The 71,164-nt window shown below is 50.9% G+C and overlaps 2 protein-coding genes across 3 annotated transcripts; both read left to right on the top strand.

The window, feature by feature from the left end:
• The first annotated feature begins 43,171 nt into the window (after nt 1-43,171).
• On the top strand, nt 43,172-50,407 carry LOC120381853 (zinc finger protein 3-like). Of its 2 annotated transcripts, XM_039500015.1 has the most exons (3): nt 43,172-43,345; nt 47,872-47,979; nt 49,643-50,407. In XM_039500015.1, exons 2-3 carry the CDS (start codon nt 47,952-47,954, stop codon nt 50,335-50,337), a joined length of 723 nt encoding a protein of 240 aa, XP_039355949.1. In that variant the 5' UTR covers nt 43,172-43,345; nt 47,872-47,951; the 3' UTR covers nt 50,338-50,407. The 2 variants fall into 2 exon arrangements, with proteins under 2 accessions (XP_039355949.1, XP_039355950.1); XM_039500016.1 differs by lacking the exon at nt 47,872-47,979.
• On the top strand, nt 50,338-51,111 carry LOC120381715 (zinc finger protein 3-like). The gene is made up of 2 exons (XM_039499837.1): nt 50,338-50,342; nt 50,577-51,111. Exons 1-2 carry the CDS (start codon nt 50,338-50,340, stop codon nt 51,109-51,111), a joined length of 540 nt encoding a protein of 179 aa, XP_039355771.1.
• Nucleotides 51,112-71,164: the final 20,053 nt, after the last annotated feature.

Genomic DNA, 71,164 nt, shown 5'->3' with positions numbered 1-71,164 from the left:
GAAGTTTTACTCCCAAGGTTCTTTGGACAGGTCTACACTACAAAATTAGATCGGTGTAACTACATTACTCAGGGGTGTGAAAAATTTACCTCCCTAAGCAATGCAGTTATATCAGCCTAACCCCGGTGCAGATAGCGCTGTGCCAACAGGAGGGCTTCTCCCATCAGCATAGCTTGGGGAGGGGCTTGGTTAGTGAAGATGAAGAGAATAGGTGGCCCATGGCTCTTGCATTTGGGGAGGCTGGGTGTGAGCGCTGGAAGCTCCCTGGAAGTGGGGGGCCCATTGGTGCCCAGACCATGGCACTGCCCCCCCACCCTTCTCCTCTCTCTGAGGCCCCCCCTGTGCTCCCCCCTTGCTCCTATTTGGCCACTTCCCACCCCCGCTCTTCCTCTTTGGCTGAGGACGGCTGAGCCACCTTTTGCTCGCTCCCCTCCTCCCCCAAGGCCTTCCTGCCTCCTGCTCGTGCCTCTCCACCCCCTACCACAAGGTCTGCCCACCAGCCGCCACCACTCTGACCCATCCCTGCAACCCACCCTGCCCACCACCCACACCTCTCTGCCTCTCCCCTGAGACCTGCCCTGCCCACTGCCCCCACCTCCGAGACCTGCTCTGCCCACCGCTCAAAACTCTCTGCCCCTCCCCTGAGACCCACCCTGTCCACGTCTTTCTTCGGTCATCTGTTGTTATTCCATGAAGCATCAAGTATGGAATAAAAAGCTGAGTTTACTCCAGGCTCAGGAAAGAAAGGAGCCACCAACCCCCCGGCATTGCTGCTTTAGTTAAAGTGTTTAGTTAAAACAGCTATTGAATGTCCTCCCTATGCCCCTTGTGTCCCCAGAGCACATCCATGCTAGCAGTTCGTGGATGGCAACAGAGAGCAGTGCACTGTGGGTAACTATCCCACTGTGCAACTGGCTGCAGGGTGTTTTGGGAAGGGTTTGCAATGCCTCACGGACTGGTACAGCATCACATGATGCAGGTTTCTCTATCCCACCGTTCCACGGGCATCTTACTAGATTACCAGCTGCTTTTCAACTGCAGTGTGCGTGGCGGGATAGAGACTGTTTGTATGTGGGGAGAGACAGTGTGTGTGTCTTGGGGAAGAGTGAGTGTGTTGAGCTAGGTAGGAGCGGATCATTATTATCCCTACTTGAAAGAGGAAGCTGAGGCTGAGAAAGGACAATTGACTTGTCTTAGGTTACACAGCCAGTCAGTGGCAGAGTTGGGAATAGGACCCAAGAGCCCTGATTTTCAAACTAACCATCGGATCTTGAATTTCAGACATTGAATGATCTGAATAAAGTGCTCTCAGATGAGCTCCAGACCAACAGTGCACAGGAATTATTCAGCAAGTATTTGAGGAGAACTGCAATGTTAGAGAGAATCATGAACTGCACAGAGACCATTAATGCAGAGAAGCAGCAAAATCCATCAAACATAGAACTGGTTCTGACTTATTTCCTTGGTCTTAAAAGAGAACAACAAGGATCTGAGTCTCCTCCCTGTCAATAACCCCCTGCTCAGCCAATCAGGGTAGAGACTGAGGACAGGAGGCTGAGGGTTCTCACCAGAGAGCCCAAAGGATGGCCCAGGTAACCGGTGGGGATTAGTGCCCGAGCACTAGTTCAGCCCCACATTTTTGGGTGGACCTCCCACAGTGGGAGCTGCAGAGCACTGCCCCGCAACACACACACACACGCACACACACACACCCCTCCTGGTGTTGGGAGGGGAACAGGAGAAAGGACAAAAGAAGCAAGAAATGAAGAGAAAGGAGGAAGGGATGGATGGAGAAAAAGGGGAAACAAAAAGGACAAACCCTAATGTCCCCAGTGATTCTGAGGGACAAAATCCCAGGTGCGCAATAAACTTCTGCCTCCTTAAGCTCGTGTTTTCCAGCCTAGAATTCAACTGTCACCAGATGGATCAGACTGAACAGGTTTCAAACCTCCAGGAGGCTCTTACCTTCTAAACAGGGACGGCTGTTTTCTAGTAAAATCACTAAAAGGGAAGGAGAAAACTCGAAAGAGGTTCCTCCTGGCGCTCACGTCCGTGAACCCGAATACTCCCTCAGTCCTCAAAGAGAGACCTGGAGAAGGAGACTTGCTGAAGCAAAGCCACAGGGGTCTCTGAGGTTCCCCTGGCCCCTCGCCCCTGTCCTGCCTGGCTGATGTCAGCATCTCTCTGTGAGGTCACCACCTCCCCACCACCTTTGACCAATAGTCTGAGGTCCTGCAAAAGGCCTTTGTGATGTCACTGCCGCACCCCTCCCTTGCTGGGCTAATGTCCTGCCCCTGGCCAGGCACTTTGGAGGGTTGAGCTACTCCCTGTGGATCACCCCACTCAAGGAGCGTTCGTTCTAGGCAGCAAGCCGGCTAGACAGGAAAACATCAGATGCTGCTCTCAATGCTACACTCAGTTTTTCAGAAATTAGTCGACTTTATGGCCAGAAGAGACCATTAGAGCATCTAATCTGACCCCCTGCATATCACAGGCCTCCTGTATGACACAAGAGCTACTTTGGGGGCAAACACATTCCAGAAAGGCATCTAGTCTTCATGAAATGACATCAGGAGATGGAGAATCCATCACTTTCCTTGGTAGCTTGTTCCTGTGGTCAATCATCCTCGCTGTTGAATCTTTGTGCCTTAGTTGTAATATGAATTTGTCTCTTTTCACCTTCCAGACATTGGGTCTTGTTAGGCCTTTCTCTGCTCAATTCAAGGGCCCTTTAATACCCAATCTTTTCTCTCCATTAAGGCACTTCAACACTTCAATGAAGTCACCTTTCAATCTTCTTTTGATAAGCTGGACAGGTTGAGCTCTTTCAATAGCTCACTAGAAGGCATTTTTCTCCAGCCCTCAGGACATTTGGTGGCTCTTTGCTGCCCCAGCTCCATTTTCACAACATCTTTTTCAAATGAGGACACCAAAACTGGAGGCTATTCCAGTATCAGTCTCACTGATGCCATGTCACCTCCTGTGACGTTACTGACATAATCTGTAACTGTATAGATCACCATTGTGACCGCTGTTCTATATTTGCAGACAATATTGTAGAAAGGTTGTCGTGTAAGGGGTCTATGGAGAGGTTCTGATTGGCTGATTATAATGATGCCATCTCTAGATGTGTATCATTTTTGTAGTTGACGTTATAAGTATTGGCTCTATTCTGTCCAGATTTCAAACTTGTGCTCTGCTTCCAGGAAACACCCCAGACAAGTTGGTGTCAGTTCTGCCTAGCCTGTTTTATCATCATAGAATCATAGAATCTAAGATCAGAAGGGATCATCATGATCATCTAGTCTGACCTCCCACAAGATGCAGGCCACAAAAGCTGACCCACCCACTCCTGAAATAATTCTCTCCCTTGACTCAGCTGTTGAAGTCCCCAAATCCTGATTTAAAGACTTCAAGTAGCAGATAATCCTTCAGCAAGCGACCCCTGTCCCATGCTGCGGAGGAAGGCGAAAAACCTCCAGGGCCACTGCCAATCTACCCTGGAGGAAAATTCCTTCCCGACCCCAAATGTGGCGATCAGCTGAACCCCGAGCATGCGGGTAAGACTCTCCAACCAGACACTCGGGAAAAAGACTTTCAATATCCCAACATTGACCCTCGGTACTAATTACCAGTGGTGGCACGTTATTGACCTATTGACTAAATCACGTTATCCTATCAAACCATTCCCTCCATAAACTTATCAAGCTTAATCTTAAAGCCAGAGAGGTCCTTCGCCCCCACTGTTTCCCTTGGTAGGCTGTTCCAGAATTTCACTCCCCTGATGGTTAGAAACCTTCATCTAATTTCAAGCCTAAACTTCCCGATGTTAGGCCTGAATAAAGATGTAGCACAAAACCAGTTGTGCCAACCTGACAAAAATCAGGCTAGCAGAGGTTTCTGGGAAAATCCAGAGTGAAATACTGAAAAGCAGTATTGTCTTACAAAGCCCTGGGAAACCGTGAGATCAGTGAACGGGCTGGGACCAGCTGTGTTATATTGAGAGACAAACTGTCTCAAGCACTGATAAGGAACACAAGCATCTCACAGTTCTGACTAACTCCCTGGTTTAGTGTTCGGTGTGTTTTTAACTCCCTCACATTCCTAACCTTTGGCGCTTGTTGAGATATTAACAATTCAATATTGTAGAGACTAGGCATGCGTATATATTAGAAGGTGTCTAATTTCTAGTTGTTAGACAAAGAGGGTGGATTGCTCTAGTGAATGATCTATGACGTAATAAAACTGTCTATATAAGCTAATACTAAGCTGTAAAGGGGGGGCTGGTTCTTTTCGGATACGAGCTGTTCTTTACTGATACGTGCACTTATCAATAAAGAACTTTTTATTGGACCTTGCTGGTGTTGCCTGGTCTCTCTGCGGTCAGACAACGAACTTCGCTGTTGGGGTTCGAGTCCCCGACATCTTTGGCGACTCCGCCGGGACTTTGTCTGACTCTCCGGCGGGGGATCAGACTCTGAGGCAACGCAGCGCGCATCCTCTGATTTAGAGGAGCCTTGCCTGGTAATCTGATCTCTGCGTCGGCGATAAGGCGAGTTCTGTGAACCAGCTGAAGCTCGTAGAAATCCAGCAACATCCACCTACCCGTTGAGTAGGGTTAAGGTTGCCTGGGTTAGAGTCCCAGTGCAGATTGTCGGGGTTCGAGTCCCTGACAACTTAGGTCTGGGTTAGAGTCCCAGTCCAGGTTTGCACAGGATCCAAGTAGTCTGGGTTAGAGTCCCAGCCTGGGTTTGAGTCCCAGTCCAGGTGTTCAAGTCCCCTGGAGAGGTAAGTGAGCGCTCGACGCGGGAGGTGGGGGTTAGAGTCCCTTTACCTTGACGCGGGGAAGAGGGGTTAGAGTCCCCTTACAAAATGGAACAAGTTGGCAGTAAGTGTCTGGGGGACGCCCCATTGTCTCTAATACTTAAAGATTGAAAGAAGATTTCTGGAACCAGGTAGCTTTTGGAGCTGTATGTTTAAAGCTGTATGGACAGCTCTTGTAAAAATCCCCCAGCATATGCCCCAGAGCCACACTGGGAGCAAGACTGTCCGTGGGGACGTCTGTCTCTCTTGGGCTCACGCCATCTGAATTTATTGACTGTGCAGCAAGATAAGATGCATCGTGGTAATAGGAAATAATGGCCTATGGTGTGTGTGTGTGTGTGTGTGTGGAAAATGGGGGAGAGACACTCTAAATATTCCACCTCACCCCCTAAGGGTACCCCAGCATGTTACATGTACGTACATTATGGTCTTAAAACCTGCAGGTATTTAGAGAATTGGAATCTTTACACGCGTGAAAATCTATCTAAACAATGCCCATTAGAAGGTACCTTTAATCTAGATAAGATCATATATCTCAAAGGAGCTTTTAATCACCAAAGAAAAGCCTCTGACACAGTGTGAGCAATTTGTCTAGGAACGGGTTAATTTGAAATTCAGCCTGACCTGGTGAAACTGGAGAAGCCACAGGCTGGAATCTGAACTGGACTCTCTGAAAGAGACACTGCAGGAGATTCCAGGGTGTAAAAAACAGCTCTCCCAAGAGCGGAAGCTTGTTGGAAATTCTGGACAAGCTGTATACAGGATAATCTCCCGTCTGCCTATTCCCCTTCTCTGAACGTTATACAGACGTGGCCAGTTTGGACATGTGTGAGTATTAAAGTGGCTTAAGGGTTGAAGTATTCATGTTCTTCCTGAGTAATGTGGGAACGTTCCCAACACTCTTCATTGTTGTTTTATTATTTTTAATTAAGCTTTAAAATTTGATTATATGGTGTGTTTCCCCCAACGTCCTGCAGTACATAAATTGGTAACAGATTTGTCACAGTTTGGTAAGCAATGCAGAATAGGGGAGCCCTATAGAATTTACACCATCTATCTGTTTTACCTTTGTTATTTTTGTGTTTCTTTTGTTTGGTACTGTTAGTATTATATGTTGAGGATTGCATGATTAAAGGTGAGCCTACTCTCAGCTGCAGTAAGTCTGAGAACTGGAGAGGGGTTTAGCATTTTTCTCTCCACCCTGGTTGACCGGAAGGGTGGCAGGTGGATCTACCCCCAGTCGTAGCAGGACTGGGCAATAGAGTAGTTGGAGAAAAGGGACAAGATGTGTACTTGATAACTAGAATTGAGCAATTAAGGGCATAGATCATGAACCAGGCGGCAACTCCAACCTGCGCCAGGGCAAGTTGCAGGCCTTGAGACAGGATTTCCAGTTACAAAAGGAAGCCCTGGCTAAGCAAGAACCAGTCCTTCAGGGACTTGTTAAAATTTAACCATTTGTGCTCAGCATATGTTGTAACAGCAGTGTGTTTGCTACAAGAGGAAATTAAATAGTTCAACGCCAGTGGGCCATGTGTTTTGCCCAGGTGGCAAGCCTCACAGGGGAGGACTCGAGTAGTTTGGTGAGTAGAAATGTTTTAGGGAAAGGACCAGAAGGGTGGGGGCTACTTAAAAAGCCCACCCTCCTAGCTAATACGTTGGTACCCATGGAAAGAAACGGTTCAGCAAAAAAAAAAAAAAGGATCGGGCCCAGGCGGCCAGGCAACAGACAGACGAATTGTTAAACAGGTTGAAAACTTTTCGGGTGTAGTGAAAGAACAGAGTAAGTAAGTATACGCATAGGGGTTCATATACTCAGAAGAATATTTGGAATGGTGATCTGAGTTGGTAAGTGGTTGTTGAAAGGACAAGCAAGTGATTTAAGGCACAGTGAAAAGTTAACTCTATAGTTGCTGGAGGGAACAGCAGTTGAATTTTGTAAATGTACTAAAGTAAAAAGTTCTTGGTGTCTTTGAAATGTTTGTAAATAAATTCAGGCAAAGAAATTATTAGATTGCAATCATTTGGCTATGAACAATTTTGTTAAATTAGCTGAAGAATGTATCCAGTGCTATGTAATTAAAATTGTATTAGGCTCTAAGAGCACTGTGAGTGATGATGTTTTCTTTCAGTGTTTACAAGCAGGAGTTACAAGTAAAAAGTGAGCCAGCAAGCATCTGTATTAATGCAAATTATCTAACTAATAAGATAGGAGCCACTAAAACAGGGGCTGCCTATACAACACATACAAGACAATATGGGGTAATTCCCTTGTTTTGCCTAAAATCAACAAGAGTATTTGTATATTTTTAGTAATGATTGCCTGCCCAAAAGGGGTAGACTTCTGTTTCTGTCTTTCAGATAATCAGAGAAAACTGATGCCGGCTGAACAGCATCCAACGTACCATGATTTGCTGGCACAGTAAAAATTGTGTTTTGTGTTCTATGTTCTGTCTTGTGGTGTTTGTCTGTGGCCAAATTGACGTGTTTAATATTTTTATGGGATGGTCTGATTTAAAATCAAGCAGCAGTGTTGGATTAAAATGCAGATATTTGTTTTGTTCAACTTAGAATACAAAGTGTTTGGATGCATCAGAAAAATGTGATATACTAAAGTCTTGAACATTTTCTTAAGTAAGAGAAAGATACTACATTGGCCAAAACTTTTAATTGACACTTGTTATTGAAATTTGCATATTAACAGTCTTTGAAAGCAAGGACATGGAAAGTTAACCCACTCCCCATATTGTACGAGGGATCCTTCTGGCTACCTCAGACTTCTAGCCAGAGGGCTGGGGATGGTGGACAGCTATTGGACTACAGTTTGTATTAAATGAACTCATCAAAGTGGGTGTGCTTGTCTTGGTTTGTTGTTCTCAAGCTCTGTAATAACATTATTTTAGTAAAATGGTATATGTGGCATATATTAGATAAGACTAATGTACTGTATAACAGCAATGTGTATGTGTTCATTGTTAACACCAGGTGTATACATAAAACGTGAAAGTTTTTTTTGTAGGTTAAAAAAAAATAGCTGAGAAGGGAAGCGAAAAAAAACAACAAAACACAAGTTGACTGAAAAAAAAAAAACTAGATAACATGCTCAGTTTCAAGCTGAGACACTGACTTTGTTCAAGCACACTCCTCACAGCTAAGACTTGGCTAACCCCCAAAAGGAACAAGGGGGGGACTTAAATTTGCCCATGCACCTATGAAATTTGTAAACTCTGCAAAGATACTAATGCAATGTGTTAGGTTTCTTTTCTCACAGGTAAAGAAGAAACAACCCAAAGATCCTAGCAGCCTGCCCCTCCTTGGAACCAGGAGACTGGGTCTACATAAAGATCCATCAACGAAAGACTGCCTTGGCTCCATGCTGGAAAGGCCCGTATTTAGTCCTGCTGACTACCAACACCACTGTGAAGTGCCAAAGACTGACTGTTTGGACCCAGGATTCTCTCTGCAAAAAGACCCCTCCACCTCACAAGAATTCTCCTACTGATGATAAGCCTATTCTTTTTTTCTAGTTCTATTGTGCTTCTGAACAGCATGGCAAAAGGACAAGGTAACGTGCTGGTTGAACCTCTCCCTTGTCCACGGACAAATCTATTGTGCCTTTGAATTTTTCTAAAAGAAGCAAAACCATTACAGGGTGATGTACTGATAATCTCTTCCCTGTAGAATGCTAAACTACATCTGTTTTGGGAAAGAAGAAAAAAACACTCACTCCACTGACATTGCCAAAGTCCAGGAATTCCTGACTAAAAGGACATTGAGAACTGACCCTGGTGAAGAAACAAAGAATTGTACACTGGCAGGAAGAAATTTATGGGACCCATGATTGGGAATGTGGTATTAATTGACTTTTGGGGTTTATTCTACAGGCTGCGCCCTGTGTTTTGGATAAATCCTTCAGCATGTATTGCCCTCCCTCATTGCATTTTCAATAACATTGTCCTTATCCAGTTTTCAGATCGCTTTTACATACCCAGATTGCTCACAAGGGGCTGCCATTAGATTAGTATAACAGCGAGCCTGGGCTATTTCCTCTGGAACAAAGAGGGACCTAAAAGCCAAGAAAATAATAAGAAATTGGGCCAACTAGAAAAGGCCACTAGACTTATTCTTGAAACTCAGTTATCTTAAGTACAGGCTGGAGTTGGTAGTTACATGTCATTTCAGCCCTTAGTTCTGTGACCCAGACGTTACTGACAGAGATGGTACTGAATATCACTGAGGATGGGAAGGTATTGCAGTGGGATCTAGTATGTTTAAATTGATCCTGAGCACTGGACTTGGCCCACTGCCCTTACAGACACGTCAGGAGTACCATCTGATCTGTGGTCATGCAGACATACTTGGACACTTTCTGGATGAAAGTGTGGATATTCATAGTGCTCCTTCCAAGCATTTGGACCGGTTAGGGTGGGTGTGGGCTCCCACATACCAGATCCTGCCGGGTCCATGGGGAGGATGCATGTGGAACTGAATTATTTACCGAGACATTTGGGATATTAGACCACTTGGTATACCTAACTGATTTATAGTCAGTGCCCCAGACCAATGAACTGTTACCCCTGAAGGCGATTTGTAGCTTCATCTGCAACTGGAGAAACCGTAACCCGGTTGTGCCCTGCCAAGCAGTAATTTGTTGTCCCAAGAGTCCCGTTGGTCCTCTAGGGACAAAGGGGGGATTGTTAGGCCTGAATAAAGATGTAGCACAAAACCAGTTGTGCCAACCTGACAAAAATCAGGCTAGCAGAGGTTTCTGGGAAAATCCAGAGTGAAATACTGAAAAGCAGTATTGTCTTACAAAGCCCTGGGAAACCGTGAGATCAGTGAACGGGCTGGGACCAGCTGTGTTATATTGAGAGACAAACTGTCTCAAGCACTGATAAGGAACACAAGCATCTCACAGTTCTGACTAACTCCCTGGTTTAGTGTTCGGTGTGTTTTTAACTCCCTCACATTCCTAACCTTTGGCGCTTGTTGAGATATTAACAATTCAATATTGTAGAGACTAGGCATGCGTATATATTAGAAGGTGTCTAATTTCTAGTTGTTAGACAAAGAGGGTGGATTGCTCTAGTGAATGATCTATGACGTAATAAAACTGTCTATATAAGCTAATACTAAGCTGTAAAGGGGGGGCTGGTTCTTTTCGGATACGAGCTGTTCTTTACTGATACGTGCACTTATCAATAAAGAACTTTTTATTGGACCTTGCTGGTGTTGCCTGGTCTCTCTGCGGTCAGACAACGAACTTCGCTGTTGGGGTTCGAGTCCCCGACACCGACTGCCAATTTATATCCATTTGTTCTCGTGTCCACATTAGTACTGAGCTGAAATAATTCCTCTCCCTCCCTGGTATTTATCCCTCTGATATATTTAAAGAGTGCAATCATATCTCCTCTCAACCTTCTTTTGGTTAAGGAAAACAAACCGAGCTCCTCAAGTCTCCTTTCATACGACAGGCTTTCCATTCCTCGGATCATTCTAGTGGCCCTTCTTTGTACCCGTTCCAGTTTGAATTCATCCTTCTTAAACATGGGAGACCAAAACTGCACACAGTACTCCAAATGAGGTCTCACCAATGCCTTGTATAACGGGACTAGCACCTCCTTATCTCTACTAGAAATACCTCGCCTAATGCATCCCAAGACCACATTAGCTTTTTTAACGGCCACATCACATTGCCGACTCATAGTCATCCTGCGATCAACCAGGACTCCGAGGTCCTTCTCCTCTTCCGTTACTTCCAACTGGTGTGTCCCCAGCTTATAACTAAAATTCCTGTTAGTCATCCCTAAATGCATGACCTTACACTTCTCACTATTGAATTTCATGTTATTACTAATACTCCAGTTTACAAGGTCATCCAAATCTCCCTGGAGGATATCCCGATCCTTCTCCGAATTTGCAATACCTCCCAACTTCGTGTCATCCGCAAACTTTATCAGCCCACTCCTACTTTTGGTTCCAAGGTCAGTGATAAATAGATTGAATAAGATCAGACCCAAAACCGAACCTTGAGGAACTTCACTGGTAACCTCCCTCCAACCCAACAGATCACCTTTCAATACGACCCACTGCAGTCTCCCCTTTAACCAGTTCCTTATCCATCTCTGGATTTTCATTTCGATCCCCATCTTTTCCAATTTAACCAGTAATTCTTCATGTGGTACCATATCAAACGCCTTACTGAAATCAAGATATATTAGATCCACCGCATTTCCCTTGTCTAAAAAGTCTGTTACTGTCTCAAAGAAGGAGATCAGGTTGGTTTGGCACAATCTACCTTTCGTAAAACCATGTTGTAATTTGTCCCAATCGCCATTGACCTCAAGGTCCGTAACTACTCTCTCCTTTAATATTTTTTCCATGACTTTACATACTACAGATGTTAAACTAACAGGCCTGTAGTTACCCGGGTCACTTTTTTTCCCCTTCTTGAAAATAGGAACTATATTAGCTAATCTCCAGTCAAACGGTACAACCCCCGAGTTTAGAGATTCATTAAAAATTATCGCTAACGGGCTTGCAATTTCACTCGCCAATTCCTTTAATATTCTAGGATGAAGATTATCCGGGCCGCCTGATTTACTACCATTAAGCTATTCAAGTTTGGCTTCTACCTCGGATACTGTAATTTCCAACCCCGCACCCTCATTCCCATCAGTCACTCTGCCACTATTCCTAAGCCCTTCATTAGCCTCATTAAAGACCGAGGCAAAATATTTGTTTAGATATTGTGCCATGCCTAGCTTATCCTTAATCTCCACCCCGTTTACAGTTTTAAGCTGTCCCACTTCTTCTTTCTTGGTTTTCTTCCTATTTATATGGCTAAAAAACCTTTTACTATTGGTTTTAATTCCCTTCGCAAGGTCCATCTCTACCCGGCTTTTGGCCTTTCTCACTGCATCCCTACACCCTCTGACCTCAATAAGGTAGGTTTCCTTGCTGATCCCTCCCATCTTCCACTCCTTGTACGCTTTCTGTTTTTTCTTAATCACCCCTCTGAGACGCTTTCTCATCCAGCTCGGTCTAAAACTGCTACTTACGAACCGTTTTCCCTTTCTCGGGATACAGGCCTCTGACAGCTCCTGCAACTTCAACCTGAAATAATCCCAGGCGTCTTCCGCATTGGTGAACAAACATCCTAATTTTTGCTGTTTGGCTCCTCTCATCTTTTTTACCCAATTTGGTAGGGACACAGTACCACCAGTATGTCCTATTGGTCTAGTATCCATCTCCCCCCCTCTTCCTTATGCCTAACCCCCCCTCTCTGACTATTTTTGTTCTTGTCCTGTTGTCCTCCCTCTCAATGTATAAATTTGGCGTGGAGAGTACCTGGACCTCTCCCAACCGTCTCCCCCCCAATTTCTAGTTTAAAGCTCTTTTAATCAGTTGAGCCAGCCTCCCTCCTAGAATTCTATTTCCCTCCCTACTCAGGTGGAGCCCATCCCGTGAGAACAGTTCTCTGTCCCCGAAAGCCTCCCAGTGCCCATACATCCCAAAGCCCTCCTTGTAACACCACTCCCTCAGCCAACTATTTATCATCACAATCCTGTCACCCCTTTGACGCCCTTCCCTAGGGACAGGTAGAATCTCACTGAAGATCACCTGAGCCTCAGTTTCCTTGAGTGTCTTACCCAACCTGGCATAGTCTCCCTTGATTCTCTCCAGCGAGAATCTAGCCGTGTCGTTCGTTCCCACATGAAGGATGATCAACGGGTTCTTACCTGCTCCTTTTAGGATCGTTTTCAACCTCAGGTCCACATCCCGTATTTTAGCGCCCGGTAGACAGCACACCCTTCTGTTCTCCGGATCGGCCCTGATCACAGGCCTGTCCAACCTTCTCAGTATGGAATCCGCAATCACATAGACCTGCCTTTGCCTGGGGACAGTGCGGTCCGCTATCCTATCCTCCGTCCCCCCGGTTCAAGCTCCTTCCATTCCTATCATCACTTGTGGTTCCCTTAAGCCATCCTGCATCCTCCCGGGCCCAAAGCTGGTGCTGCCTCCATCGACTCCTCCCCTCTTCTATCGGACTATCTGCTCTTCTCTTTTCCTCGCCCTCCCACCGTCAGCTACCACCTGCTGTACCACTTCCTCATTCCCAAACCTTCAAACCTGTTCCTTAGCTCTCTTTCTCCTTCACTGGCTCTCCTTTTCCTCTGCCTGCTTCTCATGGTCACATGCTTCCACCGCCCATATTCCTCGTCTGGCAGTCCCCCCTCACTGGCCTTAGCCCCTGCTTCCCCCTGTACCCCTGGGCATTCCCCTTTTGCCACTGCTTGCCTTTGCTCCATCAGCTGCTCAAACCCCCTTCTAAACTCTACCAGGGTTTCTACCTGCAACTCTAGACCTACGATCTTTTCTTCCAGCAGCTCTATTAGGCGGCACATTAGGGTTTGTCCTTTTTGTTTCACCTTTTCCTCCCTCCCTCCCTCCTTTCTCTTCGTCTCTTGCTTCTTTTGTTCTTTCTCCTGTTCCCCTCCCAACATTAGGAGAGGTAGGTGTGTGTGTGTGTGTGTGTGTGTGTGTGTGTGTGTGTGTGTGTGTGTGTGTGTGTGTGTGTGTGTGTGTGTGTGTGTGTGTGTGTGTGTGTGTGGCGGGGGAGGGCTCTGCAGCTCCCAGTGTGGGAGGTCCACCCAAAAAAGTGGGGCTGAACTAATGCTCGGGCAGTGATCCCCACCAGTGACCTGGGCCATCCTTTGGGCTCTCTGGTGAGAACCCTCAGCCTCCCGTCCTCAGTCTCTACCCTGATTGGCTGAGCAGGGGGTTATTGACAGGGAGGAGACTCAGGTCCTTGTTGTTCTCTTTTAAGACCAAGGAAATAAGTCAGAACCAGTTCTATGTTTGATGAATTTTGCTGCTTCTCTGCATTAATGGTCTCTGAGCAGTTCATGATTCTCTCTAACATTGCAGTTCTCCTCAAATACTTGCTGAATAATTCCTGTGCACTGTTGGTCTGGAGCTCATCTGAGAGCACTTTACTCAGGTCATTCAATGTCTGAAATTCAAGATCTGACGGTTAGTTTGAAAATCGGGGCTCTTGGGTCCTATTCCCAACTTTGCCCATGCCTGGCCGTGTGACCTCAGACAAGTCAATTCTCCTTTCTCAGACTTAGCTTCTCCCTCTTTCGAGTAGGGATAATAATGATCCCAGTGATGAGCTGCCAAATTTTTAACAACGGGTTCCCTCCTCCCTCCAAAATTTTAACAACGGGTTCCCTCCTTTCCCCCCCCCCTCCGGGGGGAGGGTCATGCCCCATCCAACCCCTCATGTTCCTTGACACACACACTCCGAGACCCCTGACCAATCCCCCCCTTCCCTGTCCCCTGACTGCCCCTTGCCGCCCCACCCAACCCCTCCTCTCATTCTCAATGGCCCCCCAGAACCCCTACCCCATACAATTACCCCTTCTCTCTGTCCCTGAGTGCCCCCCCCACCACATCCCACCCTGCTCTTGCCTGACTGCTCCCGGGACCCTTGCCCCATTCAATCCCCTGTTCCTGCCCTCTGACCCCACCCCAAACTCCCCTACCCTCTCTCCAACACCCCTTCCCTGCCCCCTTACCATGCTGCCTGGACGTGGCTGGGCCGGGACCGGAGTCGCGCAGCCGGAGCGGGAGGATGCGGCGGGAGCCCAGCGGCCCGAGCCAGGTGGCGGGCCGGGTGGAGCCAGGGAGGGCTGCGGCCAGAGCTGGAGCCGGGCAGCCGGGGCCCGGCCCCCGGGCAAAACAGCAGGGGCGGCTGGAGCCACGGGGCCAGGCCGGGCTGGAGGTGGGGGGCCGTGTCCAGAGCCGGGCATCCCGGTAGGTGGGGGCACGGCAGGGCCGGGGGGTGCGGCCGGAGCCGGGCGGCCGGGAGGGGTTCGGGGGTCGGGACGGGGCCGTGCCGCGCCGCAGCCAGTGAGGGTCGGGCAGGGACCCGGGACGGGGCGGGCAGGGTCGCGCCGGGAACGCGGGCCGGGAACGCGGGGGCGCGGCCAGGGAGGGTCGGGCGGGACCTGGGAGGGTGCGGCCGAGCCGGACGGCCGGGAGGGGTTCGGGGGAGTCGGGAGGTTGTGGCCGGGCCGGGGACGCGCCGCGGCCGCAGCCGGTGAGGGTCGGGCGGGGACCCGGGACGGGGCCGGGCAGGGTCGCGGCCGGGAACGCTGGGGAACGCGGCCAGGAGGGTCGGGCGGGACCCGGGCCGGGCAGGGTTGTGGCCGGGAACGCGGGGACGGGACGCGCCAGGAGGGTCGGGCGGGGACCCGGGCGGGGCTGGGCAGGGTCGCGGCCGAACGCGGGCCGGGAACGCGCCAGGAGGGTCGGGCGGGACCCGGGCCGGGGCCGGGGCCGGGCAGGGTCGCGGCCGGGGAGGCGGGAACGGGCCGCGGCCAGGGACTGGCCGGGGCACACGCCCCCCCGCCCCAGTTTCCTACCTCAGCGTTGTCTTCCTGGGCTGGGGAAGCCTGCTTGCTTCTCAGCCCTCCCAGGCTTCCCGCGCGAACAGCTGATTCGCGGGAAGCCGTGGGGGAGGAGAAGCAAGGAGGAGCTTCATGGCAGGAGGTGGAGGCAGAATTCGCAACGCTTCGCGTGAACCGTTTGCTAAAATTAGACGCTGGACAGAGAACTTTAGCATCCGGTTCGCTGTCCGGCGTCTAATTTTAGCAAACGGTTCGCGTGAACCGTTGCGAACCGTCTGCAGCTCACCCCGGAATGATCCGCTCCTACCTACCTCAACACACTCACTCTTCCCCAACACACACACACTGTCTCTCCCCACACACACACACAGTCTCCACACTGCAGTTGAAAAGCAGCTGGCAATCTAGTAGGATGCCCATGGAACAACGGGATCGAGAAACCTGCATCACTGAAAGTGCAGCCATGGAGACACCACACACCAGCCTTGCCTAGCTGGCAAGAATCAAACCTCCACAGAAACACCCTGTGGCTTCTAACCCAGCTCCCTAAGGCCTCAGCTGTAGAGAAATCTCTGTATTAACTACCTCTATAAATCTTTATGACGTTGCATTGTGTTATTTTGTATTAAATATCTTTCTGTATTAAGTATCTTTATGACATTGCATCTTGCATGATGTGACTTGGCATTGGGCCTCTCTATTTTCATACAACGTTGTATTAGATCCCTATATAGAAAATTGGTAGAAAACTTTGTATCAAATGCTATAGCCCCTAAGGATAGTATAGTTACAGTAAAAGAAACATGTGCCTGTTTGCTAGAAGTAGAATAAGATCTTCCCCCCACTCTGTACCCAATTGCCCTCTTGACTGAATGAGGTGTGAATGAGTGAGGCTTGGAAGACACCCACCTCCAGACAGCGACAACAGTTGCAGAGGGAATGGGAGCCAGAGCAGAGGACAATACAACTCGTCAAGTGGGCCCCACAAAGAAGCACAGACACACTGACGGCCTCAGGGATTAGAAGCCAGCACCTTCTTTAGAAAACACCCTCTGTGAGCAGCACTGGGACAACACCCAGAGAAAAGCAGCACAAAGACCAGCGGACGCAGACCCAGATTTTGAATCTGGTCTAGATTTGCATAAGAGGGAAGCTGCTATAAATGTGAGGTGTCTTGCAGAAGGACCCCGGGTCTCGTCTTGTCACCATCGGAGCATCGATCCGGATCGGCAGAAGCTCGGCTCCACCCCTCCCCCATCTAACTCACCTGGCCAGTGCAGTTAAGGGGAGCAACTAGTTGGTAACAACAGCAAGACAGAGTGTGTTTGTGTCTGTGTATGTGTGTGTGTGTGTGAATGCATGACTGTGAGATATCTCATATGCATATTGTAGAGTATTAATTGATACCTGTATTACTAATGTGGTGTTTTGCCTTAATCCCCCTGAAAAGATCCTGTATAGTACTTTGAGTACAACATTTTGGTGGAGAATTGCGAAAGGGGGCAAGGTACCATGAGCATTTATTAAGTAAAGAAACAAACTTTGATATTGAGTATTGAAAAGTGATCGATCATTAAGGTGTGCACACCCCCGGTGGTAGGAGGCCGGGTATAGAGAGGAGGAGAAGTAGCTTTCTCGCTCCCCCGGTCGTAGAGTGCCAGCAGTAGAAAAGAAGGGAGAAGAATTAAATGTCTTGCTCCAGGCGAAGAGGAGAAGCATTGCTGTTTTAGTCCCAATAAGCGGTTGGGTATACTATGAGGTATTAATAAAGAGGATAAGCATCGCTGTTGTAATCCCAATAGGAGGTTGGGTATACTAGAAAATGTTTAAAGGTAAGCAGTCTTTTAAGAAGGCTCCCAGAGAGGGGACTGAAAAATTGGCGTTTGTAAAAGATGTTACCCCTTTTGAACAAATTTTGCAAAAATTTGGACACAGCCCTTGGTCTGATCAAGTGTTAGCTGATGTCCATACGATTTCGGACCTAGAGGATAGATTGGCCCAATATATCCTCATATGTAAACCCCCAAATGCAGCAGACAGAGATGCTGCAGGGATCTGGCTGCTGTGGGAGGCTTGTAATGACAGCTACCTCCGCCTAGCAGCCTGTAAAGAGGAGAAAATATCTCTAAAAGAAAAACTATCCCAACTGGAAAAAGGGGTAGAAAATTGGAAAGTAATGGCACATTGGGAAAAAGAGGCTTGGGACCCCCGGGAAACATGGGAAGAAAATATGTGAAACAACCACTGTAAGCTGCTCTTTTAGGAATTAGGGGTTATAGTGCTTAATATTTATGTTTGTTTTTTGTTGTTGTTTTTTTTTGTCGTGGTTGGTTGTTCACAACTGTTGGGAAAATGTCAACACAAAACAAAAAACTGCATCAAGATTTACAAGCCTCTGCTGCAAAAGCAGAGAAATAAAAATGTATGTAGTACCCAAACCCAGTTAAGTGCCGTTAAGGTTGAGTACAGAGAGTTAAAACAGCACTCTCACATCTTACAGCAGCAGTAACATCAGAAAACCCAAAACATTTAAGACCCCAGAAGGGGCAGATTTTTGGGACCCCTCTGGAGAGTGGGAAGGGGGAATATTTGGGTAGATTCCTCCTCCCAGGGCCAGAATGCCATGGCAAAGTGGCTGGGAATTTTAAAATGAATTTTTTTTTGCACCACTTAATTAGCATTTGTGCAGCCCCAAGTACCAAACACACAGTGGCAGAGACTAAGCAGGGTCTACCGTGTGGAAGCACTGTACTAATTTATTTCTAAGCTTCTATCTTTCAGGCTCTAAAACCAGAACATCAGAAGAGCTGGTACCAGCTGAAAAGTTATAAAATACCATGGTTATAGTGTCGCGACAAAGTCTGTGTTCAGTGTTGCATGTTCTCTCTGTTGCATGTTCTGTGTCTGTCTCTAGTGGTGTCCTGTGCTAGCATTGGGTCCAGGAAAAAAAATATATATATATACTATACTAGACACAGCAAATGTCTTTTCCTCTCTCTACTTCCCCCATGTCCATCCAACTTATCAATCACCAGTTGTGTCCAAAAGACTTTGGTCCCCAGTGCACCAGGTTTATTTTTTGTTAGGTTCTCTAATAGTCATTTTGTTGTTCATTTTTGTTATTAATACATTTGTATTGTTAGTTACATTTGCTTGTATTGTTAAGTCCACATTTTCCTCTACGCACTCTGGTTCTGCTTCCCCAAGTCCTAAAGGGTAGTTCTTGGGCCCCCATAACCTGTAAGACCTTGGCCCATAATTGTAGGGCCCCATCTTTCAGGTCCCCAAAAACCTCTTAAGTCTTAAGGAAGTCCTGACCTCAGGAACTTTTATTGTGTGATGGCTATTGCAGCATCAAACTTGGGCCTCGTCTTATGTTGTATTGTATTCCCAATTATAACTATAATTGTTTGGGTTTGTGTTTAGGTTCTATCTGGTGTTTAGTCAGTTGTAATGGTTTTAGTTATAGTCACCTGGTTATAATTGTTTGGTTTGTTTACAACAGATCACCTGTGCCCTACCATAACAACCAAATTAGTGAACTAACAAAATCCACTCGAGAGAAAATCCAAACCAGAAGTTTGGCTATCCTCCATGAGGGAGGAGAAATACTCAGGGTGGCTGAACAGGCAAAACAGTTAAGTATCCACCACTGGTACAATGTGTTTAAAGGTTGGTCACCCACCTGGCCAGCAGTCCTAAATATAATTTTCCATCCCATCATTGTTCTATTAGTAACCCTAACGGTTCTGTTAGTTCTAATGCTCTGCAGGTGCTGCTGGATAAAACAGATGTATTCCAAATTAAAACCACATTCTGAAATCATGACCCAATACAGAGCTTTGAAACAGAGATTTTACATGGTGACCACTCAAGAATTGTTCTTGAGAGGTCAAAAGGGGGACAATGTAGAGAAATCTGTATTAACTATCTCTGTAAATCTTTATGACGTTGCATTGTGTTATTTTGTATTAAGTATCTTTATGACATGACATCTTGCATGATGTTATTTTGTATTTCATATGACTTGGCATTGGGCCTCTCTGTTTTCATACAACTTTGTATTAGATCCCTATATAGAAAATTGGTAGAAAACTTTGTATCAAATGTTATAGCCCCTAAGGATAGTATAGTTACAGTAAAAGAAACACGTGCCTGTTTGCTAGAAGTAGAATAAGATCTTCCCCCCACTCTGTAATCAATTGCCCTATTGACTGAATGAGGTGTGAATGAGTGAGGCTTGGAAGACACCCACCTCCAGACAGCAACAACAGTTGCAGAGGGAATGGGAGCCAGAGCAAAGGACAATACAACTTGTCAAGTGGGCCCCACAAAGAAGCGCAGACATATTGACGGCCTCAGGGGTTAGAAGCCAGCACCTTCTTTAGAAAACACCCTCTGTGAGCAGCACTGGGACAACACCCAGAGAAAAGCAGCACAAAGACCAACAGACACAGACCAACGGACACAGACCCAGATTTTGAATCTGGTCTAGATTTGCATAAGAGGGAAGCTGCTATAAATGTGAGTTGTCTTGCAGGAGGACCCCGGGTCTCGTCTTGTCACCATCGGAGCATCGATCCGGATCGGCAGAAGCCCGGCTCCACCCCTCCCCCATCTAACTCACCTGGCCAGTGCAGTTAAGGGGAGCAACTAGTTGGTAACAACAGCAAGACGGAGTGTGTTTGTGTCTGTGTGTGTGTGTGTGTGTGTGTGTGAATGCATGACTGTGAGATATCTCATATGCATATCATAGAGTATTAATTGATACCTGTATTACTAATAAATGTGGCGTTTTGCCTTAATCCCCCTGAAAAGATCCTGTATGGTACTTTGAGTACAACATCTTCATGTCAGCGGCACTGCTATGGGTACCCGCATGGCCCCACAATATGCCAACATTTTTATGGCTGACTTAGAACAACGCTTCCTCAGCTCTCGTCTCCTACTCTACTTGCGCTACGCTGCTGACATCTTCATCATCTGGACCCATGGAAAAGAAAACCCTTGAGGAATTCCACCATGATTTCAACAATTTCCATCCCACCATCAACCTCAGCCTGGCTCAGTCCACACAAGCGGTCCATTTCCTAGACACGACTGTGCTAATAAGCGATGGTCACATAAACACCACCCTATACCGGAAACCCACTGACCGCTATACTTACCTACATGCCTCCATGCTTCCATCCCGGACACACCACACGATCCATTGTCTACAGCCAAGCTCTAAGATACAACCGCATTTGCTCCAACCCCTCAGACAGAGACAGACACCTACAGGATCTCTATCAAGCATTCTTAAAACTACACTACCCACCTGCTGAAGTGAAGAAGCAGATTGACAGAGCCAGAAGAGTACCCAGAAGTCACCTACTCCAGGACAGGCCCAACACAGGAAATAACAGAACGCCACTAGCCATCACCTACAGCCCCCAACTAAAACCTCTCCAGCACATCATCAAAGATCTACAACCTATCCTGAAAGATGATCCCTCACTCTCACAGATCTAGGGGGACAGACCTGTCCTCACTTACAAACAGCCCCCCCCAACCTGAAACAAATACTCACCAGCAACCACACAACAAAAACTCTAACCCAGGAACCTATCCTTGCAACAAACCCCGATGCCAACTCTGTCCACATATCTATTCAAGTGACACCGTCATGGGCTCATACACCTGCACATCTACCAATGTGATATATGCCATCATGTGCCAGCAATGCCCCTCTGCCATGTACATTGGCCAAACTGGACAGTCTCTACACAAAAGAATTAATGGACACAAATCTGACATCAGGAATCATAACACTCAAAAACCAGTAGGAGAACACTTCAACCTCTCTGGTCACTCAATAACAGACCTGAGAGTGGCAATTTGCAACAGAAAAGCTTCAAAAACAGACTCCAATGAGAAACTGCTGAACTTGAATTAATATGCAAACTAGATACCATTAATTTAGGCTTAAATAGAGAATGGGAATGGCTGAGTCATTACACACATTGAATCTATTTCCCCCATGTTAAGTATCCTCACACCTTGTCAAACTGTCTTAAATGGGCCATCTTGATTATCACTACAAGAGCTTATTTTTTTCCCTCCTGCTGACAACAGTTCATCTTAATTAATTAGCCTCTTAGAGTTGGTTGGACAACTCCCACCTTTTCATGTTCTCTGTATGTGTATATATCTCCTCACTGTAAGTTCCATTCTATGCAGCCGATGAAGTGGGCTCCCGAAAGCTTCTGCTCAAATACATTTGTTAGTCTCTAAGGTGCCACAAGTCCTCCTGTTCTTTTTGCGCATACAGACTAACACGGCTGCTGCATGCCAATTTAGTGACTGTTTGGAAATTTGAATTGAAATTGAAACATTAATACCCACTTTAAAAGCAGATACAGTGTGTGATAAAATACGTGTATCTGAAAGTAGAATAGATTTGAAAAGTGTGAACACAGACTAGCTTCCTTACACAGCTGTTGTGTTTTATGACAATATCAGTGCATTCATTCCGGTGATGTTGGCCAACCTAATACCGTATTGTCCCGAGTATAGGCCGCACTTTTTCCCCCTAATTTAAGTCTTTAAATTAGGGGTGCGGCCTATAATCGGGATCTTGAAAAAAATAAATAAAAAATACTTCAAATCCCAGCCGCGGCTGGGAATCAGAGCGCTCTGGGCTGCCCGCCACAGCGGCGAGCCCAGAGCGCTTTAAATCCCAGCCGCGGCGGGGAATCAGAGCGCTCTGGGCTGCCCGCAGCGGCGGGGAGCCCAGAGCCCTTTAAATCTCAGCCGCGGCGGGGAATCAGAGCGCTCTGGGCTGCCCGCCACAGCGGCGAGCCCAGAGCCCTTTAAATCCCAGCCGCGGCGGGGAATCAGAGGGCTCTGGTCTGCCCGCCCGGCGGGGAGCCCAGAGCCCTGTAGATCCCAGCCGCGCCGGGAATCAGAGCGCTCTGGGCTGCCCCAGCCGTGTCCCTGCCTCCCCGCCGCCCGGCCCGACCCGGCCGCTCCCCGCCGCCCCAGCCCGGCCCCGCGTACCGCCTCCGCCGCCCTGGCCTCGCGCCGCCCGGCTCCAGCCCCGGCCACGTCCCCGCCGCCTGGCTCCGGCCCCGGCCCCGGCGGCGTCCCCGCCCCACCCCACCCCACCCCGGCCCCAGGCCCGCGTACCTGCCTCCGCCGGCCACGTCCCCGCCTCCCCTGCCGCCCGGCTCCACCCCGTCCGCGTCCCCGCCTCCCCCGCCGCCCGGCTCCAGCCCCGTGTACCTGCCTCCGCCGGCCCGGCCTCAGGGCCGCCCGGGGGGGGGCAAAGGGGGCAATTTGCCCCCGGCCCCACGAGAGTTTTTCGGGGCCTCCGGAGCAGTGTCCTTCACTCGCTCTGGGGGGCCCGGAAAACTCTTGCGGGGCCGGGCGCAGGAGCTTCTTCTGCTCCTGGTCTTCGCCTGCGGGGGGGGGGGGTCCTTCCGCTCCGGGGTGGAAGGATCCCCCCACTGGCGAGTTACCTCCCAAGCAGGACCCGCTGCCGAAGTGCAGCCCGGTCTTCGGCGGTAGTTCGGCGGCGGGGGGCCCTTCCGTTCCAGGACCCGCCGCCGAAGTGCCCCGAAGACCCGTGGCGGGCCTCCGCCACCGAATTACCGCCAAGACCGGGCTGCACTTCAGCGCGGGTCCCGCTGGCGGTAATTCAGCGGCGGGGGCGCCCCGCGGCGGGTCTTCGGGACACTTCGGCGGCAGGTCCCGGAATGGAAGGGGCCCCCCCTGCCGAAGACCCCGGGCCCCTGGAATTCTCTGGGCGGCCCTGCCTGGCCTCGCGCTGCCAGGCGCCGGCCCGGCCGTGTCCCCGCCCGGCGCCGCATCGCCCGTCCCCATCCCCGCGTCCCCCGCCGCCCGGCTCCGGCCCCGCATCCCTTCCCGGCCGCCCTACTCTGGCCGGCCAGCTACCTGGCTCTGGCCGTCTGGCTCCCGCCACATCCTCCAGCTCTGGGCCCGGCCGCGTGACTCCTGCCCGGCCCAGCATCCCGGGCTCCTGGCTCCAGCCGCGCCGGACTGTAGTGTCGCCAGCCACATCCAGGCAGCGCAGTAAGGGGGCAGGGTGGGGGTGTTGAGAGAGGGCAGGGAGTTCGGGGTGGGGTGGATAGGGGTTGGGGGTCAGAGGGCAGGGAACAGGGGATTGAATAGGGGCAAGGGTCCTGGTGGGGCAGTTAGAAAGGATCAGGGGTTGGATGGGGCGGTGGGAGGCAGTCAGGCAAGGGTTCCAGGGGCTGTCAGGGGACAGAGAGACGGGGTGGGTGGATGGGGCAGGGGTCCCGGGGGGGGGGGGCGGTGGCAAGGAACGCGGGGGGTTGGATGGGGCAGGAGTTCGGGGGGGGGGCATGATTCCTAACCCTAAGAACATTTGCTAATGTTGTTGATTGTTGTGCAGGGGAGAGGGTGAGAACTGTTCCCATCAGTCTCCTTGTTGTCCATTCCTTTTCCCTTCTTTATTTACAGTATAACTACAAAATAGTTTTCAATATTTCTGAGTATATAACATATGCCGTCAAAAGCAGGACTACCAAACGTGTTAAAAGTGTTAAAAATACTGGTACATGTCTTCCTATTCATTAAATAAAATACTGTTTTACTGTTCTACTAATGTGTGTATTTTCTTTGTTAAAAAAAGTTAAAAAATTATTTTTTTAAAAATAGCACCAAACTTTAAGGGTGCGGCTTATAATCAGGAGCGGCCTATACTCGGAACAATACGGTAATTTCAAATGATGATTTGCAAGCAAAGTCTAAATGAGCTCTCCCTGACAGCTAGTGATGGGCTGGGGAAAGGCTTCAGGACCAGATTGTATTTACATTCACACCTAATCTACCTAGGGATCCAGCGCACAGAGCTGTGCTGTCCAAGTGATAGATTTTGGCTGAGGTTGGGTTACAAACCGCTTGAATGCGGGGTGGGGTGGGGGGGATGCAATGTTGTTGTTATTGTATGAGTAAAGGGCAGTAGAACTGTACTTAGCCTGTGCTGACTGAGGGCATCAGGAGAGAGGGCGGGGACCTGACCCTCTCCTCTGTTTAAAGACACAGCTGATTAGACTCCATTTTTATTCTGTTAAGTGACCACTGCAGCTGAAATCACTGATAATCAGGTCTAAGTGCTTAGTCCTGCTGTGGGGACAGCGTTTCTGTGGAAGAGACGGCCCAGACTGCACTAGCAGCGAGGTTCCCCCACTGAGAGCTCAGCTGAAATCACTGAGAGCTGGTGCAACCTCAAGAGACCAACTCACAGAGGTCGCAGTGGCAGGTGGCAGCAGAAGGTGACTGCGCAGAGCCATTGGCAACAGAGCGATGCAGTGAACGGTGGCACAATGAACAACAGTGAGCAGCTGAAGGAATGAGCAAGGTGCCATCTTGCCCCCCACCTGGGAGGTGTCTGTACTCACGTGAAAACACCTCTGAACTCTGAGTCTCCACTGACCAAGGACAACACCGGTGAGTGGAGTGCGGTGGAGGGAAAAGCGAGGGGCACTTTAAATAAACATTTGTTTGTTGGACTATATTTTAGTGACTTTGCTCCAGAATGCTGGATTTGTGCCTGGGAATGGAAACTTATATAAATATGTTTCCTGGTAGGCCAAGATTTTTAAAATGCAATATTTGCCAAGGTTGTTCGCTCACATTGTTGCTATCTTGAGAGGTCATTATGCTGGGGAGTTTCTGTACTAAGCATTTTTACTATAATTAATTTTTACATAAGAATGGTCAGACTGGGTCAGACCAATGGTCCATCTAGCCCAGTATCCTGTCTTCCGACAGTGGTCGAGGCCAGGTGCTTCAGAGGGAATGAACAGACCAGGGAATCATCAGGTGATCCATCCCCTGTCGCCCATTCCCAGCTTCTGGCAAACAGGCTAGAGACACCATCCCTGCCCATCCTGGCTAACAGCCACTGATGGACCTGTCCTCCAGGGATGTATCTAGTTCTTTTTTTAATCCTGTTATAGTTTTAGTCTTCACAGCATCCCCTGGCAAAGAGTTCCACAGGTTAACTTTATGTTGTGTAAAGAAGTACTTCCTTTTTAAAAACAAAACAAAACTCTACTGTCTATTAATTCCATTGGGTGACTGCTAGTTCTTGTGTTATGTGAAGGATTAAATAACATTTCCTTATTCACTTTCTCCACGCCAGACAAGATTTTATAGACCTCTCTCATATCCCGCCTTAGCCATCTCTTTTCTAAGCTGAAAATTCCCTGTCATTTTAATTTCTCCTCCTGTTTCATACCCCTCATCATTTTAGTTGCCCATCTCTGTGCCTTTTCCAGATCATTTATGCGGGTCCTTAATGGGCCATCAGGCAGGCTGGGCGGAGCTAACACCAGCTTGTCTGGGGTGTCACCCAGAAGCAGAGCACACAGTTGAAATACAGACAGGATAGAGCCAATACTCATAACTTCAACTACAAAATGATACATACATATAGACCCCATAATTATAACCAGCAACCCAGAGCCTGGTCTTGGACACATTATATGACCCCCTTTACCTAAGATTTGGTGCCACTACAGGACCTTGGTTGCAAATCATGTTCTATATGGTCCCAGTTTATATCAATAACGTCACAGAGGAGCATTGGCAGAGTTTGCAGGAGACCAGGGCTGGGGTAGCAGGGGCTGCAGGTAGGGATTGAGGGGCATCGGCAGAGCTGGGGAAGCCCACTGGGGCTGCGGGTCAGGAGTGAGGGGCACCGGCAGAGCTGGGGGGAGCCCAGGGGGCTGCGGGTCGGGAGTGAGGGGCACCAGCAGAGCTGGGCTGGCGCACAGGGCTGGGCTGGCAGGGGCTGTGGGTCGGGAGGGAGGGGCACCGGCAGAGCTGGGAAGCCCAGGGGCTGCGGTCGGGAGTGAGGGGTACCAACAGAGCTGGGGGGAGACCACGGGGGCTATGGGTTTGGAGTGAGGGGCACCGGCACAGCTGGGTTGGGGCAGGGCTTGGCTGGCAGACGGCTGTGGTTCGGGAGTGAGGGGCACTGGCGGAGATGGGGAGATCCCAGGGGGCTGCGGGTCGGGAGTGAGGGGCACCGGCAGAGCTGGGGGGATCCCAGGGGGCTGCGGTTCGAGAGTGAGGGGCACCGGCAGAGCTAGGGTGGGGGCAGGGCTTGGCTGGGAAGGGCCTGTGGGTCGGGAGTGAGGGGCACTGGCAGAGCTGGGGGAAGCACATGGGGCTGCGGGTCGGGAGTGAGGGGCACCGGCAGAGCTGGGGGGAGCCCAGGGGCTGCGGGTCGGGAGGGGGGGGCACCGCAGAGCTGGGGGATGCACATGGGGCTGCGGGTCGGGAGGGTGGGGCACCGGCAGAGCTGGGGGGTGCCAAGGGGCTGCGGGTCGGGAGTGAGGGGCACTGGCAGAGCTGGGGGAAGCACATGGGGCTGTGGGTCGGGAGTGAGGGGCACCGGCAGAGCTGGGGGAGCCAAGGGGCTGTGGGTCGGGAGTGAGGGGCACCGGCAGAGCTGGGGGAAGCACATGGGGCTGCGGGTCGGGAGTGAGGGGCACTGGCAGAGCTGGGGGAAGCACATGGGGCTGCGGGTCGGGAGTGAGGGGCACCGGCAGAGCTGGGGGGACCCTGGGGGGCTGCGGGTCGGGAGTGAGGGGCACCGGCAGAGCAGGGGGGACCCTGGGGGCTGCGGGTCGGGAGTGAGGGGCACGGGCTGTGCTGGGGGACGCACATGGGGCTGCGGGTCGGGAGTGAGGGGCACCGGCAGAGCAGGGGACCCGGGGCTGCGGTCGGGAGTGAGGGGCACCGGCAGAGCTCGGGGATCCCAGGGGCTGCGGGTCAGGAGTGAGGGGCACTGCGAGCTGGTAGATCACCTACCCTAGTCCTCCCATCTGTGTGCGGCAGGAAGGCATGTGCCGAGGGAGGGGAGCTGTGGGGAAGGAGAACACCCCTACTGAGCTCCCCACCCAGACACCCCGCTGAGCTCCCACACCTAGACACCCCTACTGAGCTCCCCACCCAGACACCCCTGCGCTGAGCTCCCACACCCAGACACCCCTCTGCAGAGTCCCACTGTCCCATCAGTCCCCCAATGAGCCCCTGTGTGTCCAGATCCCGGCTGAGCCACGGCTCCTCGACTGCTCCACCCCGAACCCTCTTACCCCTCCTGGATCCCCCCCCCCCACTGTTTCAGGGTCGAGTCCCTGTCCTGGGAAGGGAGGGGGGGGAGCTGCAGGGGGATCTCCCACCTCCATGCGGCCAGCGGCCTGCGCCCCCCCCCACCCAGCTGGAGCCTCCACGGTCATGTATTGACAAATAACAGTTGCAGAAATTCACACGCGCCCGGAGCTTGTCATGCTGGGGCTGGGTTCCTCAGGAGTTGGGGGCTGGGCAGTTGGGGGCTGGGGCAGGGGTTTTGGCAGAGCTCCCAGGCAGCGCAGTGTGCGGGTGGTGGCTACGGGTTATGACCAGTGCCCTGGTGTGGGGCTGCACGGACCGGGCTGTGCCCCATGTCCACCTGCTCTGGGATCAACCATCCTCATGCCCCATTCCCACCAATACGTTTGGCGCCGGGCCCACAAAGGGTTAATCGGCCCGTCCGCGCTTCTTGTGCTGGGCGCTGCACGGCCAGCGGGATGCACGTGGCGATAGATGAGCGGGTGAGGGAGATGGACGGGGGGGCAGAAGGGGGGTTGAGGGGTGGCCAGACGGCGGGGACGCAGGCACTGGTGTAACGATGGGGCCAGGCGCTGCGAGCGACAGGGGCCGAGGCCGACGGGGGCCAAAGATGATGGGCCCAGCGGCCAGGCGCGGATCCCGTCACACTTCCCGCCTGCGACGTCGCTGTCCGTCCCTGCAGCTCTGCACCTGTCTCCGGCAGCGCCGGGCCCGTCGCTGCACCGGTGCCTGCATCCCGGGTGCACCCCTGGGCGGGATCCGCTCCTGGGCACGGCCGAGCTCCCGGCGGCTGAGCCGGCGACGCCCGAGACTGCCCCAGATCTGCCCCTCCCGGGGCGGCAAGGGGGGGTCCTCGTCCCTCCTCGCCGCCAAAGCCCCTGCTCAGCCCAGAGCCCGAGGTCCCAGGCCTGCGCCCAGCCTCCAGCCCCGAATTGCTGGGTCCCAGCCTGGCTGGAGTGGGGGCAAGATCCTAGCGGGGGCCGTTCTCTCTCCCCGGGACATTGTGATTTTCTCCACCGCGGTGAGTGGTGCTTTCTCTGCTTCCCCGCAGCCCCTCCCCAGAGACGGTCGCTGCTTCGCCGAGAAGCTGCTTCCCCTGTGGGGCTCTGCATCCGGGGGGCTCTGCTGCCTGGGGGCCGCTGCTCTGGCTCTGGGCAGGCGCTCGGCGAGGGGAGGGCTGCAACTTTGCGCTTTCTTCAGCAGCAAAGTCAGTACAATCAGCCTTCGCCCCCTTCCTTAACGTGCCGTGCAACCCCCCCGGCACACGCCCGCGCCCGGCGATTATGGGGGGTGGGTGTTAAGGTGCAGCGCCCCCTGCTGGCCAGGTGGGGCAGTGCGAGGGGAATATCGCTCCTGGGGGGCACTGCCCCCTGCTGGCCAGGTGGGGCAGAGCCCTATGTGTGTCCCCCCCCCACTGAGCTAGTGACCCCTGCTGGCCAGGTGCGGCAATGCCTGGCACGTATCCCCCCCCCCCAGCGTTGCTGCAGCGCCCCCTGCTGGCCACGGAGGGCAGCTGCCCATGGGACCCCACCCCCACCATTGCGACCGGGAGCGCTGGTGGGTGGGTGAGGCAGGGCCCTGTATGTGCGTCAGCCCCTGGGGCGGTGCCCTCCGCGTCTCCCACTCTCACCCGGGTGACTCGTGCTGCCCGGGGGGGGGGGGGGCAGTGCCCTGTGGGTATTGACTCCCCACAGCCCCTGCACTGGGCCAGTGGCCACTGGTAGCCGGAGGAGTCGGTGCCCGAGGTGTGTTCTTCCCCTCCCCCATGGCAGCTGGGTGCCTGGGGGTCAGGCACCCAGCTGCCCCATTGCAGCAGGGAGCCCAGTTCCCGGGGTGCATCACTCCTCTGCCAGGGACGGGCACCGGTGGCCAAGTGGGGCAGTGCCCTGTGTGTGGGCCCCGCCCCCCTCTGGAGCCAGGTAGGGCAGGCACTGATCCCTAGAGCCCCGTGGGGCAATACCCTCTGTCTATCCCCCAGCGGGGGCAGCGACCCCTGCTGGCCAGGTGGGGCAGTGACCTGCCTCTGTGTGTCCCCCAGCTGGGGCAGCGACCCCTGCTGGCCAGGTGGGGCATTGCCCTCCCTGGGGTGGCCTGGCCTGGCAGTGCCCTATTGGTATCTTCCCCCCGCACACACACACCCCATTGTGGTAGTGGCGACATCAGGCAGTGAGTGGCCTGTTTATCATTCCCTGCCACCACCACCGTTCCTGCAGTGACCCCCGGTGGCCAAGTGCAGCAGGGCCCTGCATGTAGCCCCCCCCCACCCACTGCTGCAGTGCCCCCCGGGCCCGGCATGTAGCCCCCCCCCCGCCCACCCACTGCTGCAGTGACCCCAGTGGTTGGGGGGATACATGCAGGGCCCTGGGGTCACTGCAGTGACGGTTGGGGGATACATGGGGAGCACTGCCTCCATCTCCCCTCAGCCACGGTGGGTCCTGTGGCATCATGGGAGTGGTCGTGTCCGCTGTCTCCATCTCCCACCAGCCACAGCGGGCCCCGTGGCATCATGGGAGTGGTCATGTCCGCTGCCTCCATTTCCTGACAGCCGCTGCCAGGCCCGGCATTTCCCATTTCCGGTGCGAGTCCGGAAGCAGACGTTGCCGTGAGGCGGTGCCGGGAAGGGTGGGGCTGGTGACTGGAGAAAGCAGGAGGAGCAGTTGGGTCTGTGCTACAGCGGGGAGGAGCCGCCCTGGCTGCGAAAGGGCCCCGCCATTGGGGAGATGTCGCCTCCTGCCCTGCCACACTCTGCACCAGCCCCTGCCTGGCATGGGAGGAGCAGGCTCCAGCCTGCAGGGCTGCAGCAGGGGACCCCACAGCCCAGTGCCTGTCAGGCACCCGCGTTCTCCATGCCCCTAGTCCCTGTGACACCCCATAGAACAGGAGGTCATTTAACTTCTGCTCATTGTTCCCAGTGGGACTCTAATAGAGCGCGTACCGGAGCAGCTGAACTTCCCCTCACTGTTCCTGGGGGACACTAATAGAGAGCGTACCGTGGCAGATTAACTTCCGCTGTGTCCTGTTTAGAGACGCACAATCTAAACCCTCCGCTGTAGTGACCCCAGGGCCCAGTGCCTGCATGTATCCCCACAACCGTCCGCTCACTGTTCCCAGTGGGACTCTTAATAGAGCGTTTACCGGATTCACATAACTTCCGCTCACTGTTTCCGGTGGGACTCTTAATTGAGCGCGTACCATGGCAGCTGAACTTCCGCTCAGTGTTCCCAGTGGGACTCTAATAGAGAACGTACCGGAGCATCCTAACTTCCGCTCAGTTTCCGGTGGGAGTCTATTACAGATCGTACCGGAGCAGCTGAACTTCCGCTCACTGTTCCTGGTGGGACTCTAATAGCGAACGTACTGGGGCAGATTAACTTCCGCTCAGTGTCCCGTTTAGAGAGGCACAGTCTAAACTCTCCGCTGTACCGGGCTGGGCGGCCAGGGGGGTGACGCAGGTTTTCTCACCCCGCTGGATATTGCAGCCTCTAGTGCAGAGGTTTGTTCCTTAGACGTGGGTCAATCTTCTGTGGGGTTGGGGCCCCTGCACCCCCTTCCTGTGCTTCTAACCTCTGCACCCCTAAATCTGTGCCCTCCCCCACACCCCTAGCCCCTGCACCCCCACGCACCTGTACCTCTGTGCCCCCTCCTGCACCCCATCCCTGCACCCCGCTCCTGTGCGTCTAACCTCTGCACCCCCTCCTGCACCCCTAAACCTGTGCCCTCCCCCACACCCCTAGCGCCTGCACCCCTAACTCTGCACCTGGAACCTCTGTGCCCCCTCTTGCACCCCTAACTTATGCACCCCCTAACCCTGTGCCCCCTCCTCCTGTACCCCAATCCTGCCCCCCGTATCTCTGCACCCCTAACTTGTGTCCCACTCCTGCACCCCTAAACCTGTGCCTGCTCTTGTGCCCCTAACCTCTGCACCCCCTAACCCTGCACCCCACTCCTGTACCCCTCCTATAGCCCAGGGCCCTGCATGTATACTCCCCAACCGTCGCTGCAGTGACCCCAGGGCCCTGGGGTCACAGCAGCAGTGGTTGGGGGGATACATGCAGGGCCCTGGGGTCACAGCAGTGACGGTTGGGGGATACATGCAGGGCCCTGGGTCCCTGCAGCAGTGATTGGGGGGGGGCCCATGCAGGGCCCTGGGGTCACAGCAGCAGTGGTTGGGGGGATACATGCAGGGCCCTGGGGTCACAGCAGTGACGGTTGGGGGGATACATGCAGGGCCCTGGGGTCACAGCAGTGACGGTTGGGGGGATACATGCAGGGCCCTGGGTCACTGCAGCAGTGATTGGGGGGAGGATACATGCAGGGCCCTGGGGTCACTGCAGCGACGGTTGGGGGGATACATGCAGGGCCCTGGGGTCACTGCAGCAGTGGTTGGCGGGGGGGATACATGCAGGGCCCTGGGGTCACTGCAGCAGTGGTTGGGGGGGGGGATACATGCAGGGCACTGCTGCACCTGGCCACCGGGGGTCACTGCAGGAACGGTGGTGGTGGCAGGGAATGATAAACAGGCCACTCACTGCCTGATGTCGCCACTACCACAATGGGGGGTGGGGGGAGATACCAATAGGGCACTGCCAGGCCAGGCCACCCCAGGGAGGGCACTGCCCCACCTGGCCAGCAGGGGTCGCTGCCCCAATTGGGGACACACAGAGGGTATTGCCCCACGGGGATGCCAGGAATCAGTGCCTGCCCTCCTTGGCCCCAGAGGGGGGCGGGACCCACACACAGGGCACTGCCCCACCTGGCCCCCGGTGCCCATCCCTAGCGGGGGAGTGATGCACCCCGGGAACCGGGCTCGCTGCTGCCATGGGGTTGGAAGATCCCCAGGCCACTGCCTGACCCCTAGGCACCCAGCCGCCGTGGGGGAGGGGAAGAACACCCCTCGGGCACCGACTCCTCTGGCTACCAGTGGCCACTGGCCCAGTGCAGGGGCTGGGGGGAGTCAATACCCACAGGGCACTGCCCCCCCCCCCCCCCGGGCAGCACGAGTCACCCGGGTGAGAGTGGGAGACGCGGAGGGCACCGCCCCAGGGGCTGATGCACATACAGGGCCCTGCCTCACCCACCCACCAGCGCTCCCGGTCGCAATGGTGGGGGTGGGGTCCCATGGGCAGCTGCCCTCCGTGGCCAGCAGGGGGCGCTGCAGCAACGCTACGGGGGGGGGGGATACGTGCCAGGCATTGCCGCACCTGGCCAGCAGGGGTCACTAGCCCAGTGGGGGGGGGACACACATTGGGCTCTGCCCCACTTGGCCAGCAGGGGGCAGTGCCCCCCAGGAGCAATATTCCCTATGCACTGCCCCACCTGGTCACCAGGGGGCGCTGCACCCTGACACCCACCCCCCATAATCCCTGGGCGCTGCCCCCCGCCAGGATCTCGCCCCCACTCCAGCCAGGCTGGGACCCAGCAATTCGGGGCCAGAGGCAGGGCGCAGGCCGGGGACCTCGGCCTCTGGGCCGAGCAGGGGCTTTGGCGGCGAGGAGGGACGAGGACCCCCCCTTGCCGCCCCGGGAGGGGCAGATCTGGGGCGGTCTCGGGCGTCGCCGGCTCAGCCGCCGGGAGCTCGGCCGTGCCCAGGAGCGGATCCCGCCCAGGGGTGCGCCCGGGACGCAGGCACCGGTGTAACGACGGGGCCCGGCGCTGCCGGAGACGGGGGCCGAGGCCGACGGGGCCCAGCGGCCAGGAGCGGATCCCGCCCCACTTCCGGCCTGCGACGTCGCCGTCCGTCCCTGCAGCTCTGCACCTGTCCCGCCGTCCGGCCACCCCTCAACCCCCCTTCTGCCCTCCCCGTGTGCCCCCCCACGTCCATCTCCCTCACACGCTCATCTATCGCCACGTGCCTCCCGTTCTCCGTGCAGCGCCCAGCACACGGGGGCGCGGACGGGGCCGGATTAACCCTTTGTGGGCCCCCCTGGGGGAATGGGGCACGGGGTGATCCCGGCATGGGGATGTGGGGGCGCGGCCTTGGTCCGTCCAGCCCCACACGAGGGCACTGGTCATAACCCCGCAGCCACCAGCCGCCCACTGCGCTGCCAGCGAGCTCTGCCACATCCCCCCCAGTCCCCCCCAACTCCCTGAGGGAACCCAGCCCCCCAGCATGACACGCTCCGGGCGCGATTGTGAATTTCTGCAACTGTTATTTGTCAATAAATGAACGTGGAGGCTCCAGCCGGGCCGTGGGGGGCGCAGGCCGCTGGCCGCATGGAGGTGGGAGATCCCCCTGCAGCCCCCCACCCTCCCTTCCCAGGACAGGGACTCGACCCTGACACAGCGGGGGGGGGGATCCAGGTGGGGGTAAGAGGGTTTGGGGTGGAGCAGTCAGGGAGCCGGTGGCTCAGCCGGGGATCTGGACACACAGGGGCTCATTGGGGGGGACTGATGAGGCAGTGGGACTCTGCAGAGGGGTGTCTGGGTGTGGGGGGCTCACCGGGGGGGTGTGTCGAGATGTGGGGGCTCAGCAGGGGGTGTCTAGGTGCGGGGAGCTCAATGGGGGGGGTGCCTATATTTGGGGAGTTCAGCGGGGGGTGTCGAGATGTGGGGGACTCTGCGGGGGGGGGGGGTGTTCTTCTACCTCAGCCCTGGGCTCCCCCCAGCTCTGCTGGTGCCCCTCACTCCCGACTCGCAGCCCCCTGGGCTCCCCCCAGCTCTGCCCCCCCGTGTCTGGCCCTGCCCCTCCCTGGGCTCCTGGGGGGGGGGTCCCCGGCTGAGGCCGCAGGCCGGGCCCTGCATTCACCAGCCCTGCCCCCCAACCCAACATCCCCCCAACCCCCAGCACCAGCCGGTCCCCCCCGGCTCTGACCCCCAGATCCGCCCCTGGCTCCCGCTCCCCGCCTGGGCTCCGAGCTCCGCAGCGGAGCCGCGCTCCGGGCCCCTCCCCGCGTGTCCGCCCCACGCGTGTCCCCGCCCCACGGGCCCTGTCCGCTCCGCGCTGCAAACACACACCGGGGCTGCCGGGCCGGGCGGCCCTCCCCGGGCCTGGCCCTGCCCCCCATGGTAACCCCAGATCTGCCCCGCATAGTCTCCCGTGTCCCCCACCCGGGGGCACCTGCCCCTCTCGCTGCCCGCGCCCGGGGGCTCCGGCAGCTGCTGGGTTCCCCGCGTGTCCCCACCCCCCTGCGTGGGGCCCGGGGCAGGGCCAGGCCTGGGAGGAGCCGCCCTTCCTGCCCCGGCCCGGCCCCCTGTGCCGGCAGCGGGGCCATGGCTGGGCCTGGGACGCAGCGCGGGGCTGCTCTGGCCTGCAGCCCGCGGGGCAGCGCGGTGGGTCCGGGGTGGGTGCGTGGGGCGGACACGCGGGGAGGGCCTGGAGCGCGGCTCGGCTGCGGAGCTCGAGCAGGCGGGGCCCGGGAGTGGGGAGCCGGGGTCGGGGCGGGGATCGTGGGGCGGTTTGGGGGAGTCAGTGGGGACAAGCGGGAGTTGGGGCTGTCAGTGGGGAGTTCAGGGGTGTACGTGGGGATCAGAGCTGGGGTTTAGGGGTGTCTCTGGGGGAAAAGCAGGGAGTTCAGGGGTGTCAGTGGGGGCAGAGCTGGGAGTTTGAGGGTGTCCGTGGGGGCAGAGCTGGGGTTGCGGGATATTCAGTGGGGGCTCCATGTTCACATCTGGGGTCTGCGGGGGCAGTGTCTGAAGCTGGTGGCTTCGGATGTGGATGGAGTCGGCCGATACCCAAGGCTGGGGGCTGGGAGGGTGGGGCTGCACCTGTCACTTCCCCGGGGGGGGGTCTGTGTTTCCTCGGGAAACCCGCCCCCCCCTTTGGCCATCACCTCCCACCTCGCCCTGGCTGGGGCTGACCTAGACCTGGGGGAAAGTCTCCGTGGGTCCCGGGGGCTCTGCGGGGTGGGGGGGGGGGCCTGAAATCTGGCAGCTGGGGGGGTTTGCCGCGGTTTGTAACCCCCCCTCCCCCGCTTCTCCCAGGCCCCCCCAGCAGAGCATCCGGCCCCCCCGCGGGCCCGGGGAGAAGCTGCCGACGCCGAGGAGCAGCGGCGAAGCCAGGAGCTGCTGGTGGGTGCCCAGAGCCCCCACCCTCAGGTTTGCCGGGGGTCCCAGAGCCGGGGAATGCAGGGCCCGGCCTGCGGCCTCAGCCAGGGACCCCCCCCCCCGGGAGCCCAGGAAAGGGCAGGGCCAGACACGGGGGGGCGATGCCCTTAGGGGGCAGGGGGCTGCCGGGCGGGAGAGGGTCCGACACGGGGTGATGCCCTTAGGGGCAGGGGCTGCCGGGCAGGAGAGGGTCCGACACGGGGGGGGGGCGATGCCCGTAGGGGGCAGGGGGCTGCCGGGCAGGAGAGGGTCCGACACGGGGGGTCGATGCCCTTAGGGGGCAGGAGGCTGCTGGGCGGGAGAGGGTCCGACACGGGGCGATGCCCTTAGGGGCAGGAGGCTGCTGGGCAGGAGAGGGTCCGACACGGGGGGGGTGATGCACTTAGGGGGCCGGGGGCTGCCGGGCGGGAGAGGGTCAGACACGGGGGGGCGATGCCCTTAGGGGGCAGGGGGCTGCTGGGCAGGAGAGGGTCAGACACGGGGATGCCCTTAGGGGCTGCTGGGCGGGAGAGGTCAGACACGGGGGGTGATGCCCTTAGGGGCAGGGGCTGCTGGGTGGGAGAGAGTCCGACACGGGGCGATGCCCTTAGGGGCAGGGGCTGCCGGGCAGGAGAGGGTCGGACACGGGGGGCAATGCCCTTAGGGGCAGGGGCTGCTGGGCGGGAGAGGGTCAGACACGGGGGCGATGCCCTTAGGGGCAGGAGGCTGCCGGGCAGGAGAGGGTCAGACAAGGGGGTGATGCCCTTAGGGGCAGGGGCTGCCGGGCAGGAGAGGGTCAGACACGGAGGGGCGATGCCCTTAGGGGCAGGGACTGCCGGGCAGGAGAGGGTCGGACACGGGCGATGCCCTTAGGGGCAGGGGCTGCCAGGCAGGAGAGGGTCCGACACGGGGTGCGCTGACGGGTCTCCCGGCCCCTCGCCCTGTGGCTGCAGGAGCAGGTGGCAGCCGAGAGGCAGAAGATCGTCTGGGAGTGGCAGGAGCTGCGAGGGTTTCTGAGCAGCAGGAGCAGCGGCTGCTGGCCCGGCTGGAGGAGCTGGAGGAGCCATTGTCCAGCGAAGGGATGAGGCGGCTGCAGCCTGTCCTGGGGTGTCCTGCTCGGCGACAGGAGGAGCCGAGGGCAGCGGCCGCGAGCCCCTGCAGGTCAGGCTGTCATTGCAATGATCATACGCAGCGTTTCTATAGGCGCGTCTGAGCCCTAGACCCCAAAGCGCTTTACAGAGTGGGGTCAGGGGCATTATCCCTCTGGGACAAATGGGGAAACTGAGGCAGAATCCCCTCCCCCATGCTGAGCCCCCGCTCACACCAGGTTAATGGGTTACTGGGGCCAGGGGGCCTGTGGGGCTCTCGGGCCTGTGGGGCTCTCAGCCCTGGGGGGAATTTGACTCCCAAGGCAGAGGAACATTTTCTGCCCGTAAAGTGCCTGGGGAGAAACTTCCCCCCCGCCGTGGCCACCTCCCAGCAGGGATTTCTGGGGCTGCTGAGTGCAACTGTCCCTGCTGGTGGGGCCGGGGGCGGCCGCTGCTCTCTGCACCAGAACCCGAGTGTGTGAAATGCCCCTAACTCCCCGGGGCTCCCCTGGCGATTCCCCTGCAGAGCAGGAGGCTCCCCCGGCCGGGGACCCCTCCTCTGACGGCCTCGTCTTTCTCTCCCTCTCCAGGGTGCCGGGAGCTGCGGGCGCAGGTGAGTGCCGGGCTCCGTCTCGCTCCCCTCGTGGTGCGTTAGGGCTGAATTCGGCGCTGGCCCCTGCCCCTGCCGGGCGACCCGCCGGCGCCGAGCCTGGGACTCTGCCTCGGCAAGGAGACGAGCCTGTTGCTCTCGGACAGCTGAGACGGGCCCCCCAGGGCTGTCAGACGTGGGCCAGGGGCCGGGCCGGGCCGGGCCTGGCTGACGTAGTCCCTTGGCCACGGCCCGTGTTCAGGGTCTGCAGAATCTCAGCTTCCCGTTTATTTTTTTAAATTAAGTTTCCAGCCCTCCTGGTTGCAAAGAAACCCTCCCCGACGGGCACGGGGACAGCGGTGCCTCCCTGAGTCTGCAGCCAGCCTGAAACAGCGGCTCAGGGGGCGGGAAGGCCCTCGGCCTCCGTCCATCTCATTGGCGTGTCCGCGTAGACGCTGACGTCCTTCGTTCCCGGGAGGGGGGCGGGGGTGCTTGATCCCCGAGTCTCCCCTTGTTGTCCCACTGAAATACGTGGGTGTCCTGTGAAGGGAGGTGGGTGCAGAGTCTTACATTGATGGCCTGGCCTCCTCAATGGACCAGAAAGTGGAGTCCGGCCCCCCCCTCCCCGTATGAGCCGGGCACCCCCGGGGCGCTGCTCCCGCGGAAGGGCTCAGGGCTTTTGGGGTTCGTCCCCCGCTGGAGCCCTGGGCTCTGTCTGAGCAGCTGGGACCTGCCCACTCTTTGGTCTGCGTCTCCTCCCTTCCCACGTAATCCCGGTGCCGCGGCCCCTTGTTGCTGGAAGATCCCGGCATTGGGGGTGGCTCTGCGCCCCACAGAACCAGAGCGTCCCACAGAAAGCTCCTGAATTTGTCTCTGTTCCTTTCCCCCGAGTTTCCCCAGTGTCCCGTCTCTCTGGGCCCATGGCGAGCACGGGGCTGAGGGCAGGTGACTCACCGTAACAGAGACAATCTCAGGCTGCTAAGCTCAGATCCAGGTTTTGTGAAGTTTGGGGTTGCTGGGCTCAGGTCTGGGGCTCAGGCCTATTTCTCACCCCTCCTTTCCCCAGCAGGGAGGACGGGACGTTTCAGAAGCCAGAGCCGTCGTTTGCGGAGCTGGAGAAGAGACTCAGCGATTTCTCTCTGCAAAGTGCCATGCTGCAGGAGGTGCTGCTGGGATTCAAAGGTGAGTTGGAGTCTGGGGGTGGCGTCTCCTCTGGTTAGAGCGACCCTGACCCTGGGAAGGAGTCGAGGACTCTAGTGATGTCACTGATCCTGGGCTCCATCTCACAGCCCAGCTCAGCGAGTCGCCCTTCCCCATGGAGCAGCCCTGTGGGGCTGGCTCTGCCTGCAGCGGCTGCGTTATCGCCTCTGATCTCTGTCACCATCTCGTTAACAGCAGTTCCATTAATAAGCAATGGGGGTTTCTCCATGAATGTGAGGGCCTGAATTCTCACCTCTCCCATCTTCTCCTTCCCCTAGAGACGCTGCGACAGGAGCTGGGGAGCGACACAGGTACGTGTCTGTCTCTGACGGGCTGTGGGGAGATTTCAGACCCATAACCATGTTAGCGACAGGGGATTGCAGCCTCCAGCCCCGATGTGCAGCTGGAAATGGTGGAACAATGTGAAGCCGGGTGACCCCCGTGGCTGACTCACTCCTGCCGTGACGTGTGACGGATTCAGAGCGAATCCGGATCTCAGGGGTGTGTTTCCCTTTGGGGAAAGGAACAAACACCTGAATGGTGTGAGAGAGGATGAAACACGGACAATAATCTCCAGACCCTGAGCCGTCTGAGAGCTTCCCCGAGCGAGTGGAAATGATCAGATGTGGGCAGCAGAGTCTCGGGCGTGAGGAGGGGGGTTCACGTTTTTCATACTGACTTCAAAAAAAGGGGTCCCCCCCGTTTTTTTTCTTTTGGCAAACCCCTGACAGTTAGCAAGGAATAAGAATAAAACCCGTAACAAGGCCGATCCTATAGAACGTGCATGTGTGCGTCTCAAGAGGCTGACGGAGAAGGGGTGTCCCTGAGGGTGAAACGTGCAGGAAGTGAGATTTCCTTTGCTGAAGATGATAAGAAATCCGTCCCCCTGCGCTGGGGGAATGTGCCGACAGGCTCAGATCCAGTTCCTGTCTCGGCACCAGGCGGGTTTTGCGTGGTTCCCCCTCTGCTGTCTCCCAAAACTAAGTGATTGCAATGGCAAATGAAATTGAATGTGGATAAATGTAAAGTAATGCACATTGGGAAAAATAACCCCAATTATACATACAACATGATGGGGGCTAATTTAGCTACAACGAGTCAGGAAAAAGATCTTGGAGTTATCGTGGATAGTTCTCTGAAGATGCCCACGCAGTGTGCAGAGGCGGTCAAAAAAGCAAACAGGATGTTAGGAATCATTAAAAAGGGGATAGAGAATAAGGCTGAGAATATATTATTGCCCTTTATATAAATTCATGGTACGCCCACATCTCGAATACTGTGTACAGATGTGGTCTCCTCACCTCAAAAAAGATATTCTAGCACTAGAAAAGGTTCAGAAAAGGGCAACTAAAATGATTAGGGGTTTGGAGAGGGTCCCATACGAGGAAAGATTAAAGAGGCTAGGACTCTTCAGCTTGGAAAAGAGGAGACTAAGGGGAGATATGATAGAGGTCTATAAAATCATGAGTGGTGTGGAGAAAGTGGATAAGGAAAAATTATTTACTTATTCCCATAATACAAGAACTAGGGGTCACCAAATGAAATTAATAGGCAGCAGGTTTAAAACAAATAAAAGGAAGTTCTTCTTCACGCAGCGCACAGTCAACTTGTGGAACTCCTTGCCTGAGGAGATTGTGAAGGCTAGGACTATAACAGGGTTTAAAAGAGAACTGGATAAATTCATGGTGGCTAAGTCCATAAATGGCTATTAGCCAGGCTGGGTAAGGAATGGTGTCCCTAGCCTCTGTTCGTCAGAGGATGGAGATGGATGGCAGGAGAGAGATCACTTGATCATTGCCTGTTAGGTTCACTCCTTCTGAGGCACCTGGCACTGGCCAGTCAGTAGACAGATACTGGGCTAGATGGACCTTTGGTTTGACCCGGTACAGCCGTTCTTATGTTCTGTCCTGGGGAACCATCTCAGATTTAAAGGGTCTCGGTGGGTTTAGCCCTGGTGGGAGGGGATGGGTCTGCACTGCCACGATGGAGCATTTTCCCAGCGTGGGAGTCGAAAACGTCTCTGCAGAGAAAGCGCCAGTGAGACGTGTGATGGGAAATGACCTAAAGTCTGATCCGAACCCCCCCCGCCCAAATAACCCTTCTCCCCCCGACAGGCTGCAGAATAACATCCCCGGGTCCCTCCAGATTCTCCCAGCCTGCCCGGGGAAGGGAAATGGATGCAGCAGACCTGGCTCAGGTAGGGATGCTGAGGACGTGCTGGGCGGGGAGGTTCCCATACGAGCCAGAGGGACAGGGAAGACACAGGAAGTGGGAGTTTGATTTAAGGGTGGAGGGTGCAGGCCGTGCACGGGGTGGAGAAAGGGAGGGGGACAAGGTGTGATGGACCTACTGGGATTTGGTAAATCTGGGGCTGAGTTTTTAGGAAGGTTGGGTTGTGGGTGGGACTCCCCTGACGCTGTATCCGTTTGATGGGCTCCTCTCCCCCAGGAATAGTGGGGCTGTGAGTGGGGCAGCAGATCCTGAGTGTTGGACTCTTGCTCTTTCAGGGGCCGGTGACCTTCGAGGAGGTGGCTGTGTATTTCACCAGGGGAGAGTGGGCTCTGCTGGACCCCGCTCAGAGAGCCCTCTACAGGGATGTCATGCAGGAGAACTATGAGAATGTGACCTCGCTGGGTAAGGGTTCCTGACCCCTCTGTTCTTGGAAGGGGAAATGCAGAGTTAAGGTTCACGCTACCCCACAATGCCACCTCTACTCTTCCCTGTTTCAGCATCACCCCAATATGCCAGTGACACCCACACAGCACCACAGACCCTCCCCTGCTGCAGAACACTTTGAGAACAGCACAAAGTCGAACAACTTCTCCTGGCTGAGGCAAAACTTGGCTTTAGGTCCAGCCTAGCAAACAGAAGCGTCCGATCCCTGGCCGGGCCCGCAGAGGTGGAGCCTACACCACACGAGCCATCTCAGACCTGCAAAGTATCACCGCGTCTTCGCCCCTGAGGGTTAAGAACGGCCAGGCTGGGTCAGACCAAAGGTCCATCGAGCCCAATGTCCTGTCTGCCGACACTGGTCAATGCCGGGTGCCCCAGAGGGAATGAACAGAGCAGGGAATCACCAAGGGATCCATCCCAGCTGCCACGGAGTGTGGGGGAGTCAGGGCCCTGCACCCCCACTCCCTGCAATTGACCGGGACTCTCAGCCAGCCAGTAACACAGGTGGTTTATTAGACAATAGGAACACAGTCCCAAGCAGGGTTGTAGGTACAACCAGGACCCCTTAGCCAGGTCCCTCTGACCCCAGACTTGGGGTTCCTGCCTCTTCCCAACCAGCCCCAAACTGAAACCCAAAACCCCTCCAGCCGGCTCCCTCCCCCTTTGTCCAGCTTCCCTGCCCACCCCCCTTCCTGGCTCAGGTCCTGTCCCTCACCTAAAGTCGTCCCCTGCTCTCCCATCCCCCGTGCAGACAGTCCCTGTAAAACTAAACGACGTTCCCCGGTCAATCCGCCCCGCTCCCTCCTGCGTCACACCAGCGTCCGGCAAACGATTCCTTCTGAGTCATTGCGTCTATGACCGTTCTCGAGGGCCAGCACGTGTTTCCCCCAGGGTGCCGACACCGCTCACGGCAAGAACACACCCTTGTGCGCCTTCAGTGTTGCAACCTGCAACGCTCGGGAATGAAATGAGGCATCTTTGCTCCTTCAAGGATCCCAGGCCCCTCCCTTTATATCAGTCACAGCTCTGCCAAGCTGCTCCAACGACTCCCTCCATCATCCAGTTACAGCTGTACCTGGGCACGCCGCTGGAGGGCGTGCGGATAAATGCTGGGATTCCCATCTCTGAACGCAACACAAACAGTGGCACGTTCTCTTAGTCCTTCCTCATCTCGGTTACAAATTTGTAGATTTTTATGGCCAAAGGGAGTATTCGGTTGTCTACTCTGACCTTCTGTATAACACCGACCGTAGCGTTTTCTGCTGTACTTTTTGTATTGAGTCGAACACCTTGCGTTAGACTAAATCATCACCCACAAAGGCATCCAGTCTTGACTTGAAGACTTCCAAGAGAAGGAGAATCCCCTGTTTCCTCGGTAGTGCAGTAACCATTGCACCATCCTTACTGCACCATGGTCAGGGGTTAGAGGGCAGAGTTAAGGTGATGTTGCCAGGATGGTATGAACTTTCACGCTTCATTTCCTGGTTTTCAGAGCTCTACAATTAGTCACCGTCCACGTTCTGGAAGGACACACGGCAGCCCTTGGCAACCCTAAGTGAATTCCCTGAGCCTAGACTATCTTTTTTTTTTTTTTGGTTCAGGGTGTGAGTCTTAGCACCCTGTAAGCATGTGACCGAGCGAAGTGTGCTGCCAGACTCGAAAGCGCAGACCAAGTTGTCATCTGCCGGTGGATATTAGAGCACTGTAAAATATTGCTCTTAGTCCAGAAATTGTGGTTTCGATGGGCACAACGCCCCAGAGGAGCTCCTGCAGAATGCAGGAAAAATGCATCACACGCAGTAGCTCCCTGAACCCCACCAACTCTTCCCACGTTCTGTGTGACTCTGTTTTTCGCTTGTCCTCTCTTTCTTGGAAAGAAGCAGGTAGTTTCCCTGCTGGCTGCAATCTTCACCTGCTAGGCTATGGAGCTACAGTCTCAGTGTTTTAAGGACTCCCCTGTGAGGATGATTGTATGGCAGGGTGTTTTCCCAGCAGAGATGGAGTGTGTTCAATCCCTCTTTAAGCAGAACGGCCTACACATTTGAGCCTCCGTGGCACTAGCCTCAGCATATTGCTAGGTTAAAATGGCCTTGGGTTAAAATAATAATACATTTGTGAGCAATCCCTTTGAGCTCACTTAATATCCTTTCCCCGTGCAGAGTTTCCAGTTTTCCCACCTGATGAGCTCTCTCAGACTCAACAAGACAGAGACCCGTGGGTCCCAGATCTCCATGATTCAGAGGAAAGCGAGATCCTGAGCGGTACCTGCCCAAGGGAGGAATCATTCAGCCAATTCGAAATCTGTCCGTGGCTGAAGGAAACAGCTGGGATTCCTGACAGAGACCTTGGGAGTTCTCCGAGTTCAGGATTGTCCCCAGCAGGTATGTATCCTCCGGGGAGATGTCACTCATGACTTCCTACCTATCTTGTGCGACACCTGGCAGTAGCTCCCTCTTCACCTCCCTTCCCTTGAGTGCTTCAACGGGATTTACAGGCAGAATTGATCCCCCGTCCCCGTGGGAAAGAATTTTGGGGAAATTCAGTCCCTGAGTTATGTCCATTTTTCCAGCCCTTCTTTGGTTGACCAGGATGGTGATAGTGACCATGAAATGCTCAGGGAGATTAGAGAGGCTGTAAAAATAATCTCAGTAATGGGACATTTCAACTATCCCCATGTTGAGTGGGTCTATGTCACCTCAGGCCGGGATGCAGAGAGAAAGTTTCTGGACACCATAAATGACTGTTTCTTGGAGCAGCTAGTCCTGGAACCCACCAGAGAAGAGGCAATCCTTGATTTAGTCCTAAATGGAGCCAAGGATCTGGTCCAAGAGTTGAATGTAGCTGGACTACTTGGTAATAGCGCCCATAATATAATTAAATTCAACATCCCTGTGGAAGGGGGAAAACACCAAAGAACCCCACCCTAGTAGCATTTAATTTCAGAAAGGGGACCGGCACCCACATGAGGATGTTGGTTTACCAGAAATTAAAAGGTACGGTCTCAAAAGAGAAATGCCTGCAAACTGCATGGAAACGTAAAAACACGACAGTGGAAGGCCAAATTAAGTATGTGTCCTAAATTAAAAAAAAAAAAAACCTAGTAAGGCGACCAAGAAAGTGCCGCCGTGTCTAACCAACCAAGTAAAAGAAGCTGTTAGAGGCAAAAAGGAAGTAAAATCCTACTGAGGAAAATAGAAAGGAACAGAAACTGTGGAAAGCCACGGGAACCGAGCCTTTGTGGGTATCAACTGACAATACCCAAATTCAGGACAAACTGCTGAGAAATAGGGCAGAGATACCCCAAAACAGGAGGTTATTTTCCCCTGAGAGATACCAGACCAGCAACAGAAGTAAACTTCCGTTTCACCCCACTGGCTAACACGAAGTCAGAACAGCAGTTTCCTTGGGAATTCCAGTCCCTTGTGTCACCAACAAAAACACTAGACTAGAAATGAGTGGTTCTTTAAAACCAATTTCATCAAATAAGAGGTTCTTCTGATCCCAAAGGACTAGCCACACACCCGGGTCAAATCAGATCTTACCCAAAAATCACGCTGCTGCTAATCCTTTAGGATCTAAAATCTAAAGGTTTATTTATAGAAAGAAAGAAAGAAAGAAGAGAGTTAAGAATCATTAAAAAGGGATAGAGAATAAGACAGAGAATATCTTATTGCCCTTATATAAATCCATGGTACGCCCACATCTCGAATACTGCGTACAGATGTGGTCTCCTCATCTCAGAAAAGATATTCTAGCACTAGAAAAGGTTCAGAAAAGGGCAACTAAAATGATTAGGGGTTTGGAGAGGGTCCCATATGAGGAAAGATTAAAGAGGCTAGGACTCTTCAGCTTGGAAAAGAGAAGACTAAGAGGGGATATGATAGAGGTCTATAAAATCATGAGTGATGTGGAGAAAGTGGATAAGGAAAAGTTATTTACTTATTCCCATAATACAAGAACTAGGGGTCACCAAATGAAATTAATAGGCAGCAGGTTTAAAACAAATAAAAGGAAGTTCTTCTTCACGCAGCACACAGTCAACTTGTGGAACTCCTTGCCTGAGGAGGTTGTGAAGGCTAGGACTATAACAGGGTTTAAAAGAGAACTGATAAATTCATGGAGGTTAAGTCCATTAATGGCTATTAGCCAGGATGGGTAAGAATGGTGTCCCTAGCCTCTGTTCGTCAGAGGATGGAGATGGATGGCAGGAGAGAGATCACTTGATCATTGCCTGTTAGGTTCACTCCCTCTGGGGCACCTGGCATTGGCCACTGTCGGTAGACAGATACTGGGCTAGATGGACCTTTGGTCTGACCCAGCACGCCGCTCTTATGTTCTTGGTTCAGACTTGTAGCAGTGATGGAATAAACTTCTGGCTTGATAAGTCTCTGGTTGCTTCTAGATAACTGGATGGTCCTCAGTCCCTGAGTCCCATCAGTATAAGTCCATAGTCCAGAGGTTTGAGTAGGAAACAGAGTGGAGCAGGATAGAGACACGGTGGAGGTGTTTCAAGGCCTTTATAGCTTCTGCCACATGGAGGGAAACCCATGGCTTCAAACAAAGCCCTCGGCACAGCTAGTGGAAAATTACAGGTCCAAGATGGAGTTTGGAGTCACGTGGCAATGCCTGACTTCACTTAGTCCTGGCAGGAAAGTCCATTAAGAATAGATCGGTGTCTCCCATCGTAAGTTAAGTGTTGTAGAATATCAGGAGGTATCTAGTCTAACCCTCTGCTCAAAGTAGGACCAACCCCAATTAAATCCCCAAATGGCCCTCAAGGATTGAACTCACAGCCCTGGGTTTAAGCAAGCTACTGCTCAAACCACTGAGCTGTCCTCCCCTTTAATGGGCCATGCAATTTGCATAGTCCCTCCAGGATGCGCTGGCTAACTACCGTGGGCGTACTCCCAGGAGCAAACGTTTGAAATACAGGTAGAGCCAATATTCATAACTTGAAGTACAAAACTACACGCGTGCCAAGAGCATCATCACATTCAGCAAATCATAACCTTTCCATAGACATCTTCCGTGCCCCATTTTGTAGAAGATTGGTTGCAAAGATCTAACAACAGTGGTTGCAACAATGACCCATATGGTCATCAGAGACCGTCACAGCCACGTGTAAAAATATAACCCAGCAGGCCAAAAAAGAATTTGAAGACCAACTCTCAAAAAGTAACAACAACAAAATTTTGAAGCACGCCAGAAGCAGGATGCTTGCTAAACAGACAGGGGGACCACTGGCCGATCGAGGTATTATAACAGCACTCAAGGATGATAAGGCCATTGTGGAGAAACTAAATTAATTCTTTGTGTCAGTCTTCCCTGCAGAGATTGTGAGGGAGATTCCCAGACCTGAGTCATTCTTTTTAGGTGACAAATGTGAGGAACTGTCCCAGATAGAGGTGTCATTAGAAGAGGTTTTGGAAAAAAATTATAAATTAAACTACAGTAAGTCCACAGGATCAGATGGGATTCACCCAAGAGTTCTGAAGGAAGTCAAATGTGAAATTGCAGAGCTGCTGACTGTGGTATGTAAGCTATCACTGAAATCAGCTTCTGTACCAGATGACTGGAGCATAGCTAATGCAATGCCAATTTTTTTAAAAAGGCTCCAGAAGCAATCCCAGCATTTACAGGCCAGTAAGCCTAACTTCAATATTGGTTGAAACTCTAGTAAAGAACAGAATTATCAGCTTCATAGATGAACATGATTTGTTGGGGAAGAGTCAACATGGCTTTTGTAAAGGAAAATCATTCCTCGCCAATCTACTAGAATTCTTTGAGGGAGTCAGCCAGCATGTGGACAAGGGTGAGCCAATGAATCTAGTGTTCTTAGAAGTCCAGAAAGCCTTTAACAAGGTCTCTCACCCAAGGCTCTTAAGCAAAGTAAACTGTCATGGATTAAGAAGGAAGGTCCTCTCAGGATCTGGTTAAAAGAGGAAACAAATGGGAATAAATGTTACATTGTCAGAATGGAGAGAGATGAACAGTGGGGTCCCCCCGGGGTCTGTGTTAGACCTGCGCTGTTCAGCATATCCGTAAGTTGTCTGGAAAAGGAGGTGACAAAATGTGCAGACAATACAAAACTACTCAGGAGAGTTTAAGTCCAAAGCAGATCCAAAGGGATCTCAGAAATCTGGACGATTAGGCAAGAAAATGGCAGATGAAATTCAGCGTTGATAAATGCAAAGTAACGCACATTGGGAAACAACATCCCAACCCTATGTACTGAATGACAGAGTCTAAGTTCGCTGTTACCACTCAAGAAAGGGATCTTGGAGTCATTGTGGATAGTTCTCTGAAAAGGTAACAATATTGGGGATTATTAGGGAAGGATAGATAAGATGCAAAATATCATGTTGCCGCTGTATAAATCCATGGTGCATCCACATCTTGAATACTGTGCTCAGGTGTGGCCGCCCCATCTCAAAAAAGATACATTGGATTTGGAAAAGGTACAGAGAAGGTCACAAAAATGAATAGGATATGGAACAGCTTCCATGAGAAGAGATTTAAAAAAACCTGGCGTTTTCAGCTTGGAAAAGAGACAACGAAGGGAGGATATGATAGAGGTCTATAAAATCACGCCAGGTGTGGAGAAAGTGAATAAGAAAATTTGGTTAACAGTGGCCTTCACACAAACAGTTGTTTACAAAAACCTTCAAAAAATATACAGCCATTTTTATAGTAAGCAAAAAAAAGCATTACAAATTAAACCTTACTACATTTTGTAATTAAAACTGAGCCTTTAACATTCCTCTCATTTCCTTAACGTAAACCCAATACAAAATTCTATTTTTTACTTACTAAACCTTAAAACAAAAAAATTGATATTTAACTGAAATGTCTAATTTATAATACATATAAAAAAATTAATAAACATTATAACTTTTCCATTATATAGATCTTCTAAAGACACTTTAAGTGGATGCATCATATCTTCTCCTCTTTCTTCTACCATTGCGACTTCTACTCTGATTACCCATGAAACTGAACAATCCACCACCAAAATGTGAGAGAAAATATCGTCCATTCCACCACTTCCCCCGCTCTACACTGCGGGGATCGACCTAAGATACGCAACTTCAGCTTCGAGAATAGTGGAGCTGATGTCAATGTATCTTAGGTCAACTTACCTCGCGTCCTCACGGCGCGGGGTCAACTGCCACCACTCCCCCGTCGACTCTGCTACCGCCTCTCGCCGCGGTGGAGTACAGGAGTCGACGGCAGAGTGATCGGGGATCGATTTATCACGTCTACACGAGATAAATCGATCCCCGATAGATCTATCACTACCCGCCGGGTAGTGTAGACGCACTTTATCCTAAACCAAAAATAACCATAATCAATCTTAAAAATTATTCTAATCTGCCCCTGCCTTAACATCAATACAAACACTAGCAATCGATCAAATGCGTTTCTACCAATATCCCCAAAAACATTACCTGTTTCTATTCGGAAAAAAACCCTAACAAAATAATTAAATCATACATCAGAGGGGTCGCCGTGTTAGTCTGTATCTGTAAAAGCGGCAAAGAGTCCTGTGGCCCCGTAGAGACTAACAGACGGGTTGGAGGATGAGCGTTGGATGCATCCGACGAAGCGGGGATTCACCCACGAAAGCTCATGCTCCAATACGTCTGTTAGTCTATAAGGTGCCACAGGACTCTTTGCCGCTTTTAAATCATACATTAATTCTTGTACAACTATAAAATTCTGCTCCTACACAACTGGGTCAAGAGAGATTGAAACCGCAGGAGTTTTGTAGGATGGAACTAGTATTCGTTGGGGGCTCTGTCGGAGAAAGCTTGCACAGCTCCTGTCTGCACAATCGCTGGCTCAAAGCCATCACTGTTATTCCTCCCCTTCTCTCCGCGCAGCATTTGCTCGCCATTTTGAAGTTAAAAACACGCTGCGTAGATGGTTATGCAGACTTGGCAGGTACACTGTTAGGTCTGGGGATCTCTGAGTTGGTGAATGTCACGGCGGAAGCGCCCCCCGTCCCCTTTTTGGGGCAGGAGGGGGGACGTTATAATGTCAACTTATTTTTAAGCTTTTTTTTCGATTGTTATTGTTTTAAATTTTCATAATTGTGTAAAATAAAAGTTTTAGCCTTTTTCCCCCCAGTGTTTATCAATGTTAGTTTTCAGTTGAAGGAAATTACGCCAGGAAGTCAGACAATCATTATTTAATGGCAGTAGATGTTGAGATTCAAACCGTTTAAAGCCTTTTCGCTGGGAAAACGAACTCTCAACCTCGTATGTCGAAATATACAAAGTCAGTATCCTTAAAGCCAACTCTACGTTCTCAAGCAGCATTTTACTTAAGTTGCCTATTTGAAATTTTGATTGTTGACGGCAATATTTTTGGTTGGTTTGTGAGTTTGCCGTGAAATTGATATTTATTGATAAAAATCTAATCCATCCAAGCACAATCCACCGAAGTATGTGCTTAATTGAAAGCACATTAAAGATTTTGTTGGGGATTGGTCCTGCTTTGGGCTAGATGACCTCCTGAGGTCCCTTCCAGCCCTGATATTCTACGAGTCTGATTCTATGTGAGTGGTCTCATTGAAACTCTAGGGATCAGGGACTGCCAGAACATGAGGAGCTTCTGGCCTCTTCCACTGCAGCTAGTTTGCATTATGGTTGGGTCTCCCCTTTTTCTGCCAACAGGTGGTGGGATGCCGAGTGAGAAGGAGGAGCACGAACCTCAGCAGGAAGATGCTGAGCAAGACGAACCACCCGGGACATTATTGCAAATATCTGAGGAGGACGATTCCAGGAGTCGTGAGCAGAGAGAAGGACGTGAGAGTCAGCACAGGCCAGAGAGAAAGCAGGGAAATCAGCCAAGGGAGAAATTGAATAAATCCATTAATAGTTGGGGACCTCACAGATACGTCAAGGAAACCACAGCCCAGCTGAAAATCCAGGCAGGAGCGAGAAACAACACATGCTCCGAGTGTGGGAAAAATTTCAGTAGCCGCTCAGTTCTTCTTAAACATCAGAGGATCCACACAGGGGAAAGACCCTATGAATGCCGCGAATGTCAGAAAAGCTTCACTCACAGGTCATCCCTCATTAAGCACCGGAGGATACACACTGGTGAGAGACCCTATGTGTGCTGTGAGTGTGGCAAAAACTTCATTGACCGTTCAGCTCTTATTAAACATCAGAAATTCCACGCAGGAGAGAGACCCCATGAATGCAGTGAGTGCGGGAAACGCTTCACCCAGAGCTCGGACCTCATTACGCATCAGCGAATCCACACGGGAGAGAGACCCTATGAATGCAGCGAGTGCGGAAAAGCTTCACTCAGCGAGCATCCTCATCAAACATCGGAGAATCCACACTGGCGAGAGACCCCATGAATGCTGTGAGTGCGGGAAAACCTTCACCAGAGCTCAGGCCTTGTTCGACATCAGATAATCCACACGGGGCGCGATCTCACGCGCACCGAGGCGGAGAAAGCTTCTCTCGGCGCCGAACCTGATCGTGCATCAGAGAATCCACACCGGGAGCGACTCCTATGGGTGCTGCGAAAAGTGCGGGAAAAGCTTCATTGACAGCTCATCGCTTAAGAAGCATCAGCGGATCCACACCGGGACAGGCTCACGGATGCGGCGAAAAGGGAAAACCTTCACCGCAGCTCAAACCTCATCACACATCAGCGAACCCACACAGGGGAGAGACCCTACGAGTGCAGCGAGTGTGGGAAAAGCTTCACTGACAGCTCTCTCCTCATTAAACATCAGAGGATCCACACGGGGGAGAGGCCCTATGAATGCGGCGAGTGTCAGAAAAGTTTCACAGACAGCTCAGACCTTATTAAGCATCAGCGAATCCACACCGGAGAAAAGCCCTATGAATGCGGCGAGTGCGGGAAAAGCTTCACTGACAGCTCAGACCTCATTAAGCATCAGAGAATCCACACGGGAGAGAGGCCTCATGCGTGCTGCGAGTGCGGGAAAAGCTTCACGCAGCGTTCGTGCCTTGTTAAACACCAGCGGATCCACACGGGGGAGAGACCCTACGTGTGCGCCGAGTGCGGGAAAAGCTTCGCTTGGCGCTCCAACCTCATTGTGCATCAGAAAATCCACACGGGGAGAGACCCACGGTGCTGGGAGTGGGGAAAAATTCATTGACAACTCGGCGCTCCTGAAGCATCAGCGAATCCACGTGGGGGCCAGACCTTATGAATGCGGCGAGTGCGGGAAAACCTTCACTCGGAGCTCCAACCTTATTAGGCATCAGAGGCTCCACACCTCATAGAGACGCTCTAGATCAGTGGTCTCCAACCCGCCCGACAGACGACGAGCCACGGAGGACCGTGGCGGCAGGACGAGCATCCGCCGACAAGCGGCAGCGTGTCAATCGGCGGCATTTCACCAACACCTCTGCATGACGCTGCTTGTCGGCGGTCAGGACGCGGGGCCACCTAGATGCCCTGGCGGGTGCCATGGCACCCATGGGCACTGCACTGGGGACCCCTGCTCTCGATGCTCTGAGCGTGGGGAAAAACATCTATCAGCTCTCAGCCTTTACTGATCGGGCCAACCGATTTTTTTTCTGCTGCCCTAACATGGTTAGGGGTGAAGGGTTTAACCTTTAACTGTTTTTCTTTTCTTCTTCCACCCTTTTTCACACTACGAACTTTTTCGAACTTTTGCTTTTTTAACATGGCTTGAGAACCCAGCTTCGTCTTTTACGTTCCTCGTGATCTGCCTCGGTTTTATTTGGGGATTTTTTTTAGTAAGGCTGTAACTTTGTTTCCCCCTTTGCTGTTTTAATTTAGACGCTTTTTGCCTCAGCCTGTGACGTTTTCGCTGACTATTACATACCTGCTTTTCCCTTGCCACGACTTGCGTGGCCCGAGTTACACTGCTGATGCGGAGGGTACTTGGATTTGACTTCCGGCTGGAGAGAGATTTTTTTAATTTTATTTTTAAATTGCTTTTTAATTTTTGCCTTTAATTCATTCATTTTTTAATTTATTATTATTGTGATCATCTGCTTACAGAGCTGCAACGATGTTGCAGGGCCGGAAAAGGCTTTACAAAAACATTACTGTTCTCTTGTACAAAATCAATACGCGGTTTTAAAATATTATTTTTAACTTTTATTTTTAGGGAGTTTTTATATCTATTTTTAACTTAACCAGACTCCCAGCCTGAGCCCTGAGTTCCAGTAATGGAAAGTATTCATAAATCGACTTGCTGACTATGTCACAGGGAAATTACAGGTCGCTACCCTACCCTGCAGTTCTTCCCCGTTGCACAGGAAACCAACCAACCAACCATTCGTGCCGATCATCCCCTTCTCTCCACCACTCCTGGGTGGCTCGCCAAGTCTGTTACTCACGGGTTTTCGAACCCAAAGCACTGGTAACTTAACTGGTTCTTGTTAGGAATAAATTAATGGGGATGCAGCTAGTTTGTTTCACAAATGATTGGCACAAACAAGAGTGCTTTAACTAAAACGACTGTCTATATCGTTAGTAATATAGGCAACGGTGCTTCATGCTGCAAAGCTTTAGGACAAGGATTAACCACACACAAGTTCAATCGAAGGAGGAAGCTTTAAGGGGCTTTGAGGTTGCGGTTTAAACGCGAACAATCATTTGGCTTTGGCACTGAACTGTTTAACAGCTCAGTGTGGATCGCACGGCCTGGCTGAAATTCTGGGATTGAGAATGGACAGCTGCCTCTGTGGGTTCCTGTTTTAGGATTTATGAGGGTTGGTGTTCCGTTGCATTCATTTCATCAGCTGGCTAAATTGATGACATGATTGCAATGCAATAGCATTGTCAACGCATTGATTTACTGATTTTTGACTTTAACGTCCGTGTGGTCACCCAACGGTTAATGGAGTCATGGATAGAGCAGTTTAGACTTAGCGATGTGTGTTCTTGATTTTGAAGTTTGGTTTTTTTTCAGTTTGAATAAAATGTATCAAGGGGGAATCTGGAGCCATTTCTTTCAATAAGGAACGTGGGCCAGAACGGCCGAAAATCAGGGTGGAGATCAGCGAGTCGTGTAAATTAACCCTTTGGTTCTCACAGGGGAGCAGCGAAAGGGAGCATCCATCTCTGCTCCAGCTGTAACTGGAGGAGCTCTGAGCATCGCAAGGGACAACGGGCTCCCGCTCCTAGGTTTTGGGGAATTGGGTGGGGTAGAGTGGATGAGTGAGATGGGGTCAGTGGGGTGGGGAGAGTCTCTGAGTAGTGGCAGGTGATGGTGGCTTGCTCTGCCGTCTCCGTCACGGCTAGGGCCAGCCTGGGCCCCACGCTGGCTGCCTGTCCCTGGTCAGGCCTTGAGGGTCTTATTTGAAGGGTCATTAATGGGGGTGAAGAGCCTGTACGGTTCAGTGAATGTGCTGGCAAAGTGAATGCCTGGGTGTTAATGGAGCATTGCAGGAAAAAAAAGGCAGAGTTAAGGTTAGGTGGGCAACCTTAACTGCATTTCCTGGTTTTCAAAAGTCAAATGGATGTGTGTGATCAGCAAAGCGGGGCCTTTAGATCCGCCACACAGACTTCTGTCTGCTCAACTAATGGAGAAGCAGCAGTAGAAGGTTGTTATCCTGTATGTAGATTGGGCATTAGAGCGGGATGAGACTCACACTTTTCCAGGGAATTTCACAACTATTTGCTCCCAGCAGGGGAATGTAGAGAGTGCACTACCCAATCCCAGCTCAGTCCCTATGGAATGCCAATAATTCCCATTGTCCTCCCCTCCCCTGGCTCCTAACTCCCTTCCACCCTCAGTAGTTCCTGGTTCTCTCCTCTCTGCTCCTCACCCCTTTGCACTGGGATCAGGATGCTTATTCGTAAGAGTCCTCTTGGTGCCAGAAGTGGGATCATGATGAGCACCGGAGAGACAGACTCCTTCCTCTTAGTGCTGATGCTCGGAACCACAGCAAACTCTGGTGTCATGTCCATGGCTGCAGCATAGAGAGAGGCCAGTGGGATGAGAGTAAAGGAGGGGGGTGGAAGTGAGACAGCTTGGGGCAGGGATGGGATCCTCTCTTCCTTTTCTCTCCACGCTCTGTTCTTTTCTTTCCCTGCCAGGATGGCAGCTTGTACGTCAGATGATAAAATTACTGAGATCGTAGGAACCTTCAGAGCAGAGAGAGCCCGGGGGACACTGCTCTTTCATGATTTTAAAGCTAATCTCATGATTTATGGTGAGCCTGAGTCATCGTTTTTGAACGCTTGAGTTGGCAGTATTGTGAAAATGATTTGAAAGTGTCAGTTTCACTCCTGTTGAAAGTCATTTTTGAGTCTGTAATTTCTAGTTGGGAAACACCTGTAGAGGCCCCAGGAAGGTGCAGGATGTACTGACAGGGCCCTGCCCTGGTAGGGCATTTCCAGAAGTTAAATGATGTATTCCAAGCTTTGGGAATGGCAAAAAAAAAGTGATCGAAAGTCATCTGGCTTTTTTTTTCTGCAGTTGTTGCATTCGAGAGTTGGTAACAAAGTAAGAATAGACATTCAAATTTTAAACCTACCCAGTGTCCCTTAAGGAGGGGGGAGGGATGGCTCAGTGGTTTGAGCATTGGCTTGCTAAACCCAGGGTTGAGAGTTCAATCCTTGAGGGGGCCACTTAGGGATCTGGGGATTGGTCCTGCTTTGAGCAGAGAGTTGGACCAGATCAGTGGTTCCCAAACTGGGGTTCACAAAATGTTACAGGGGGTTCTCAGGAAAAAAAATTCCCCAACAGCAGACAGAGCTGTCGTTAGGGATCCCTGGCAGCCCAGAGCCCCTGAACTTCCAAGATCAAAGCCACCATCTCTATCACACTGAGGAGAGCTAAACTTCAACAAAATGGAAAGGGAGGTGGATATTTTTTTTTTTGCTCTTTTTAAAATGAAATAGGCAGCGAGGATTGTTTTTAAAATTATGAGGAAGAACAAGTCTAAGCTTTGTTGTGAGGCGCGTTGTTTGCCTGGGCTGCTCAAGACCTGAATGCTTGAGTAGGAGGATTCTCTGCAGCTTGAGGTCTTCAAACCACGATTTGAGGAGTTCAATAACTCGGACATAAATCAGGGGTTTGTTCCAGGAGTGGGTGGGTGAGATTCTGTGGCCTGCATTGTGCAGGGTCAGACTAGATGATCATAATGGTCCCGCCTGACCTTAAAGTCTATGAGTCGGCTTCTTAAATCTCTTCCTGCTGTTTCACGCCTGATGCTCCCTGATGAAACACAGGAGCCTTGTCTTACAAACGGGCTCATTCACAGTGATTCAAGCTACGAAAGTGAGATCATAGAATCATAGAATTCAAGATCAGAAGGGACCATTATGATCATCTAGTCTGACCTCCTGCAAGATGCAGGCCACATAAGCCGATCCACCCACTCCTTTAGCAATCGTGGCGGGGTGCTGCCGTTTTCATAATGGAATAAAAATACTGGAATGATAAGTAGTAATTAATATTAAATAGTGTGTCATAAGCAGGTCGTAAAAACAAAGTTTATATTTCCAAGCTCACTGTTTTTATAATTTAAAACAATTAATAAGTGTTTTAATTATGTAAAATAATTATAAAAATAATAACACTCTGGTAAAGGAGAAAATCCCTGGAAATATTTGTTTTCAGGAGGGGGTTCGGGAGACTTGACATTTTAGTGAAAGGGGTTCGCAGGTTGTTAAAATTTGGGAACTGCTGGACGAGGTGACATCCTGAGGTCCCTTCCAAGCCGGAGAGTCTATGACATGGCGCAAGATGCCAGAAAACAGTATTAGAGGAGAGTGGGTCTGATATTTATTGAATTTTCTTTCTTTATGTAGGAATGAGACACAGTTCTCCTGTCAGCTAATTTCTAAGTTATCTGCAAAAAAAATCCCCACCCCTAGAGTTTTCAGGTGCCTAAGTAGCCTTTGCAATCAGTTAAAGTTGCTCCTCCACCCCCAAAATCTGGAATGAACTATTGTGCAGATATCTGGCCCGGGAGATCCTTGTAAAACCATGTTCCAGCCGCCAGTTAGCAGCCTCACGCCCACTTCCCGAACCCAACCTGGTTCCACCCCTCGCTGCCGCGGCCTGAACCCTGCCTCTGCCGCCACAATTCCCACCTCCGGCGGCGAAACGGCAAGAATCGGGGTCGGTTTCTCTGCCGGCTTGAGCACCGTGAAAGCGGCCTCTGGCTCAGAGCGGGTGCTGGAGATCGTGGCTGGTTTCAGATCTTGGCTGTCCAGACAGCCCGTTTCCTGTTACAAGCTCCAGGACGGCGGTGATTCCAGCCGCGGGTCGTCACCGCAGCGCTGAGATGATCGGTGGCGGGGTCGGGGTGGGGAAGGGGGTCGCTCCTTTCTTTCCTCAGCCTGGATAAACTCAGCCTTTGGTTCCACCCCAGACCTTCCCCGAAAGGACAGAAGCATAAACACGAGAGTGAGTATGTCACCGCAGGGCGGAAGATGCCCCGCCCCTTTGGCCAGTGTTTCTTCGACAGGAGAGTAAGTTTCAATGGAATTTAGTGCCCGGCTTGACAAGAGACACGTGTCACGGACTGTGGGGCGTCAGGCCCTGCACCCCCTACACTTCCTGCGATGCACAGGGACTCTCAGCCAGCCGGAAAACAGGTTTATCGGCTGACAGGAACACGGTCCAAGGCCGAGCTTGTAGGCTAGGTGCCGACACTGTGGGTTCACACACCCACCGCAGCCAAGCTCCCGCTGCCCTTCTCCTCCCCGAGCATGCAGCATCCTCGCCCTCCGCCTACCTCTGAGCGCTGCCCTGCCCGGCCGCTCCGGGAGGAGCAGGAACGTGGGATTTGGGGATGGAGTCAGAATAGGGTGGATTTGGGGAAGGGGCTGGAATGGGGCGGGGCCTAATGGAAGGGGTGGAGTCAGGGCGGGCAGCAGGGGTTGAGCTCCCACCGGCGGGAGCAGAAGTCGGTGCCTGTGCTTGTAGGTAGGTGCAGGAAACAGGACGTCTCAGTCAGGTCCATCTTTGGGGGTAGGGAGCCCAGACCCCGTCTGGGCCTCCTCTGTTTCCCAGCCAAACTGATGCTCCTCCAGCTGTGTCACACAGCCGCACTCCCGGCCCTCCAGTCGTTGTCCAGTTTCCCGGGCAGAAGGTGTCACCTGGCCACAAACCTCCTGAGTTCAGGTTACAGGCTCACGTATCATCACTCAAGTGAAGTCACCTCCTGATATCCCACCGCCATCCAGCACCCACGCAGACAGTCCCAGTAAAACTCCCCGCAATATTACCAGCTCAATCCTCCCCACGCCCTGCTCCTTGCAACAGGATTTACTGCTCGCGCTCCGTGCCAAGGAAATGGTTTTTCTGTGTAAAACTCACAAGTTTAAATCACACGGCCACAGAGCGCACCCTGGAACCCCACTGTCATATAATTATGCCCTGTTTTGCACCGAAGTGGGCCAGAGATATCGCTTTAAAAGTCGATCTGTGGCACACTAACAGCCTGTTGGATTGTGTGGAAGTTGGGAAGTTTTGCTAGCTGGATGTTACTGAAATACGTTCTGAGCACCTGTCAGGTACCACACCGGCGTAGCCAGACGTGCTGATCGCCCATTAACGGGAACCACCTCGCAGACTTTAAGGTCAGAAGGGACCATTATGCTCATCTAGTCCAACCTCCTGCACAACGCAGGCCACAGAATCTCACCCGCCACTCTTGTAACAAACCCCTGACCTATGTCTGAGTTACTGAAGTCCTCAAATCATGATTTAAAGACCTCAAGCTGCAGAGAATCCTCCGTTAGCGTTATAGTGGATCCGCCCACTTTCCCAATGTCCATTTGTGACGAAGTGGTACTGTTCTTAATGTTTCCTCTGAATACCGTGTGGGTGCCTCAGTTTCTATGCTTTTCTTAAGTCTCCAGCGTGCATAAATGGCCGACACTCTGTCTCCTGGCAACAAAGGGCTGGGGCCCTTCCTCCCTGCAAGGGGATGGCTAAAGGTGAACAAAGACATCAGGTGGCCTCCTGTCCCAGGAAAGAGACAAAGGCCAGAAAGGGAACCTTGATGTTGGCAAAATTCAAAACTTTTGTAAACCAGGTCATGCACCATTAAGGTTGCCCACCCAACCTTAACTCTGCCCTTTTCCAGCAATGCCCCGTTAACACCCAGGCATTCACTTTGCCGGCACATTCGCTGAACCGTACAGGCTCTTCACCCCCATTAACGACCCTTCAAATAAGCCCCATCAGCTGGGCCTGACCAGGGATAGGCAGCCAGGGTGGGGCACGGGCTGTGCCTAGCCGTGCCGGAGACGGCAGCGCAAGAGACCCTCACCTGCCACTACTCAGAGACACCCCCCACCTCAGCGATCCCATCTCAGCCATCCACTCTACCCCACCCAATTCCCCAAAACCTGGGAGGGGGAGCCCGTTGTCCCTTGTGATGCCCAGAGCTCCCCTGTGAGAACCAAAGGGTTAATTTAGATACTGCTTCAAGGTCGACTCGCTGATCTCCACCCTGATTTTCTATAGTTCTGGCCCATGTTGCTTATTGGAAAAAAAAAAGACGACACCAGATTCCCTGTAGACATTTTATTAAATTGGAAAAAAAAAAATCCAAAAAATCAGACACACATGACGAAGACTAAATTACTGCATAGATAACTTGACTTACTGTGGTGAACACAGGGTCAAAATCAGTCAATCAATGCGTTATCAAGACTATTGCTCTGGAATCGTGTTAGCAATTTAGTCAGATTATTAGATTCATACAAGCGCTCAGCAACCCTTAGAAATGCTAAAACGGGAAGCCAGCTGTCCATTCAGCTGTAAACCTATCAGAGGACTTCACCCAGGCTGGGCAATCCCCGCTGAGCTCGTTAAATAGTTCATTACGGAAACCACATGGCGGTTCGTGGTTCAACGACACCCTCGAAGCCAATGAAAGCTTCCTCCTTCGAGCGAACTTGCGCGCGCGTGTGTGGTTAATCTGTCACCTTCCGCCCCCCCCAACCCAGATTTCAAGAGCAGACGTTTAACAGTTCTCACGCCACACTTTGTAGCGGGTGTTGAGATGAGTTCCTGTCTGCATCCTGTAAAACTTGCCCATACCGGTATTGCCCTGGCCTCTTCTTTTGTCATTCAGTGTTGAACGATTCTAAAACAATATGCATTTCTCACCTTTGGGGCGGCCAGACTTTAAGGCACCTGCTCCCTACTTGGTGTAAACTTTGCTTGTTCCAATCAGAAACGAACACAAACAGGTTTTGAGCCCTGGCCCCTATGACACTTCTATGATGTCATAGTTGGTACTTTAGGCCTGTCTGCCATGTGCAGGGCAGGGAGAGGAGAAAGAAAAACAAATCCTGTGTATCCTGTGTACACCAGCAATCGAGCCTGATCCTCAAGCCTCTCTCTCAGCTCACGTGTATCAAACAGAGTTTCTACCTTTGCCGGTCGTTATGCTGGTTCGTGTTTGTAGGTATCGGTTATTACTAACTGCTGCATCTTTGTTTATAAATATTGTTAGTAGATATTTTAGTCATTGTGTGTTTTAAGTTTCATTAACTCTATTAGCTAATCATATGCTGCTCCCTTACCCCTTGTAATTATCCCCAATAAAACTTTAAATTGATTAACTTTAGTTGTGTGTGTGTCTGCAGTTTGCATCGTGACTCATATTCTCCTTGCATCCCTTACCAATATAGTCTGTTGCCACGTGCAGCCTGGTAAATAACAGGCCTGCATTTTCTTTCGCCCCTGCGAGTCTGTGGCAATCTACATGGCGTCACGAACAGGATGCAAGGGAGTTGGGCCATGCCCGTGGCATGCTGCAGACTGCGCAGATAATGAAACTGAACAGTTCCAACATTTGCAGTTTCACCTTTTTACTAGCCAAAATTCGACCAATCCAAAAATAGAATGGATCTGTTCCCTTGGCTCGGGCAAAACTCTAAAAGGCTATACTGTGCCTTTAACCCTGGCAGATACTCTGAGGACGTTTCCACTGTCCTGTTTAGCATGATATGCAAGGCCCTTGATCTGTGCTCTGTCCTCCACGGGGGCACAATGTTTGCAGCTAAACAGGCAGCCCCAGGCTCTCCTAAAGATGATAATGAGAAGACAGAAAAGGTAGAGCCCATCACCCCCCCCCCACCAAGTCCCTCTCAGAAAATTTTGCCACCCCCATATGAAGCTCCTAAAACTCCTCTGTATCCAGCTCTGCCAACAGCCCCAGAATTTACTGAATCTAAAACTAGCAGAAGCTTTGCCGATTGCGATAACTAACCTTGATGGAGTTAATCTTTCTTGGCTCAGTTCGCGGTACCTTCCTAGGTTGCTCTTCACCCCCTTCCTCCTCCGCCTCTCCTCACTTCGGCTCTCTCTCTTTTTGTTTTAAAAGTTAAAAGCTATAGTTTTTACAGAAACCTCCAAAAAATAAAGCAATTGAAAACAGAACAAAACAAGAAACAAAAAGAAAACAAGGCAAAACTTTAAATCCAGTAAATTAATTATTTTAACCTCCAGGAATGCAACAGCTGGAATTATTCCTAACTTTCTTGAAGATATGGTTGCCAAGCAACAGAAGTGCACTCTCTGCTTCTTATCCTAACCACTAACTAATATTTGAAACATGGGCTTTTCTTATTTCCATATAACAGAGTTTTAAAATAATGTTAAATATAAAGTAATGCAAAATTCCTTGTTATCGAATTAATACAATACATTTGGCAAATACTAATATATTTTTATCAAATTTATGCTACAGGTTTTAAATAAGGTAATAATTTGTTTATTCAAATGTTTAACCCTTTTACTTTTTATTTTTGGTTGTGTTATTTTGTATAAATATGAATAGAATTTTGGCGCCATTTGTTTTTAATTGTAAGTTTGTCCTGTATGTCATGTGTGTGTCGTGTCTATGTTGTGTGTGTCACGTGACTATTTTTTTTTTACAAATTATTTTTATTTTGTTGCAACAAAAGTCAATTTTATACCCTTTTAAATATATATATATATGATGTGGTACCACACTATTTTAAAATCATGGTTGGGGTGTAATCATAGTATATTAACACCAATTTTTTGTGCAAAGTTCAAAAAGGTTTCAGTTACAAATATATGTACATATATTTCTGCCTCAACAAATAATGCAATTGCAAACAAAGGAATTCTCTTTTATCAATCACAGTTTTGTTTTTTAAGTTTTTTTTTTATTATTTGTTATTCAAAAAAAAATGTAAGGGGAAACCTCAACATTAAGGTAAAGATAATATTAACAAATGTCAATTTCTTGTTTGGGCTTTTTATAGTTTGCACTTTTAATTATAGTTATAAGAATGTCATAACCAAAATGTTTTAAAACAACAATTTATGCATAAAGCTAACCAAACAATTTCAACAGGTTTCCACCTTTGGCTCCCAAACATAACAAAGCATCATAAAAGTATACCCTCACATACCCTCAAAGTATTTGCATGTATCTGTATTTAAAATTTATTTTGGTTTAATTTTATAGTTGGTTTGTATTTGTTATCCTGCTCTCCCTCACAACATCTTTGCCCACGGAGCCCTTAGGAGAGGGTGGACTACAAACTTGGTTCGCCGCCTGCTGGGTGCAGGAGGTCAGCGGAAACCAGTCCCTGTCAGCGCTGAGTCCAGAAGATTGTCTTGTTTGCTCCACTCAGTTCTCATCTAAATATCCATTACCCTTTCAGTTTGTACCAATAGTTTATAATTTTTCTTCATTTAATATATCTAGTGTAAATTGTTCTTCCCCCTATGTGCAGTGGGCTGCTTTTAGTGTTTGTAATAATTGTTCTTCACAATTTAATTCTTATGTGTTTCCAGTTCTTAATGCTTCAGGTCGAGGTGATCATAGCTTTCCTTTAATTGAGAGTATTAGAGTTCCAGCATCTCATTGTTGGGTTTTTGTTGGTAATAGTTTAACCCCAGCCCCTACTTGGGTTGGTACTTATTCTAATTGTTCTATGTGGAGTTTCTCTTGTGCTAATACCTCCCTAACTAAACCCACTCTTAATTTTACCTACCCCCCCCTCCCATTAATTGTTCTTATCGCCTTAATTATAATATTTTTTTGGAACCTTCTATACCTCCATAACACATACGTATCTGTTTCATGCCCAGCATATGCATCATGCTGAGGCTGCATGTATCAATCGTGCATCCAGCTTTTATTCTGTAACCAATAATGGGTGGAGCCATATCACAGTTTCTTCCTTAAGACACAGTCATTTTTGGATTTGCGGTAATGTTGCATTTGCTGTGCTTCCTCCCAACCCCGGGTATATGCACCATTGGCACCCTGTATCTACAGGGCGGAGGTATTTATATCTGCCATCTGGCCACCGACACCATCGTAGTACCCACTCTTTTTGGACTCCTTTGCAAACAGCAGCTTCCTCCCTCGCCTCCTCTATTGTTAGTTTTAACCCTGTTGGTTATATGATGTTACGTGATCAAGTGCTGTTTCAATCCCTTGCTATTGAAATACTTGCTAATACTATGGGCAAGGGCCTCTTCTTAATTAATCAGCAGTTAAATTCCCTTGTTCAGTATAGTATTCAAAATAGATTAATGATTCAATATTTGTTACAATCTTCCTCATTTTGTACTAAATTTGCTGAAGTATATCCCAACTTTGCTGATAAATGCTGCGCTTTTGCCTTCTATTTCTCCTAATTTGTCCTCAATTGTTAAAGACCTGCAAACGTTGAGCTCTACTGTCAGAGAGTCACGAGAGTCCTTCCAGTTTTGGTCATGGCTCGATTGGCTTGGCCTTGCGCCCTACAAACTTATTTCCAATCCCTGTTTGTGTCCCTTCTGGTTGGGCTCGCTTCTCTGTCTCGGATGTGCCTTCATTAAAGCCTGCATTCACAAGTTTGTTGCCTTGGCCTATATCGCTTCCACCCCCGAAGCGCATCCCCTCGTAGGTGGGGATGAGGAGTCGGACTCAGAAGTTTAGGTTTTCGGCCTAACTATTTCGGCCAGGCACGGGGCATGTTGAGATGAGTTCCTGTCTGCATCCTGTAAACTCGCCCATACCAGTATTGCCCTGGCCTCTTCTTTTGTCATTCAGTGTTGAATGCATTCTATACCAATATGCATTTCCTCACCTTTTGGGGGAGAAGCCAGACTTTAAGGCACCTGCTCCCCTACTTGGTGTAAACTTTGCTTGTGCCAATCAGAAACGAACACAAACAGGTTTTGGGCCCTGCCCTATGACACTTCTATGATGTCATAGTTGGTACTTTAGGCCTGTCTGCCATGTGCAGGGCAGGGAGAGGAGAAAGGATACACAGGATTCGTTTTTCTGTGTACACCAGAACCGAGCCTGATCCCCTCGGCCTCTCTCTCAGCTCACGTGTTTCAAATAGAGTTTCTACCTTTGCCGGTCGTTATGTGTTGGCTCGTGTTTAGGCATCGGTTATTACTAACTGCTGCATCTTTGTTTATAAATATTGTTAGTAGATATTTTAGTCATTGTGTGTTTTAAGTTTCATTAACTCTATTAGCTAATCATACGCTGCTCCCTTACCCTTGTAATTATCCCCAATAAAACTTTTAAATTGATTGTTTAGTGTGTGTGTGTGTGTGTCTGCAGTTTGCATCGTGACCCACACTCTCCTTGCATCCCTTACCAATATAGTCTGTTGCCACGTGCAGCCTGGTAAATAACAGGCCTGCATTTTCTTTCGCCCCGCGCACGTGGCAATCCACATGGCGTCACTAACAGGATGCAAGGAAGTTGGGCCATGCCTGCGGCATGCTGCAGACCGCGCGAGATAATGAAACTGAACAGTTCCGACATTTGCAGTTTCACCTTTTACTAGCCAAAATTCGACCAATCCAAAATAGAATGGATTTGTTCCTTGGCTCGGGCAAAACTCTAAAAGGCTATACTGTGCCTTTAACCCTGGCAGATACTCTGAGGACGTTTCCACTGTCCTGTTTAGCATGATATGCAAGGCCCTTGATCTGTGCTCTGTCCTCCACGGGGGCACAATGTTTGCAGCTAAACAGGCAGCCCCAGGCTCTCCTAAAGATGATAATGAGAAGACAGAAAAGGTAGAGCCCCTCACTACCCCCAGTCCCTCTCAGAAAATTTTGCCACCCCCATATGAAGCTCCTAAAACTCCTCTGTATCCAGCTCTGCCAACAGCCCCAGAATTTACTGAATCTAAAACTAGCAGAAGCTTTGCCTATTGCGATAACTAACCTTGATGGAGTTAATCTTTCTTGGCTCAGGTCGCGCTACCTTCCTAGGTTGCTCTTCACGCCCCATTCCCTCCACCTCTCCTCACTTGGCTCTCTTTTGTTTTAAAAGTTAAAAGCTATAGTTTTTACAGAAACCTCCAAAAATAAAGCAATTGAAAACAGAACAAAACAAGAAACAAAAGAAAACAAGGTAAAAACTTTAAATCCAGTAAATTAATTATTTTAACCCTTCAGGAATGCAACAGCTGGAATTATTCCTAACTTTCTTGAAGATATGGCTGCTGCAACAGAAGTGCACTCTCTGCTTCTTATCCTAACCACTAACTAATATTTGAAACATGGGCTTTTCTTATTTCCATATAACAGAGTTTTAAAATAATGTTAAATATAAAGTAATGCAAAATTCCTTGTTATCGAATTAATACAATACATTTGGCAAATACTAATATATTTTTATCAAATTTATGCTACAAGTTTTAAATAAAGGTAATAATTTGTTTATTCAAATGTTTAACCCCTTTACTTTTTATTTTTGGTTGTGTTATTTTGTATAAATATGAATAGAATTTTGGCGCCATTTGTTTTTAATTGTAAGTTTGTCCTGTATGTCATGTGTGTGTCGTGTCTATGTTGTGTGTGTCACGTGACTATTTTTTTTTTACAAATTATTTTTATTTTGTTGCAACAAAAGTCAATTTTATACCCTTTTAAATATATATATATATGATGTGGTACCACACTATTTTAAAATCATGGTTGGGGTGTAATCATAGTATATTAACACCAATTTTTTGTGCAAAGTTCAAAAAGGTTTCAGTTACAAATATATGTACATATATTTCTGCCTCAACAAATAATGCAATTGCAAACAAAGGAATTCTCTTTTATCAATCACAGTTTTGTTTTTTTTTTATTTGTTATTCAAAAAAAAATGTAAGGGGAAACCTCAACATTAAGGTAAAGATAATATTAACAAATGTCAATTTCTTGTTTGGGCTTTTTATAGTTTGCACTTTTAATTATAGTTATAAGAATGTCATAACCAAAATGTTTTAAAATAACAATTTATGCATAAAGCTAACCAAACAATTTCAACAGGTTTCCACCTTTGGCTCCCAAACATAACAAAGCATCATAAAAGTATACCCTCAAATACCCTCAAAGTATTTGCATGTATCTGTATTTAAAATTTATTTTGGTTTAATTTTATAGTTGGTTTGTATTTGTTATACTGCTCTCCCTCACAACATCTTTGCCCACGGAGCCCTTAGGAGAGGGTAAACTACAAACTTGGTTCACCGCCTACTGGGTGCAGGAGGTCAGCGGAAACCAGTCCCTGTCAGCGCTGAGTCCAGAAGGTTGTCTTGTTTGCTCCACTCAGTTCTCACCTAAATATCCATTACCCTTTCAATTTGTACCAATAGTTTATAATTTTTCTTCATTTAATATATCTAGTGTAAATTGTTCTTCCCCCTAAGTGCAGTGGGCTGCTTCCAGTGTTTGGAATAATTGTTCTTCACAATTTAATTCTTATGTGTTTCCAGTTCTTAATGCTTCAGGTCAAAGTGATCATAGCTTTCCTTTAATTGAGAGTATTAGAGTTCCAGCATCTCATTGTTGGGTTTTTGTTGGTAATAGTTTAACCCCAGCCCCTACTTGGGTTGGTACTTATTCTAATTGTTCTATGTGGAGTTTCTCTTATGCTAATACCTCCCTAACTAAACCCACTCTTAATTTTACCTATCCCCCTCCCATTAATTGTTCTTATCATCTTAATTATAATATTTTCTTTGGAACCTTCTATACCTCCATGACACATACGTATCTGTTTCATGCCCAGCATATGCATCATGCTGAGGCTGCATGTATCAATCGTGCATCCAGCTTTTATTCTGTAACCAATAATGGGTGGAGCCATACCGCAGTTTCTTCCTTAAGACCCGGTCATTTTTGGATTTGCGGTAATGTTGCATTTGCTGTGCTTCCTCCCAATCCCCGGGGTATATGCACCATTGGCACCCTATATCTACAGGGCGGAGGTATTTATACCTTGCCATCTGGCCACCAACACCATCGTAGTACCCACTCTTTTTGGACTTGTTTGCAAACAACAGCTTCCTCCCTCGCCTCCTCTATTGTTAGTTTTAACTCTGTTGGTTATATGATGTTACGTGATCATGCTGTTTCAATCCCTTGCTATTGAAATGCTTGCTAATACTACGTGGCAAGGGCCTCTTCAATTAATCAGCAGTTAAATTCCCTTGTTCAGTATAGTATTCAAAATAGATTAATGATTCAATATTTGTTACAATCTTCCTCATTTTGTACTAAATTTGCTGAAGTATATCCCGACTTTGCTGATAAATGCTGCGTTTTTGCCTCTCTATTTCTCCTAATTTGTCCTCAATTGTTAAAGACCTGCAAACGTTGAGCTCTACTGTCAGAGAGTCACGAGAGTCCTTCCAGTTTTGGTCATGGCTCGATTGGCTTGGCCTTGCGCCCTACAAATCCTATTTCCAACCTCGTTTGTGTCCCTTCTGGTTGGGCTTGTTTTTCTCTGTCTCGGATGTGCCTTCATTAAAGCCTGCATTCACAAGTTTGTTGCTCAGCCTCACATCACTTCCACTCAAGCGCATCCCCTCGTAGGTGGGGATGAGGAGCCTGGACTCAGAAGTTTAGGTTTTCGGCCTATTTCGGCCAGGGCACGGGGCATGTTGAGATGAGTTCCTGTCTGCATCCTGTAAAACTCGCCCATACCGGCATTGCCCTGGCCTCTTTTTGTCATTCAGTGTTGAACGATTCTAAAACAATATGCATTTCTCACCTTTGGGGCTAAGCCAGACTTTAAGGCACCTGCTCCCTACTTGGTGTAAACTTTGCTTGTTCCAATCAGAAACGAACACAAACAGGTTTTGGGTCCCGCCCCTATGACACTTCTATGATGTCATAGTTGGTACTTTAGGCCTGTCTGCCATGTGCAGGCAGAGAGAGGAGAAAGGATACACAGGATTCGTTTTTCTGTGTACACCAGAATCGAGCCTGATCCCCTCGAAGCCTCTCTCTCAGCTCACGTGTTTCAAACAGAGTTTCTACCTTGCCGGTCGTTATGCGTTGGTTCGTGTTTGTAAGCATCGGGTTATTACTAACTGCTGCATCTTTGTTTATAAATATTGTTAGTAGATATTTTAGTCATTGTGTGTTTTAAGTTTCATTAACTCTATTAGCTAATCATATGCTGCCCTTTACCCTTGTAATTATCCCCAATAAAACTTTAAATTGATTAACTTTAGTTGTGTGTGTGTGTCTGCAGTTTGCATCGTGGACCCATATTCTCCTTGCATCCCTTACCAATATAGTCTGTTGCCACGTGCAGCCTGGTAAATAACAGGCCTGCATTTTTCGCCCCCGCGAGTCTGGGGCAATCTACATGGCATCACGAACAGGATGCAAGGGAGTTGGGCCATGCCCGTGGCACGCTGCAACCGCGCAGATAATGAAACTGAACAGTTCCAACATTTGCAGTTTCACCTTTTACTAGCCAAAATTCGACCAATCCTGACAAGCGAGGTCATCAAGAGGCGTCGCCGCCGAAATTCAGCGGCATTTTGGCGGCTGCTCGACTGCCGCCATGGTCCTTCGTCTGGCACCCACCAGACAACAAGGTTGGGGACCGCTGTTTTAGAGGAAAGGGAACAATCCCCCAAAACGAGTAATTTTCCGTGGGTCTGGCAACTGCAGCTGCAGATTATTGATGTGGTAAAGACCAGACTTTGAGACGGTATGATCCGGATACCCCCATTGGAAATTAGGAGCATTATGAGGAAAAAAATTCCACCCAGCCTTAGAGCGATTTGCAATCCTGGTAGAAAATGGTAAATGTTACCGATGATGGAGGGTCTGGAGAAATCCCACCAGCTACAGGATGTGTGTTTAGAAATAACAGAGGGCAATTTTCATGATGCTATTAATCCATCTGCAAATGACTCTACGGTTGTGTACGTGGGTGATAATTGTGTACGTCTCAGAAGCCGGTGGTCACTTTCTCTTGCCACACATAACACACAAGGTAGGAGGGATGTTCTGACGTTCCAGTCCATAGTCTTCCTGGAAATATGCTTATGTAACCAAGATGAACTTCACGCAAGATGATTCATGGGAGGTCTCATTGGAATGGTTCCGATTTACTGAATGTGTTTATCCAATTTGCATGTATCGTTTTTGTATCTGAAGCTGGGAATATGGACCGTGTCTCTGTATTTCATAGGTGCTAGGTTGGATGAGGCCAGACAATGTTAGTGGCTGACTGAAGAAATGCACATAAGCTTAAGGAAAAAGAACAGGAGGACTTGAGGTTGCAGGAACAAACCATCCCGATGTGTAGGAAGAAAAGTAAATATGGCAGGCGACCAGCTTGGCTTAACAGTGAAATCCTTGCTCGTCTTAAACACAAAAAAACAGCTTACAAGAAGTGGAAGACTGGACAAATGACCAGGGAGGAGTATAAAAGTATTGCTCAGGCATGCAGGAGTGAAATTAGGAAGGCCAAATCACACTTGGAGTTGCAGCTAGCCGGAGATGTTAGGAGTAACAAGAAGGGTTTCTTCAGGTATGTTAGCAACAGGAAGAAAGTCAAGGAAAGTGTGGGCCCCTTACTGAATGAGGAGTGGGAGGAACCTAGTGACAGAGGATGTGGAGAAAGCTAGTGTACTCAATGCTTTTTTTGCTCTGTCTCACAGACAAGGTCAGCTTCCTAGACAGCTGCACTCTGCAGCACGGTATGGGGAGGAGGTGACCAGCTCTCTGTGGAGAAAGAAGTAGTTTGGGACTATTTAGAAAAGCTGGATGAGCACAAGTTCATGGAGCCGGATGCGCTGCATCCGAGGGTGCTAAAGGAGTTGGCATGAGATTGCAGAGCCATTGGCCATTATCTTGAAAAATCATGGCGATCGGGAGGTCCCGGATGACTGGAAAAAGGCTAATGTAGTGCCCATCTTTAAAAAAGGGAAGAAGGAAGATCCAGGGAACCACAGGCCAGTCAGTCTCACCTCAGTCCCTGAAAATCATGGAACAGGTCCTCAAGGAATCAATTCTGAACCACTTAAAGGAGGGGAAAGTGATCAGGAACAGTCAGCATGGATTCACTCAAGGGCAAGTCATGCCTGACTAACCTAATTGACTTCTATGATGAGATAACTGGCTCTGTGGATGAGGGGAAAGCAGTGGATGTGCTATTTCTGGACTTTAGCAAAGCTTTGATACAGTCTCCACAGTATTCTGCCAGCAAGTTAAAGAAGTATGGGCTGGATGAATGGACGGTAAGGTGGATAGAAAACTGGCTAGATGGTCGGGCTCAACGGGCAGTGATCAATGGCTCCGTGTCTAGTTGGCATTGACAAGGGAGTGCCCCAAGGTCGGTGCTGGGGCCGGGTTTTATTCAATATCTTCACAATCGATCTGAGGATGGTGGACTGCACCCCAGCAAGTTTGCAGATGACACTAAACTGGGAGGAGTGGTTGATACGCTGGAGGGTAGGGATAGGATACAGAGGGACCTAGACAAATTAGAGGATTGGGCCAAAAGAAACCTGATGAGGTTCAACAAGGACAAGTGCAGAGTCCTGCACTTAGGACGGAAGAATCCCATGCACTGCTGCAGACTAGGGACCGAATGGCTGGGCGCAGTTCTGGGCAGAAAAGGACCTAGGGGTTACGGGTGGATTTAAAAGCTGAATATGCGCCAGCAGCGTGCCCTTTGTTGCCAAGAAGGCTAACGGCATTTTTACGTGGGCTCAGTAGAAGTAGGCATTGCCAGCAAGATCGAGGGATGATCATTCCCCCACTCAGCACTGGTGAGGTCTTTCTCATTTGGAGTCCTGTGTCCAGTTTTGGGCCTCACACTAGCAAGAAGGATGTGGACCTATTGGAGAGAGTCCAGCCTGAGGGCAACAAAAATGATTAGGGGACTGGAGCACATGACTTATAGAGGAGAGGCTGAGGGAACTGGGATTGTTTAGCCTGCAGAAGAGAAGAATGAGGGGGATCTGATAGCTGCTTCAGCCAATTACCTGGAAAGGGGGTTCCAAAGAGGATGGATCTAGACTGTTCTCAGTGGTAGAAGATGACAGAACAAGGAGTAATGGTCTCAAGTTGCAGAGGGGGAGGTTTAGGTTGGACATTAGGAAAACCTTTCACTAGTAGGGGTGGGTGTGAAGCACTGGAATGGGTTACCTAGGGAGGTGGTGGAATCTCCTTCCTTAGAGGTGTTTGTCAAGGTCAGGCTTGACAAAGCCCTGGCTGGGATGATTTAGTTGTGGGATTGGTCCCTGCTTTTCTGAGCAGGGGTTGGACTAGATACACTCCTGGAGGTCCCTTCCAACCCTGAGATTCTATGATTCTATGATTGTGGCACCTTAGAGATTAACAAATTTATTTCAGCATGAGCTTCATGGGCTTACAACCCACTTCTCTTCCGGATGCCCAGAATGGAACACACAGACAGGAGATATTTATACATACAGAGAACATGAAAAGGTGGAAGCACCCAGACCAACTGGAAGAGGCTAATTAATTAAGAGAAGCTATGGCTATCAGCAGGGGAGAAAAAAGTGATAATCAAGATGGCCCGCTGCTGACAGTTGACACGTAAGGTGTGAGGGATACTTTAATATGGGGAAATAGGTTCAATTAGTGTAATGACCGCGCTCTACTCCCAGTCTCTGTTCCAACCTGCTAATGGCATCTAGTTTGCATATTCATTCAAGTTCAGCAGCCTCCTCGTTGGAGTCTGTTTCTGAAGCTCTTCTGTTGCAAAATCGCCACCTTCACGCCAAGCTTAAGGATCACCCGGGACCTGTGTATTAGAAACCTCTCGGAGCTAGTGCTACACAACGGGAACTGTTTGACACCGCAAAAAAAAAGCTTTCCAGCAACGAGGGACAATGACAACATGAGGGGGCCTCACTCGCCCTACAACAAGACACCTGGAAACGCCGGAGGAACAAAGACCTGACCTTTGGGAAGGGACGGTCCCAGGCCG

The sequence above is a fragment of the Mauremys reevesii genome, linkage group 14 (genome assembly GCF_016161935.1).
Source record: "Mauremys reevesii isolate NIE-2019 linkage group 14, ASM1616193v1, whole genome shotgun sequence".
Taxonomy (NCBI): domain Eukaryota; kingdom Metazoa; phylum Chordata; order Testudines; family Geoemydidae; genus Mauremys; species Mauremys reevesii.
The sequence above is the reverse complement of the archived record's forward strand: the minus strand, read 5'-3'. Positions and strand labels throughout refer to the sequence as shown.

Excerpts from the sequence above, each read along its gene's own strand:
- LOC120381853 (XM_039500015.1), top strand. The coding sequence starts at position 47,952 with ATGAAACTGAACAATCCACCACCAAAAT. Across the intron at positions 47,980-49,642 it reads GAACAATCCACCACCAAAAT|GTGGTGGGATGCCGAGTGAG; the intron begins GTGAGAGAAAAT and ends TTCTGCCAACAG.